Source organism: Lissotriton helveticus, chromosome 8, assembly GCF_964261635.1.
Source record: "Lissotriton helveticus chromosome 8, aLisHel1.1, whole genome shotgun sequence".
Lineage (NCBI taxonomy): Eukaryota > Metazoa > Chordata > Amphibia > Caudata > Salamandridae > Lissotriton > Lissotriton helveticus.
The window spans coordinates 1,277,342,561-1,277,414,649 of NC_136069.1; positions in this window are offsets into that span (position 1 = coordinate 1,277,342,561).

Sequence of the window (72,089 nt, forward strand, 5' to 3'; positions counted from 1 at the left end):
CACAAGACGCATTACGCGGCAACGCGATACATCGCGCTTTCGCGACGCGCCGCGGATCGCTTCCGGAGAGCTGTGTTTCGCGCCTCCGTCCGCGCCCCGGGGCACTTCCGGGTGCGCTAACGCAGTATATCATAAGACGCATTACGCGGCAACGCGATACCGTCACTATGTTGATTTCTTACCGGTTCGCGGACCGGGTCGCGGCATCAATTTGAGCTAACGGAAAGCTTCCCGGTTCGCGGACCGGGAGCGAAACAAAAAAAATATTAAAAAAAAATTATTAATAAACATATAAAATATATTTTTGGATTTAAAGAAGAATACATTTTACAGCTATAGATATTAGCTTTTAAAAAACCAATGAAATTCACTGAAAAAACCATAGGTTATAGACCATATATAGTTAGGAATTAGCATTTACAAAACCTTGAAAATTCACTGAAAAAAACATAGGTTATACACCATATATAGTTAGGAATTAGCATTTAAAAAACCTTATTTTACTCACACAAAACCAATGAAATTCCATATATAGTTAGTTGTACTAACTATATATCGCGCACCCGCAATCCACTGCTGATCATGTCACATATTACATCATTCATGACATGGTCAGTGACATCACTGATGACATCACTGATGACATCTCAAATGACATCACTGATGACATCACTGATGACATCTCAAATGACATCCCTGATGACATCACTGATGACAACATCCAGTGACTGTATTTTTCTGTAAAGTTAAAATATGTCTTACATATTTAAGAATGAGTGGATGTATAAGTGTCTGGATGAAGGATTTAGTAGGTGCATGACTGACTGTATGAGTGAGTGGTTAAATGTGTCTCACTGAGTGCATGGGTTAGTGACTAAACTGTCTTAATTTGTGCATCATTATGTCTGTTGTTCTGTAAACTGCTGCATGTGTTGATCAGTAGCTATATGAGTAACTATATGGGTTATTGATTGGTTGCCCAAGCATTTGTATGGGAGACTGAGTGTGTGTGTGGGTGGCTGGGAGGTGTATGACTCTGTGCATAGATGTATGGGTTCAAAAGTGCATGTGGAAACAGCTGTATGGGCGGTTGACTGTGCGCATGACTGTATTGGTGAGTGAATAGATATCTCAGTGCTACATGTCAAAGTAAGTACATATGTAAAATACAGTACATGTGAGAGTTGACATATATAAATAACTGTGCATAAGAGCCAGTGAATGTGTGAGTGGCTGTATGGATCATTGTGCACTTGTATCTAGGATTGTATAAGTGAGTAAATATGTTTTAGTATATGTTTGAATAAGTAAGGTGTGTATAACTGTATAGTTGTGAAAATGGAGGTGTGATTGATTCTTTGCATGACTGACTAGGTGTGTAAGTAACTCCATGGATGAGTGACAGTCTGTGAGTGTCTGTTTACACTGAGTGTATCTAAGGTTATATTAGAGTCTGAAGAGGTTCATCGTATTATCACATGAATGATGTCATCAGTGATGTGATCAGTAATGTCAAATTAGATGTCATCAGTGATGTCATCAGTGATGTCATTTGAGATGTCATCAGTGATGTCATCAGTGATGTCATTTGAGATGTCATCAGTGATGTCATCAGTGATGTCACTGACCATGTCATGAATGATGTAATATGTGACATGATCAGCAGTGGATTGCGGGTGCGCGATATATAGTTAGTACAACTAACTATATATGGAATTTCATTGGTTTTGTGTGAGTAAAATAAGGTTTTTTAAATGCTAATTCCTAACTATATATGGTGTATAACCTATGGTTTTTTCAGTGAATTTTCAAGGTTTTGTAAATGCTAATTCCTAACTATATATGGTCTATAACCTATGGTTTTTTCAGTGAATATATATATAGATAGATAGATAGATAGATAGATAGATAGATAGATAGATAGATAGATAGATAGATAGATAGATAGATAGATAGATAGATAGATAGATAGATAGATAGATAGATAGATAGATAGATAGATAGATAGATAGATAGATAGATAGATATAGAGATAGATAGATAGATAGATAGATAGATAGATAGATAGATAGATAGATAGATAGATAGATAGATAGATAGATAGATAGATAGATAGATAGATAGATAGATAGATAGATAGATAGATAGATAGATAGATAGATAGATAGATAGATAGATAGATAGATAGATAGATAGATATACTGAAAAAACCATAGGTTTCAGGGACGTTATGGTTAGGTGGACATCTCATTAGTAAAAAACCTGAGAAATTTGGCCGTTATAGTTAGTAGAGCTAACTATAGCTCGTGCCCCCGCAATGCACTGCTGATGATGTCACATATTACATCACTCATGACATGCTCAGTGACATCACTGATGACATCTCAAATGACATCACTGATGACATCATCCAGTGACTGAGTGTTTCTAAAAAGTTTAAGAAGGTTTTATGTATATATGCCAATATATATTGAAGAATGATTGGTTGTCTGAGAACCTGTATAGGTGCCTGAGTGTCTGTGTGGGTGGGGTGGTGTGGCTCTCTGCATGGATGTGTGAGTGGGTGACTAACTGGGTGTATGCCTTTATGGGTGCGTGTTAGGGCGTGTATGGGTGAGTGAGTGTATGTATAGCAGTGTTGGTGAGTGAATGTATGTGTTAGTGGTATATGTGTAAGTAACTACATATGTGAAAAATAGTGTTTGTGAGTGTTATAATAAATAAATCCATATTCGTAAAGCGCAAACTACTCAACCTTACGGGTCTCAAGGCACTGGGGGCCGTCTTGGAAATTAAGTAAGCTATTGCCCAGAGTCACATGGTGCTGAGCTGAGCTGCCACTGGAGCCGGGGATCGAACCGTGAACCCTGTGCTCCGAAGTCAGCTGCCCTGGCTGCTGCACCACACCTCTCCACTGTATATAAGTGAGTATATGTGATAGTGAGTGATTGTGACAGTGGCTGCATGGATAAGTGTGTGCTTATGTAATTAATTGTTAAAGACAGTACGTATTTGTATGAATCAGTGATGTGGTATATGTATAACTGTATAAGTGAGTAAATGGTATTGTAATTAATTGTTTGGGTGTCTGACTTTGTTTTTGAGTAACTCCTTGAGTGAGTGGCAGTGTGTGTGTCTACATTGGTGGATATATCAGTGGCTGCATTGATGAATGACAGCGTGTATGAGTGAATGTATGGGTTAGTGGGTGGATGTGTGTGTAGACGTATGAATCACTTAGCGGGTATGTACTAACTGCTATTGGTCTGTCCATGGTTTTGATATTGGTAGTCTGTATTTTAGAGTGGGTGTATAAAAGGTTTTATTAGGGTGTGAGGAGGTGCATCAGATGATGACGTGGATGATGCCATCAGTCATGTAATCAGTGATGTCATTTGAGATGTCATCAGTGTCATCTGTGATGTCATCTGTGATGCCACTGAGCATGTCATGAGTGATGTAATATGTGACATCATCAGCAGTACATTGCAGGGGTGCGAGTTTTAGTTACCTCTACGAACTATAACGCCGAAAATCTCAGGTTTTATATGAGCGAAATGTCTAGTTAACTTAACGTCCCTGAAACCTATAGTTTGTTTCAGTGAATTTCTTAGGTTTTTAAATGCCAATTTCTAACTATAACGTCCCTAAAACCATAGCTATTTACGTGAATTTCAAAGGTTTTTTAAATGCAAATTTCTAACTATAACATAGCAGTCACGTTTGCAGAGTGGTGGAGAAAGGTGAGCGTGGCCTCCAAACACCTTTTAGCAATCCCACCGTGTGGGATTTACTAGAGGTAACAGGAGGGGTAGTTAGCCCCCAAAGTCAACCTCGAGGGCCAACTACCCCTTTTATTACCTTCATTAAGTCCCACACAGCAGAATTGCTAACTTGTTATATCAGGCCCCTCCCAGTACCAATGTGCAAACGCACCCCTGGCGGGCTGTAAATTGGGGGATTAAGTCTCCTTGAATCCTAAGGGTCCCTGGGGGCCAACAGAGCTGTGTTGCAGAGAGGTGTTCCGAGGCCATGCCCCTTTTTACACCATGCTGCAAGCAGGGCTTCTGGCGCACTGCTGCTTGGAGGATGAAGTCCACTTGTGTCCTGAGGTCCTCAGGACACAAGAGGACCTCATCGCACTACCGAAGTGTGGAGGTGAGAAAGGGATACATGAGGAAGGGAATCCCTTTCCTCTCGACTTGTCTGGACACTTTGATAACACAAGACATTTTTGACAGCACTATTAAGGCAAGGCTTTGAAAATACCACGACTTGCTGTGTCAGACTGGTTAAAAAAAGCCCATGGTTCTTTCTATTTTAGATGCACTGAAAGGCATGTTGGGAAAACAGACATCCGCAATACTTGGACACAATTATGTTTGATTAAAAAAAATACAATTGTAAAGGAACATTGTATATTAACAGTGCATCTTGGGACATGTATTTTTTAGCAAAATGAGAGTCACGTGACAGCCTGGATATATACAAATCAGCATGTAGTCACCTTACAGGCAGGCAGCCTCACCTGTGAACAAGGCTCATTTAGAGCTGAAACGCGTAAGGGAAAAGGCTCGAGAGCACGCTGCTTTTTGCACTTGTAATAAAGGCACTGTGGTTCCAGAACTGCGCTTTGGAATTTCTGGTGTTTAATTGACAGGCTGCTCCGTGCCTGTTGTGCCTGAGACCGCCCTGCAGGGTTGGAGGCTCCCCTTTTTCAGAGGATTTTTGTGGATAACGCCGAAACACGTTTGTAATCCTTGTTATGCTGCAAAGCTATGAATAAAATGGCTAACCACGCGAAAGTGACTATGAGTGCTCTCCTTTGAGACGAGTCCCGGGTACGAAGGGGCTGGTGTGTTTGGAAAAAAAAAAATATATATATATATATATATATATATATATATATATATATATATATATATATATATATATATATATATATATATTTTTTTTTTTTTTTTGTAACAAACTTTATTGAGTTTTGTCAGTAAAAGCTCTTATAAAGCAATCCATCCAGTACATTTTAGTTATGCAATAAGCATTATTAAATAGACAGTATTATGTACTGCAAAATAGCATTTCAAAACCCCACCCTCTCAATCCAACAGGTGCACCCCATATAAAGAAAGAATAGTATGAAAGAGTGAAATATTCAGTCTGTACAAAGTGCCAGCGTTAAATGATAATACTCAAGGCTATTCAGGTGTGGTGCTGTGGAGTGGGCAGGAGAGCTCAAATCCCCTGTTGCCATCTTAAACTGTATGCTTAGAGTCATCTGTATTTCAGCTCTGTGTGGGGCTAGAAGTTGTGCAGGGGCCATAAGTGTCTATCTGTATTGCACTTTCGTTGGATTAGGATGCAGCAGTCTCTTCCATCTTAAAGGACTCCATTAGAAGGTCTCAGGTCATATTGATGGGCTTTTTCCGAAATCCACAGTATTCTTCCCTGCCCAGGCAAGCAGGGTGGGTGGGACTGCGGATTTCCAGCATTGAGTTACAAGGCGTTTCGCGACTGCAAAACATATATAACTTCTAATATAATACTTACCAAAACCAGGAGATAAGCAGTGTTAATCTAGGATCTATTTTTCCAACCTTATTTTTAAGGATACCTCTCCGCTATGAAGTGCAACCACTTATGCTAGTAATTTGGTAACCTAGTTGTTGGGCTTGGCTCTTTCTTCAGTATCATCCCCAAACCTTTTTGCCTGCTATCACCCTGTTCAATTTCCACGCACCCCAAAGGACCCTGCGATCAGCCCAGACCCCCTACGCTGTGGTCCCACGCAGCAGAAAAACCAGATCGGGAGGCTGCTCCTTCTCCTTCCACACAGCCTGGGCCTGGAACGCCCTTCCGCTCCACCTCAAACAGACAGCATGTTTCCCATCTTCGTAAGAAACCTCAAAACCTGTTGCCATCTTAAACTGTATGCTTAGAGTCATCTGTACTTCAGCTCTGTGTGGGGCTAGAAGTTGTGCAGGGGCCATAAGTGTCTATCTGTATTGCACTTTCGTTGGATTAGGATGCAGCAGTCTCTTGCATCTTAAAGGACTCCATTAGAAGGTCTCAGGTCATATTGATGGGCTTTTTCCGAAATCCACAGTATTCTTCCCTGCCCAGGCAAGCAGGGTTGGTGGGACTGCGGATTTCCAGCATTGAGTTACAAGGTGTTTCGCGACTGCAAAACATATATAACTTCTAATATAATACTTACCAAAACCAGGAGATAAGCAGTGTTAATCTAGGATCTATTTTTCCAACCTAATTTTTAAGGATACCTCTCCGCTATGAAGTGCAACCACTTATGCTAGTAATTTGGTAACCTAGTTGTTGGGCTTGGCTCTTTCTTCAGTATCAACCCCAAACCTTTTTGCCTGCTATCACCCTGTTCAATTTCCACGCACCCCAAAGGACCCTATGATCAGCCCAGACCCCCTACGCTGTGGTCCCACGCAGCAGAAAAACCAGATCGGGAGACTGCTCCTTCTCCTTCCTCACAGCCTGGTCCTGGAACGCCCTTCCGCTCCACCTCAAACACACAGCATGTTTCCTATCTTCGTAAGAAACCTCAAAACCTGGCTCTTCGACGGACCCCCTCCGTGATGGACTGGAGCTTGCAACCCCCCAACCCCCAGCGCTTTGAGACCCTTACAGGTAAGTAGTGCACTTAATAAACGCCTGATTGATTTATTGACTGTTTATGATGAACTTCGTTTTTTGCTGGTTTTAGGACCCTTTGCGCTTTACCACTGCTGACCAGTGTTTTAGTGTTTGCGCTCTCTCCTTTAAACATGGTATCATTGTCTTACACCCAATTGGCACAGGAAGGGGCGTATTTACAATATTTGGTGTAGGGTAGCACTGCAAGCCTTTTAGCTGCACTGCAGTACATTAAAAGAAAAGGACAGGAATGCACAATGTCTGCAAGATATAATGCTTTCCTGCCTTTTCTGCCAGTGCCTGCGCACAAACTGCAGCCAAGCGTCAATACAGGCTCCCTTGCACTATGGTTCAAGGGTCTCTGTGTTGTTGGCATGATTGTTTTTGTGCAGGAAGGGACACCTTCCTGCACAAAAACAATCAAAAGAATTGTTTTCCTCATTCTGTGTGTGCTGCCTTTGGGAAGGCATTAATTGAAGCACTGAACCATATTCACGCTAAGGGGCCGATTACGATGACGAATGGAAAGCATTCCGACCGAATTGGTTTCGGAATGGTTTCCGACCGTCTCGGGTCCCGGGACTCCGACCGACCAATTACGATGGTTCCAAACACAATTCAGTCTGACTCCCTTGACTGCAATGGGAGCCTGTGTTCTGACCCACAACACAGGCTCCCATTGAAACAAATGGAGGTTGCAGAAAACCTTGCACCCTGTAGTGGGCACCTCATAGTGCCTGCCACACTGTGCATGGTTGGAAAGAGAAGACCAATGGGCACCCACATGGGTCCCACTCAGAAGGTGTAGGGTGTCCTGATACAGGCCACGAATGTTGGATTCCGACAGCCAATCTGTGTCAGAAAGACCGATTCCGAAAGGCTGTCCGAATCCAACATTGTAATCGCTCGGTTGGAAACGTGGCCTGTAGCGATGTACGAGTTGCCTCCGACTGACTAGGTGTGTCCGAATGCCATCTGGATGTGACTGGGATCCCAGTCGGACAGTCCATACCATTTCCGACCATCTTAATCGGTTGGTCTGAAATGTTTCCGAGTCAGTCAGAAACAAGGCTTCCAAATCGGATTCTGATGAACCGAATGCCATTCGAAGCCTTTCCGACAAACATGGTAATCGGCCCCTATGTTGTAAATCTGGGACAGTGTCAAAAACCATAGGTGTTGCATGGGAACCATCACAACAACACTCCTTCCACACAGAGTAAGGCATTGCCTTAGTCCATATTTACAAGGCCATGAAAAGCTGCGCAGGGAAGCTTTGCATGGCCCTGGCAATATGGGCCGGCACACTGTGTCTACTGAGCATCTCAAAAGTGACACACCGTGGCATAAAAGTGCCACAGGGGCATTGTAATATGCCGCCTAGTTTACTTGTAAGTCCCTAGCAAAGTGATACTGCAGGTACCCAGGGCCTGTAAATTAAATGCCATTAGTAGGCCCGCAGCACTACTTGTGCCAATCACTCATGTAGCCTTTTAAATACGACTCAGGCCTACCATTGCAGCCTGTGTGGATGTTTAAACTGCAAGTTCACCATGGCAAAATAGCCCTTTCGCTAGGCCAAAACCTTCCTTTTTTAATAAACACAAGACACCCCTAGGGTAATTCCTAAACAGCACAAAGGCAGGGTGCAGTGTATTTAAAACGATTGACTTGTACTTTTAACCTTTATATGTCTTGGTAGTGAAAAACACATTCGTTTTTCACTGCTAAGGTTCTCTCATTGGATTACATTGGGTTACCTTATTATGTTTAATAAGTGACAACTTTCAACTGGGAGCAGGTAGAATAATGATTTTGGTGTCTAAATAATTGTAATTTGACACTCTTTTTAATGGCAAGGTCGGATTTTAAATCACAATTCTAAAAATACCACTTTTAAAAAGTTGGCTTTTTCTTGTCCCAACCATTTGGTGCCTCTAGCCTGTTTCCTGGGACAAATGACTAGCTGTAGCTGGCAGTTGGTCTTTGTGTATTGCTCCCAGACAGTGAGACAAATATGGGATAGGGGTTGGCAGGATGGACCATTTCTGACTTTATAGTGCACCGGAGCTGTCACCTACCACACTTGTATATCACAAAGCTTATTACTCAGCAAACTCACAATGGGTTTGACACTAGTCTTGTGTGAACTCAGTAAAGCTGGGGCCTGGGCAGAGATGCAAGAAAATCCAAACACCCCTGGGGGTAGAAATTTCCAAAACTATCTCCTACTTCAAAGCTGGCACCAAGTATGAATATTGGACCCTCAGACCCAATGCTTCAGTACACCTTGGACCTGTGGAAGACTAAGAAGAGCCGCTGTGCTGCTTTCTAAGGAGGACTGCTACTCTGCTGCCTGATGCCTGAATGAAAAGGACTGGACCTACATCTTTAACCCATCTTTAACCCAGGAAACCCCAGAGTATAGTAGGCTGGCCTCTCAATCAGAGCTTAGGGACAGAAAAGGCTCCAATGTGCTGTGAGTCCTGCCCCACAAGTGGTGCCACCCCAGTCCTGGACCCTTGGAAGTGGACCTGGAGGTGCTCTGACAGCCCAGCTTTGATCCTGTGAGCAGAACTGACACAGCGGAACACATCACCTCTCAGCCGCTTTGGAACTGCTGCTGCGTAATGCATCCCGAATGCAGATCGCAGCCAAATGCTTCATCAGAACTGCCACTGCATGACGCAGGCCTTTGCACTGTAAGCACCTCGTCAAGGCATCTTCAATGACAATGGAGGACTTCATATCGCAGCCCCACAGCTTCCTCAAAATCACAACTGTGTGATGCATCCTTGACACAGGCCTTTGCATCACAAGCCCTTGATCGACTGCATCCTCGCCGGTGAAGCAGGACTTTGCATTGAAAGCCCTGCAGTTTCCACAGAACCGCTGCTGCGTGACACATGATTGACAAAAGAACTGGTTAAGCTCCACAAACCAGGATTTAAGGATCTTTGTTCATGGGCATAACCCAGTGCCTCTATCCGACTGATGCTCCATTGTGGTCAGCCTGTACTTGTGACTTTGTCCTGGTCCAGCACGACCAGATAACCACAGATTGTATCCACTATTTTCACTGAAATCTTTAAAGTTGTAAATCCCCATTTCTACTGTTAGTATTTTTGTAGTATTGGTCTCAAATAAATTATTACATTTTACTGTATTTTTCTAATTAGTGTGGTGTTTATCTTGTATTGTGTTTTTACTTTAATACTGTTTGAAGTGCTGCATAAATACATTGCCTCTAAGTTAAGGCTATCTGCCTTTGTGCCAAGCTACCAGAGGGTTAGGCACAGGTTCATTTAGTGATTGCTTGTGTTTCACCTTGACAGGAATTGTGGCTTCTGCTTGAGTAGGGTTTCACCCCCCCCTCAACAATTAACCCAATTTCCTACACTAGTGTAAAAAGGATTTGCATAATAGCGGTTGGGAGAAATAAACATCATAATCATCGATGAACTCCGATCTATAAGAAGATACTTTTGACTACCCACTTTCAAGTTCATGATAAACAGCATACCCTCTAGAATTTCTAAATTCAGTTTTTTTGTTAAATCATACTTTTACTCTTTATTATTTCTCGTCGCGTAAGAGAACCACGCCCTAAAACCACCTCTTCTTTGAACTCTTTACTCATCAGTATTAAAACTAAACCATTTCCTATCAAATTTAGTAAATACCCTCTACGCTTGTACATCAATTTAAATAAATTCCTGTTGCCATAAGCAGGGAAAAGTATACTTTCGTGACCCAGTTCTTTACCGAACATTTTCTGGATTTCGAAATCCTTTATTATTTCAGTGAGATTATATCCTAAATTGCATTCTGTCTTTTATTATGGAATCCAAAAAGTTCTTTTTTCTAATATTCTTGGAGTCGGGTGACAACAATTAGGGTTTCGTGGGAATACGTTTTCTTTTACTGCAGGATGTTTACATTTGATAGATGCATCATACCAGGCTGAGGCCTTAGAGGTCAATGCATTTTTTCAAATGTATTGTCTTTCCATGATTCAGCTTTGCCTACTCTGTACATGACTGTATGGTGCTCTCTCACCTAGGTATTGTATGAAAGAATATTGTGTGGACGCATGGGTATGTGTTCTACCCCATTATTATATATATATCTGCATACTTACTGAATGCCAGCCAGGGCCACTTGGGCTGTTGAGGAGGGTACACGGGAAGTTTTGAGTCAGTAATAGCAACTGGAAGGACGTTGAGGATGTGACACAGAAACCCTTTCTGCTCTGCCAGGAATCCTGATTGGATGTAGAGGAGAGAAATTTCCCCCCTCAGAAATCCTATTTTAAGATTTCCTGAGGGACAGTTCCTCCTGTAATGATAAGGGGACTTTCTACCCACATATCCTTAAGAAAGATGCCTGCCAAATAATTGGTGGGAAGGAAACATTTTCACATGTTGATGAGGTAAAGGGTAACCTGAAGTAAGGGGAACCCTGGCCATGTATTCTTGGCCATAAAGACTCCATAGGTAGGTCCATGGGATAGGATTGTTGTGAATGAGAAACTTAAAGGGTTATTTATAATTTGGTGAATGTAAAACATTGGCTTAAAAATGGGCAGATGTCTGTCAAGTCTATTTAGAATATACACGTAATGGGGGGGCGTGGCTTGCGCCCGACAGAGATGGCGGTGTATCCGTAGCTCTCGGAGGCAAACGGGAGCGGACAAGGATCAACACTCCACTTGGCTCTCATAATTTGAGCCCAGATCGGACGACTTCATCTATGAATATGCAGTGAATATTTTGAGACAGCCTGCTGACTTCATGTAACTGAGGTAGCCTGCCTATCTTCTATTTCTTCCTGCCGCACCTCCGTGACTCACCCGGCAGCCATTTTGTGCCGCTGGTAACGGAACGGTCTTTCCTTACAACTTCTTATCTTATTACACGCTGTGTCCCCCCTGCCTTCAATTATCACTCTTTGGCAACAAGTACTTGTCTAAAGAAGTTTGGGGACTTTACAACCTGATTCTGCTGTGACTTTGCAGCTCACCCAACTCTCGACTGCCATTTTGAGTCGCTGGTTTCAGAACAGTCTCTCTCACAAAGTTTCTTCTTTTGCGCGCCACGTTCCCTTTACTTTTGGTACCTGAATGTATATCGGCTGTTCCCTGCATAAGTGGATTCTGTTGGCAGTGGCAAACGTTTTTTGATAACAGTATATAACGCGCTGTTTCAAGATTATATGATTTGCTCTTTTTCATTTTTCCCCTCATTAGACTATCGCTGTGCTTACAGGAACAACTTACTATCATTTGTCGCTCGTAAGCGGTTAGATGTTAACCGTGTAAACGCCAAAGGCTCTACCAATTAAGTGGGGTATGAATCAGCGTGTCTGTTCTGCATGGAAGCCATGTATCTCCATTCTATCCACTAAGAGGAAACAACTCATTCTTTGCTGTTACACTTAATTAATTGAGACATTCGACTACACTCATTCACAAGCAGTTATGTTGCATAGGTCTTCGTATAATGCGACATGAGTTCCTGTATTTTATAGGTTAAGTGAGTTAAATCAGACAAGCATAAAGTATCTGGAGAAGCTTTTATTGGTCCCATCCTCTGCAGATTAGCATTACCAACACTATTATCATAACAACAGTTAAACGTTTTTCAGCATACTAGTTGTTGAAGAAGCGGATCTGATACTAACCCCAATATATGTATCTTCTGGGATAAAACGTCCATATCAAACAAACCAGACTATGAATATAGGTTAACTGTTGAACGACATTCTACCTAATGCCTATTGTCTACATAACCTATTATGACTATGTTTTTCACCAGTGCTTGATACACCATATCTTTTATCATGTATTTTCCTCATACTACCCTTTACCAGTCTCTCTTTGTGATTAATTGATACATGTTTATATATTTGTACTCCTTTACTTACAGTGCTGTAAGCTTTATATACATTTGACGCCTTTTTATATGTTATTCTATTGCACTGTACGGTTTATTTTATACACTTTCTATTTGGTAAGGTTTCCATTGTTAGATTCCTATTCTATCTTGTGACTTACCTATGGGAAAACAACGAAAAGAGGTGCTTCATTCCAAATCTACTTCACGCAAATTCTCAATTCACACTAGCTCGCGATATCAGTGTTTAGATATGGATGATCTAACCACCTCTTCGCCGAAAAGTGCATCATCAGCAGCGAGTACTCCGACTCCTCTTGGGAATAAAGCGTCAACCAAAAGGCTAAAGAAAGACCCTCCCTCTCCTCCTACACCAGCCTCTTCAGTCACCATGGACCTATTGCTAGAGGAAATCAGGGCCTTGCGTCCATTTGTTGAGGAAACTACTACCCCTCTTCAGGAAACTACTTCTACTCTTCAGGAACTTTCTAACAAATGGTCATGTGTGGAAAGTCGCGTCACTACGCTGGAACAAAATGTAGATTCCCTGAATTCTTCTACTTCTAAGATTGACTCCTTATGCTCCCAAGTATCCAACTAACACAAACAGGTTGAGAATTTAGAAAACAGAAACCTGCGTAATAATCTCCGCATATATGGTTTGACAGAAGGGACAGAGGGGTCAGATTCCATTTCTTTCTTCAAGTCTTTCCTACCCAAACTTTTCAAACTTCCGGAGAGCACCACTTTAAACATCCAGAGAGCACATCGACTGGGTTCCTTATCGCACCACGTCTCTTCCTCCTCAATGAGTAAGCCAAGAGGAATGATATTGTATTTTCTTGAATATACTGACCTATTAAAAATTTTAGCTGCAGCCAGAGCATTGAATAAAATTACTTGGTCAGGAACTACATTGTTTTTTGTCCAGGATTACGCTAAATCAACAGCAGACCGACGAAAGGATTTCTTGGCAATGAGACCTCAGTTAGGTTCGATTGGTGCAAGATATGGTCTCTTTCACCCATGTCTATTTAAAGTTACTATTAACAAAAAGACTACCTCTTATGAAGACCCACTAAAACTCAAGTTTTCTCTATTCCTTCCAGACTGACTCCATGGATACTTCATCCGCGTCTAGTTCTAAATAGTCCATTTTGGTCTTTTTCTGCTTTTTGCTACTTACATATGTTTTATCTTGCTTGTGATGTAGATGCCACATTATTTATTATGAATCTCATAGGCTGGTATTAATATGGTTATGGTTCTTTACATCTTGTTTTTATGCTCTTCAATTTTTCTTTTTTAGTCTCGTTCATACCCTCCTTTAAACATGTTTCTATTTTTTCACTGATTGTTCTTACACTACATAATTAACCTTGTTTCTTCTTCTCAACAGGTTGTTTTTCCTGTCCTCCTCCCTTTCCCCATATTTCTCAGCAGTTCGTTGGTGCTGTTCTCCTCCCCGTTTTCCCTCGTGAGTTTGGGTAACGTCATTCTTCCATATGGCCTCCCACCCCTCCATCCTTCGTATGGTTTGGAATTTATGTAAGTTTCCATTATTCTTTATTTCCTTTTCCTTTTTGCTCTATCATGTTTTCTTCACCTTTCCCATTCACTTTCCTTCTTTTACATTTTCTTCTCCCTCTTTCTCTCCTTCTAGTTCCTTCCTTCCTATTTTCTTTTTACCGATTATTCTACGATTTCTTCTCCTTTCACTTTTTCTCTTCCCTCTCCTCCTTTCATTCATTATTTTTCTTTGTCTATATCTTCTCTATTGTATTTTTATTCTTAACTCTATTTTCTTTCATAAGATGTATAATTTATCTCTTCGAACTGTTCATGCACTGTATGCTTATTGCTTATTAACATTGTTTCAAAGCAGAAACATTCAGAGTCACTACATGAAATGTTAAAGGTCTAAATAACCCTATTAAAAGACAACAAGTGTTATCTCATTTAGCCAGGTTAAAAACAGACATTACCATGGAACAGGAAACCCATTTATCTGATTCTGAAGCTTCTAATCTAAAAAGCTCTTGGGTAGGCAATGTATTTTCTTCTCCAGCTTTAGGCAAAAAGAATGGAGTTGTAATTTTGTCACAAAGAGTTTAATGTTTCTATTGTTCATCAAGAAATTGATTCAAATGGTCGTTGGGTGATTATCAAATTATTAATAGATAATGTACCATTAGGTATGTTTAATGTTTATGCTCCAGTTTCTGTTGATAACAATTTTTGGTTACTTGTTTCAGACAAATTACTTACATTTGATGATGACTATATTATTTTTGGCGGAGATTGTAATATTTTTTTTATCCCATTCTAGATAGACGCTCCTCAGTTAAATTTGCACACTCTAAAATGAATTCCCAATTTACCTCCACCATTCGTCGTAAATCCCTAATTGATATTTGGAGACTTTGTCATCCAGACCTTCAAGAATATAGTTATTTTTCCCCTCCACACAAAACACAATCCTGTATTGACTATCTCTTTTTTAGTAGGTCCCTTACTCAACATGTCCTTCATTCTGAAATTGGTTCATTTTAATTTCTGATCATGCCCCGGTGTTTGTTGACTTTGATATACTCCCCTGTACATCGTCCTCTGGCAGGTGGCGTTTTAATAATTCCCTTCTTGCATATCCTAAATTCTCCAGCCAATTCAGTTCTTTTGATGTGGACTTTTTTAACACAAATACGGTCTCTGATTCTTCTCCTACCATGATCTGGGATTCTTTTAAGGCGACTGCAAGAGGTTTCATACTCAACTATGTCTCTCAGAAGAAAAAGAGTTTTGAAAAACAATCTACCCAACTTCTTACAAAAATTAAACAATTAGAATCCGCGTATTACCGTTCATTTACTGAATCTTCCTTAAAAGACCTCATATCTGCCAAAGTCACTTTTAATTAGTTACCCACTGACTCTGCAGCTTCTCATCTCTTGAAAAGTAGTGCACGATATTATGGAGGTCAGAACAAAATGGAAAGCTCTTGGCTACCTACTTAAAAACCTGCCGTGGCAGAACCAGGATTACGTCTAAAACAAATTCCAATGGTGACTCTCTTTTTAAAGATGAAGATATCCTACAAGAATTTGTCACTTTCTATAAACATCTTTACACTCCTGAATCACAGCCTCTTCATTCTGACATATCCTCTTACTTTCAAAATCTTACTTCTCCTTCTTCAAATTAATTTTGACACGCTTGGAGTAGATATAACATTGAAAGAAATTTCCCCTGCTGTTTCAATCTTACGACGCGGTAAAGCCCCTGGCCCCGATGGTTTTACCATAGAATTTTATGCTCACTTTTCAAAGGTTCTTCTTCCTCATCTTCTTTCTCTCTTTAATTTCTTCATTACGAACGGTTCTTCTCAAGGAACTTTTCAAGAGGCTATGATTTGTTTAATCCCCAAAGACAATAAAGATCCCTCCTTTGGCAAAAATTACTGTCCTATTTCTCTTGTAAACACGGATTATAAGATCTTTGCAAAGATACTCGCACTACGTATTGACCCCTTTTTACCCGAACTTATTGGACCAGAGCAGTCTGGTTTTGTTAAAGGGCGCTTATCCTCAGATAACTCTAGAGTTTTCTTTAATGTTCTTAGCAAAGCATCCTCCATAAATTATCCAATGGCTGCCATAACCCTGGCTGCAGTAAAGGCTTTTGATAGGATTGGTTGGGATTCTATGTTTCATGCTCTAAAATGGATAGGTTTTCCCCCCAAACTAATCTCATTCATTTCTTTGCTCTATTCTCGCCCTAAGGCTTCTATCTTTGCCAACGGTAAAGTCTCAGACTATTTCACTCTTTCTAGAGGTGTTCGCCAAGGTTGTCCCTTGTCCCCTTTGCTGTTTATAGTGGCAATGGAACACTTCCTAACGCAAATAAGGCAAGATACACAAATTACTGGTTTTCAACTTGCCTCTGATCACGTTAAATTGTCCGTCTATGCTGACGACATCTTATTATATTGTTCTAACCCAGATACTTCTTTCCATTCTTTTCTTCAACAGGTTGATATTTTGTCGCACATCTCAGGTTATCGCCTTAATCGATACAAATGCGAGGTTCTGCCCCTTAACGTCTTATGTCTTTGCCACTACTTTGACCAAACTGGTTTTTCCTGGCAAAACCGGTTAAACTAAAATATTTAGGATTATGGTTCTCCTCTAATATTTCTGATACTTTAAAATTCAATTTTGAATATATTACCAAAAAATTAACCGACTTAATTACCAAATGGCATCCTCTCTTTCTTTCGTGGTGGGGTAGACTAGACTTTATTAAAATGATGCTGGCTCCTATAATTTTATATTCTCTTTCTATGATTCCTGTTCATATCCCAGGTTATTATTTCAAGAGAATAGACTCCATCTTATCGAAATTTCTTTGGAAAAATAAACCCCCTCGGACAGCCTTATCAAGTCTTAAAAAAGATAAAATCTATGGAGGTCTTAAATATCCTGACTTTAAATCTTACCACTATGCTTTCTCTCTTAAACAAGCTTCCAGATGGTTGTCTACTGAAATCCCTTCTCATCCTCCTGTATGGCTGTCCATTGAAAAATCTCTTACTTCACCTTTTGATTTACTTGAAACACTTGCATTTACCGCCAATTCTTCCTTTTTACACTCTTCGGTTATTGCTCATACTCGTCAACTTTTACCTCCCCTTCTACCCTCCTCCTATTCTTCTCTACTCTCATTGCCTCAACAACCTATTTGGCAATACAAATTACTCCGTATTAAGAATCGTACCTTTTGGAAATCCTGGAGATCCAAAGGTTTAATATGGATATCACAACTTCTTCAATCTCTTTTTCACCTTCCTAACTCTTTTAAGAAACAATATGATCTTCTGCTTCCAGTCCTTCAAGATTACCTTCGATGACTCCCTTCTTCTCCTGTTCTTCCTATTTCATGCTCCACAATTTTTCCTCTTCTGCACACTTCTGCTTCTGCTTCTGGTATCTATAAATGTCTTTTATCTCCTCCAGAACGGCTCAAAACAAAGACTGAATTGGCTTGGGAACGGGATTTGTCCTCTTCCTGGTCGGTTTCCTTATGGGACAAATTATGGTTAAAAATTCATAAGACCACCAGAGCAGCTAACACCACTCAAACCCTTTATTTCATTTATCACCGCTTATTATACTCTCCTGCAAGATTGGCATTCTTTTCCCCGGAACTTTCCTCCTCATGTTGGTCTTGCCCATGCCCCAATGCCGATTTAATGCACATGCTTTTCCTATGCCCTAATATTTCTGCCTTCTGGAAATCACTTTAGTTTCGTATCAACGTCATCTTTAACACAAAAGTTCCCTTCTCACCTTCAACTGTTTTCCTCGGTTCCTTATCTCCATCCTGGCCCCAAACCCCTTCCCATTTTAAATTAATCGACCTACTGATAGCTATAGCATAACACTTGATAACTTCCAACTGGAAAGATACGTCAAAAGTTACTTATTCTGCCTGGTGGAATGCCATATGCTTTCATCATAGACGAGATACGAATTACGTCACTCCTATTTCCCTAGCAATTAAGAGAGATCTGCTATGGGTCCCTCTTACTTCGTATCTCTCCTCTCTCTCTTCCTCCAATCCCTCGTCTAATACCCCAGCACATAAATCTGATGAGGTTCGTAAACTGCCATGATCTTTACCTTGTTGTCTTTTTTCTTTAACTTATTTTCATTATTTTTGTTCACTCTATTATGATAATTACTTGTACTCTTATCTTTATTGTTATGTATACGCATACAATGTATATTTTTTAAAGTTTAGCATTTAGTTTTCTACTTCTCCCCAACATGTTATTTTCCTTTTCCTCTCCCTTCCCCCCCTTTTTTCTTCACTCAGACATTATTGTTTATTGCTTCCTTTTATTCATGCATCTTTAATATGTATTTTTATATAAATGTTTATATTATCTTGTATGATGCACTTCTGCTGTACTTCTTTTTTGTGCTTGGTTTCAATAAACTTGAACTTAAAAAAAAGAATATACACGTAATGGAACTCTAATTAGGATTGATAAGAAATCTGACTTTTTTTGGTACATGTGCCACGTACAACATTTTAGCCATAATATAAAGCAGTTAGAATTTATTTTAAGAGTTGGATTGTTACAAATCGGTGTGAGAGGAAGGACTGCTGAATATGCAGCTCAGCTCTAATTTTTATGTGTTCACTAGGTTGGTATTAGCCAGAGGCAGTGAAAATGTATGCTTTCTACAATTATGACGTTATGCTGGAATGCTAAAGGAAACACAAATAGGTGTATGTGGATTGGAGACCGTGAAATATTGCTCAAGTTCATAACTTAGCTATTATTCTTATTTGATGAAAAGTTATACAGAGCTCAATATCTGGGTTACAGAAAGGGATTATTTGTTGAAATGCTGAGTAAAACATATAAAATATGCCCCTACTGGAAGAAAACTAAAAACATGGAATGAAAACATATCGTACTTTGGTTCCATATTGTACTTCTGTAGCGAATATTGTCGACACTGGTTCTCAATGATTGGGGGTGAGCACTGAAGCAGCCATCAAAGGGCTGAAGTAAGAAAGGTTTAATATACAATCAGGAAAGTAAGCATCTCGAAATAGGCTAGGGTGGACTAATAATTATTCAAATTTATGATTCCGTAGAATTAAAGAATTTCTAATCTAATATATTCATAGAGTAAGAAGATACCAATAGCCAGTAGTTTAAATTACCAAACTAGTGGAATAAAGTCTCCAAATAGGACAAAGGGGATTTTTCCATGTGGTTGATTTGCTCAGCTAAGGACTTTAGCCTGGCTGGTAGGGGAACTCGCAAATACTGTAGGCCACTAATCTATACTCCCTCGCAAGAGAGTCTTTAAGTAACTCCTGTTTTTTAATCACACTTTGGATATAGGGTTTCCTAACACAGAGAATGAAAACTTCGAAGAACATTTTAGAGAGAAGCAAGTTAATGCTACATACATTATACCATGTTTTGGGGAAAGACTAGGACAAGGATTTGTTTGTCATGAATAGTGAGGACCCTTTCTTGAAAATTGGGATACAATTTGGGTGAATTAGCACTGAAATCACTGAGACAAATGTCAGAAAAGAAAGTTGAAACTGGGACTACAGTATCCTTGAATGAGATAGTCTTGTTCTCACAACAAACCATGGAATATATAAACAGATTAGAATAATAACGAATGGCTCTTTGAAAAAGGACGACCTGACTTAGAAAAGGAAAATACTTTAAAAAAGCGAAGGCAAACACTCAGTGCAACAACACATATTCGGTCAGAATGCTGGTGTTCTTTGACTCCCTTGCTTGATGGTACCCATACAGATAAAAAACGAACCCTTATCGATCAGGTCTCGGTTTTCTACACTCACTGGTCTGGGCTGGGTCTAATTACAAATTACTCCTTTCAGGGCTAGACAAGGCTGCTTTGTCCTGGCCTCTTTTGCAGCTCATTATGTAGTCTCTAATTTTCTCTCTTTTAGCTTGCCCAAAACAGTCAGGTCTTCATATGATTGGGCCTGGCTGGCATATCAGAAGATAACACTACCTTTTTTTATTTTTGATTTGCTATTGGGCCCTTATTAGTTAATCAGAGAGAGAGCGATCAATTGGAGTTATGTTTGTTACTGTCATGATGCTTGTGAAAGAGACCATAAATGGTCTCCCATCTTCTTACTACTATTATTAGTTGTAGAGACATAAAGATTTCCAGACCCTAGTTTCTTGAGGCATGTGCTAATAAACTGCATTGAAGCAAGCGCCAACCACACCAAGGAACTTTCCAGCATCGTCATAGAGTTCTCCTGCCCGTCAGCCACCGAGGTCACAGATCTGTCTGTGACACCCTGGCAGACTACTCCTACATCTACTTTGACCCACAACCCACTGACATCAGCTACCTCCTGACACCAACTGACACCACCCACCATCACCTGCTCACCATATAGAAGCTGTTCACAGCTTTGAATACTACAACCATTATAACTTCCATTTACTCTGGAGCACTGACCGACCCCTGCCCCCACAATTTGTTCAACCTGGGACACAAAGAAATCAGCAGGGTGCTCACTGACATTCTCAATGCATCCATTATCGCAGCCACCGCCCGATGCATTGAAACATGCAGAGGTCAAACCCTCTTAAAGAAGCCCTCTTCTGACCCCAGCACCCTCAAGAATTACCGCCCCATCTCGCTGCTCCCTTTCCTTGCCAAGGTCCTAGAGAAAGCCATCGGCCCCCAGCTCCCTGAATACCTGAAGGGAAACAACCTACTTGACAAGTCGCACATGCGTCTTTCGCGCCAACCACCGCACCAAGACTGCCCTGAACACCGCAACAGATGACATCAGAACCCTCCTCGACCAAGGTGAGAAATCAGCCCTGATCCTGCTCGACCTCTCAGCGGCATTCGATACAATATCCCACCACATGTTCGTTAGAAGAGTCTACTGCTTTGGAGTTCAGAGAGATACCCTCAAATGTTCGGCTTCCTTCCTCATAGGACACACACAGAGAATCCACCTACCTCCCTTCACCTTTGAGCCCTAGAGCATCATCTGCAGCATCCCCCAAGGTTCCCCAAAGGTGACCCCATTGACCGGCTTTGTATGCACCCATGGACTCAATATTGTATCATATGTAGAAGACCCTGTGAGCACCAGAACGAGTTTCCGTAACACCATGACAAATGTCCCTGACTGTATGTGGGCCAACTGCCTGAAACCGAACATGGACAAGAAGGAAGTGCTCATTTCCTGGAGGAACACCTCATTGTGGAACGACACCTGGTGGCCCACTAAGCTTGGACCCACACTGACCCTGATGGACCACGCCTGAAACCTCAACATCATTGTGAACAGCAAACTCACTATGAAGCACAAGGTCAATGCAGTGCTTCCACACCCTCCGCATGATTCTAAAGATCTTCAGATGGATCCCCACCAACACCAAGAAAACAGTCACGCAAACACTTGTCACCAGCTCACTGGACTACAGAAATGCACTCTATGTGGGTACCACCATCCAACTCCTCAAGCGACTTCAGACCATACAGAACACTGCAGCCAGACTAATCCTCCACCTCCCCAAATGGACCAGCATCATCCCTACCTCAGAATCCTCAGTTGGCTGCCCATCTTGAAGAGATGCCAGTTCAAGTGCTAACCCATGCATTCAAAGCCCTCCACAACCAGGGACCTGTCTAGAGCAACCATAGACTGACCTTGCACCAACCTGCTAGACAACTGCTCTCTGCCTCCCTTGCCCTCGCTCACGGCCTCCGCATCCACTGAAGCCACAGCAGAGGTTGTACTTCTCCTTCCTCGCTGCCAAGTACTGGAACAACCCCCTCCTCCACCTCCAAATCTCACCTTCACTCGTGGACTACAGACCTGGATCTTCGACTAAAGACCTGCTCGACCTAAGCACCTGGATACTCCTAGAGGTGATTAGCCACGCTGTATAAATACTGCTTGATTTGATATGTTTGATTTGATTCCTGTCCTCCACTTCTTCATTGCTTCTTCCAAGCAGAACTTCAGTTCTTGGAGATACCTCTTCTAATTGGCCCTTTACCTCTAGCTCCCCCTTCATCACACTCTCCCTTTTAAATTGGGACCCTTTGCCAAATCACTATCCCACTTTTTTCAATAGGGCTAAATTATTACATTGCTTCTATTTCATTAACCCCACAGTTCCACCTGATCTCTTCTCAAAGAACATGAAATACATGTTGCCTCTTAACTTTTCAGTATGTCTCTTCCTTATCTAATAAACATCAATAGATGGCAGTAAGCAATTAAGGATGATCATTTTAAATGAAAGACACAAAACCATGAGGACAAACCCAGCCATGGCTTCATGTGCTCATCAGTAAAACCCTTTACTCTGCAATTGGACTCTGTGCAGATAGTATTTCCTTGTCCTTCTACCTGGAGGACGGGAAATCAGTTGTTATGAACACTGTGGTCAACATCAACCTCCTCATTTCCATGGTTCATGAAACGTTTCTCTTTATGCCCTCTACACTGCTTGAGTTCAGATACTTTCTAGTCTTTCTAGATTCTTTCTAGTCTTGCAAAAAGTCTCTCTCTCACATTGCCAGACAATGACAAGTTAATAAAATTGTCTCCATTTTGAAAAGAGGAGGTGGAAATCTTGTGCAGACAGAAAAAGGGTCAGGTGCAATTAGGTAGCATTTAAATCAATCCTCTCAATTAGGAGCATAGAGGGTGGTCAAATCACAGAACCTGGTACAATAAAAAATATTTTATGATCAAAGTTGAACATAGCAAATAAGTTAAATATTAATTTTTGTGGACGGCCTGTACATAGTAAAGAAAAGCCCAAATTCGATCGTGTTAATCATTTCAGAGAACCCTCTTTATAACCATGACAGGCTGTGAGCTAAGGGGTGGGTGCTAACTCATTGGCTTTTCAGACACTACTACAGCAGGTTGGTGGTGAGAAGGGGTTCAGCAGAACCGACTCGGGTAGGAAGCCTTCGGTCTTGATGCAGCTTGCCAAGTAGTGGGACAGCTATGGATACACTTAATTGGTGAGTGTGGGCCTAAAGTTGCATTTGTACAGACCAATGCATTGCCATTAAAAGTTTTAAATGGCCTACATTACTTGGTATAGGAACCACATCGCGACAGACCGTTTGAGGACTGACATAGTTCTGTTTAGGTTACCCCTGCCCTTTTTCTGCAGGGTGGTTGGTAGGGTAAACATACAGCAATCCTATGATTTAGAGACTAAGCAGCAAATAGTTTTCATTCAAATACTGACCTGTTGCTAGGTCTTACCCAGACATACATTTGTATTGTTGGGTCAATGTCAATGACAAGCTCATTATGGATCAGTAAATTCATATCACAAAGATCTCATTACCACTGGCAAGTTAAATATGTGGGTCAGAGTCCAGCCTTGTGTTATCACTGCCAAACTTATTCAAGACAGTGAAATGGTGACAACAAGATTCTTCATCACATGTGGTATGTTTAAGAGCAGGAATTGAGGAGCAGATGCCTGTTTAAGTCACCTTTTGCTCATAGTTCATTGCAGATGATGTGTGTGCAGGGACCTTTTTTGGGAGTATCCTGCTTCCAGATATATGCGCCAGAGAGCAAAGAGTGGTAGCATGCTCACTGTAATAGTTTTATTAAGATAGATGGTTTTGTAGAGGGTGCAGCTGTCAGAGACCAATTTCAGGCCTTAGGCTCCAAGTGTATGAGTGAGTGTTGGAATTAAGGTCAGGGTCTGCCAGTTTGGTGGAAAAGCTGGGATGTGTGGAAATTTGAAGGGTACCATCTGGTGACTTTCAATCTTTCATTTCACAAATAGGAGGTTGTAAAAGGGAGAGCGAAGGGTTTCAGACACCTTCTGCTTCTGGTTTCAGTCAGCTTGATGGGTGTTAGACAGAGGAGCACGCTGGCATAGCAGGGATGAGAGCATACATGACATATGGGATACAGAGAGGAAAACAATTGCCAGAATTAGGCATAAAACGTAGTTTTACTTTGTCCCGTAGACTTTAAACACAATACAAACACATGAAACAATGCCTTGAGATTGCTTTTATTTGCACAATCCCTTTAATTAATTTGGTGCAGTGTGCCAGATGTTGAAGACCACTGGAGTAGGTAGCTGCTAAATCACTATATAAAAACGAATTTATGCCACAGGTTTGGAAAGAATTTGGGTGTTAAATTCAGAGTACATAACTCGCAATTAGCTGTTGAACAAAACAAATATCTCAACTATTTTTGCGATGAATCTAGCAATGAACATTTGTAGGTTTGGATAATGACTGGATGGTGATAATCAACTCTAATTTTTGGACTAAAATTAAGTGATCACTTAACAACTGAGGTTTCTCGACAGGCTACAACCAAAGGGGACGTTCCAACTCTGAACACTAGTCTTCACTCACAAAGCATCATACAGCTGTCTGACTAACTATTTTGTGAAGCTGATGTGTCTGCACAACCTTTTGTTACGTTTTGTTTGTTACGTGAAAATCAACAAATGGAGGCACAGGCAATCAGTGACTTAGCTAGCCCTCGTGCCGCCCATGGCGGTCACTGCTTTTGCTGCCCGTGGCAGCTGCATGAAAGACCACAGATGTGAAAGAGCCCCCTGCTTGCTACGCCACTGCAGCTAAGAGATGAGCATAGCACTTGTTCAGGGCAACCATGAGGGTACATGAATAGGTATGAATCATGGGGTAAAGGAGTACTAGAAAAGAAGCAGCCACACTTGAAATTAAAATGAAAAATGCATAACAAGCAGTAGCCATGACTGTGGAAGGACATACTCAGGCATAAAAGGAAGAAAGGAATGCTCCTGTCAACGTTTATCAATGATAACTCTATATTATAAGGTCCTAGCAAAAAAATTACTAATGAGAGTATTCTATATATTACCTAGGTTAAACCATTGTGACCAATCCGGAATGGTGCCTAGCAGAAACACCTCAACTAACATCTGAACGTTGCATCACATGCCATGTCTGATGGCGACACAATCAACAGTAATTCCCACTGATATGGAAAAGGCAATCATCAACTTAAACTGCACTACCAATTAGTGCACTGCATGAGATTGGTTGCTGAAAGAAAATCAAAACCTGGATAAAAACGCTCTATGCAGACCCAACATCAAACATTCAGATGTAGCGAGATAAAATCTGAAAGCCTGGCTGATACGGAGAGGAATAAGACAGTTGAGTCCACTTACACCACTGTTGTTCATTCCAACCATGCAGCACATGGAGACGGATGTATGACATTACAACGCATGCTTTTACATCGCATGCTTTTACAACGCATACCATTACAACGCATAGTGCTTTTAGGCGCTGGATAGTGAATTGTTTAAATTACTAATCCAACTCCAGTCCCCGTGGATAGTAGGGAAGGTGTTGGATAGTACATTAAACCCATTCGCTATCCTAGAGCGCCCCCCAGCGCAATACGTTGTAATGGTTTGCGTTGTAAAAGTTGCGTTGTAAAGGCACTGCGTGGCAAAAGTTGCGTTGTAAAGGTTGTTTACCCATGGAGACCACAGTTAGAAGGGAGAAGTTGGTTAAAGGCGTGGTGCTTTATGGACTCACATGTCATATTACTGGACAGTGATGACACACTCCTTAACCTAAAAAATGCCAGAGACAACTTGAATTCACTTCTTAACCAATTAAAATACATTTGTTTGCCATTGTGCCTTTAAAACTGAAATGGGGATTAATCATGTCTATTCCCTCATAAACCCCTAGGCTCCCCAGGGGACATGATACTTTCTACAATGCCACTTTAATGGACAACAAGGTCTTACAGATACCTACCTGGGAACTCAGGTGTTCCATGGAGATGCAGATATAATAGAGGGAAATCGAGGTAAAATACTAGTATCCACATAGAAGTATATTTGGTTCTTGAACAAATTGCCTCTTACCAGAATGGGAAGATTAGCACTTTAGAAAATTATCATACTACTCTGCCTTCTTTCTTTATATGCAAGAGTACCCAGGAACATACTTTAAAAGATATTTAAGACATTGAACATGATGTTCTTGGAACTGGCCTGGGGTAGGGTCAGCAGCAAAGTTACCTTACCTCAACTGCAAACTCCTACATCACAGCAAGGGCCAGGAGAGCCCCCCTTTACAAATTACTATATAGCAGCACAGCTTCAATGGGGGGTAGAGAGCTTCAGTGTTTATCAAGTAGATAAACCAAAATACGTACATGACCTTAACAATAGTTACTAGTGAGCCATTGGTACATGGGTGCTCAGTCTAAGCAGCAAACAACAAAATCAGTTGAGACTGTGGCAGTTTGATGCTGCTGAAAAAATAGCTCATTCATACTAAAACTGAAGTGGCATACACTCCAGTGTTCCCCCTGTGACTATACCCCGAACTACGCAATATAGATTTGGTAACTAACACAGTAGTCTTGCACCCAGCAGGCATAAATAAATTAGGCAAGATGTTTGTGAAACGCAAACTACAAACATTTGGTGAACTGCAACAAAACAGCACACTCTTATTTATAGAACCTTGGCTCAACAAATAAGATTATTATGGAGAAGAGGCAACTCAGAACCAACAATTCACAAAAAGTTACACGTTTTAAGACATTCACCACAATCTACCACTGTATCACTGAACAGACAAAAACAAATCTTGCACCATTCAGGGAAAAATTGGAGCTTGATATTAATAGATAATCATTAATTAACTGACAGAGTGGGATCAGGGCTGGCTTTAGCAATGGTGGCACCCAGTGCGACACAGTGCGACAATCTATTTTGGCAACCTCTCCCCCAAGGAACTCCTTTTTTTAATGGATTCCCTGACTTCCACTCTCCAACAGTGCCCCTCATCTCTCCATAGCCCATCTCTCACATATATTGAATTTGGTTTGTAGTTTTACTCATACCAATGTAGGATGCCACAGCAGTGTACATCACACACACATTATATAGAGACAATATGTGTGTAAATCAGTTTAAAGAAAATGTTACATAAGACAATGGGGATTACAAGGTGTGGGAAATCATACTAGTAGACAGTAATTTTTCTGAATGCTTTGTCTGGAGAAGCACAAGCTAAGGTTTTAAAACATGCCAAGGACTAGGGTTGGCTTAACTAGTTAGAACGTTTCTAACCTATCTCATGCTGTTTGTATGCACCTTTTTTGATGACCGTTCACTTTGATGACCGTTCATAGGTCACGCTGCTACCTTAGGATTGTAAATTATGAACTGCAAGTATGAAAAGGATCTCTGTGACAAAAATAGTAATTCACTGCGCATAAAATACACTTATGTGATCTGCATGGTACACGTTCTTTGCAGCAGGGATATTAACCCTTTGCTCTACTTTATGATCAGTGAAAACTGCCTCCAGACAACACTCAGTCTCTTTCTAGCAGGAACATAAATCACCAGAGGCATATTGGCATTTTTGTTGTTGCCTGAAAATTGCTGGACACACAAGGAACTCTAGAGTAGGTGTTTTTAAACACAGAAGTTATTTCAAAACAAAATGCCCCAAGAGCTCAGCGCCAGTTGCAGCTGAACTGATCGCACTGTCCTAAAGCCGAACCTGAGTGGGATACAGAAATCAACTTCCTTCCAAAAACTCCAGAAATGTCAGACTTAAGTTGATATAATAGTATTTATTATGATACAGAAACTGACATGGACCTTGGACTGCCTGGGACAAAATGTTGCCAGCACTGAAGAGCAAAACCCACAAAAGTACTCCATAGACTGTGCGTGGTGAGCCTATGCGTCCCCATTGGTAGTCAGGACGGGGCATAATGGTCATCCTTACCCTGCAACTCCCAGTATAAACACACACCTCCAACCCCTCCCACTATTGAGTATGATGCAAAGGTAAAAATTCCCATTGGAAATACAGATACTGTCAGATTTGACACCTTAGGGTGGTCTTTCCCAAACGTTTTGCATGTTTGCCTCACCTTTTTTGCTAATTTATTTTTGTTGGCTTTGGGTCTCTGAGCATTTTGCCACTGCCAACCAGTGATAAAGTACATGTGCTTCTCCCCTAAAACATGGTTTAATTCACTTATCCACAATTGGCATATTTAATTTATCTATAAGTCCCTAGTAGAGTGCACTACATGTACCCAGGGCCTGTAAATTAAATGCTACTAGTGGGCCTGCTGCACTGATTGTGCAACCAACACAAGTAGCACTTTCAACATGTCTCAGGCCTGCAACTGCAAAGCCTGTGTGTGTAATTGTAATGCCTTGTTGACTTGGCACTTAAAATCCCTTATAGAACAATCAACCAGACCCTGTCCAGGGGCGACAACGAATGTCAGTGGGGAAGGAGAACAGTCATATAGTACTGATAACTACTCCCGCACCACACAAATATTGTAGAGGTGCTTTTACTGCTATGCGCCCAGAATCATAAAAAAACAAATTTCCTTGACAGAAACAATGAACAACCCGTCGTATGACCCAACTAGGTCTATCACAACACTCCACCTCTAAAGTGTGGAATCACATTCTCCTCAGGAAAAAATGTGTGAAGGCCAAGTGACACCTCACGGAAACACCACCAACGGGGTAACTGGTATGTAATTTCCAGACAAGCCCCTGTCTCATTATCGGTAGTCACTTGGTCCTCAAAGAAAAAGGGGAAAGAAGGTGCCCAAACACAAACAACACAAACATGTGACAAAATGTGAGAAGCAGAGACAGTCTGCTGGTGACAAACATATAACATAAAAACATATAACATAAAAAGGTGCATAAAACACACAGCACCTAGTTCCCTTAACCAACTTTATTCATAGGGAAAAAGTTTAGATGCTGTGTCAGTAAAAAGGCTGGTAGCTAATCATGCACACCATTATCTAGTGCCAGTGCCAAAATTACCGATGATGAGACAGGGGCTTGTCTGGAAATTACATACCAGTTACCCCGTTGGTGGTGTTTCCGTGAGGTGTCACTTGGCCTTCACACATTTTTTCCTGAGGAGAATGTGATTCCACACTTTAGAGGTGGAGTGTTGTGATAGACCTAGTTGGGTCATACGACGGGTTGTTCATTGTTTCTGTCAAGGAAATTTGGTTTTTTATGATTCTGGACGCATAGCAGTAAAAGCATCTCTACAATATTTGTGTGGTGCGGGAATAGTTATCAGTACTATATGACTGTTCTCCTTCCCCACTGACATTCTTTGTCGCCCCTGGACAGGGTCTGGTTGATTGTTCTATAACTTATGAGTGGAGGGCGACCCTGCCTGTTTTTCCCTCTGGGCTCCAATTGTGGTTTTGAGAACTTAAAATCCCTTGCCAAGCCTTAGTTTTCTCTTTTATTACATATATGAAAGCTAAGGTAGGCCCCAGGTAGCCCGTAGGGCAAAGTGATGCGTAATTAAAAGGTAGGACATGTACTTTTACATTTTACAAGACCTTGTAGTGAACAACTTCCAAATAAATTTTTCACTATTCTGAGAACTACCCATCTCATAGGTTAACATTGTGAAATCCTTGTTACACGTATAAGATTTAATTCCTGATTGAGAAGGAGTAGCTCAGCCACGTTTCATTTCATTGGAATGGTAATGATAAATCATCCCTACTGGTGGAGATGAATTTATCACTACCCTTTTAAAAATGCCACTTTTAGAAAGATGAAAAAAAACTAGGACAAAAAGTCTTAGACACTACTACAAGGCACTCCAAGAGTGTCTACTGCATAATCAACTCAATCTAATACATTCCTATACATAAAAAACAAATGTTTAACAAAATTAGAAGCAACACATCAATAGATCACAGTATCTCATAAAATATATTTGACACCGTCACTCCGTTGCTTCATCGATGACTCTTTTAATTCGATTATATAATTCTCGAAAACAGTTCATTGACTTTCAAATGCCAAATGCTCTTTGCCCTGTATGCCTGAAGCCTGTCTTCAATACATATCAGAGGTGGGTGACAGCTGGATTTTGTGCATTTCCTCTAGGCGATCACACAAAAAGGGAGCTAATGTGTGACTGAGCGGGCTGCCACATCTTGATGGGCCATCCTGGACTGATGGAAGTGAGGAGTTGACACTTACTCCCGTCACCAGACAAAGGGCTGCATACTCCCCTGTAGTAAGTCTGGGGCCAGTGCTAGGAGCGAGAACATTTGTGCACTTCAATGTCCCTCTTTGACTTCTCCTCCACTTCAAAGGCAGAACTGGGTATAAATACTGGGTCTATGACACTACTCGACCTTTGAAGATGTGTGCTAGGACTGCTGTGCTGCTACAAGGACTGCCACTCTGCTGGACTGCTGCTGTGGAACAACTACTTGCCAGTTGTGCTGCCCTGCTGCTTGATACCATCCGCCCTGCTAGGCCAGAACTGGACTAACTTACATAAAAGTGATCTTCAAGGGCATGCTTGCCAGTCTCCTATTCTAAGACTGTGGGATATCAAAGTCTTACTCCCTGCTCTTGTGCCTGGTCCATTGGAATTGGACTCAGGTGCTTGTTCCAGTGGAACCGACGCATCCGCTGCTGCTTGAGCTGAATCAACACATTGCCGCTGTTGTGAGAGCAGAACAGTCTCCTTGCACTTGGAACCAGCACAACACCATCAGTACCAATGCATGGAAACCACCGCATTGCCCCCACTGCAGAGAGATGATCTGTGCATCCCCTAGACTCTGTGGATTGCCTCTCAGAACCGGCACTTAATCGTCGGAGCCAGCACATTGTCATCGCTGTGTGGTGAAAATAAATGCATCACCTTGACTGTGGAATCGACACCAACACATTGTTCCTGTATCCAGCCCACATTACATCATGGGCGGCCTGAACTCTTGATCAATGCGACCAAATAGCCCCATAGGTGCTTTTTGCATTTTTTTACTTTTAATCTTTAAATATTATTATTTTGACTTCTACTTATTGTTTTTTTGTTACTTGGTCTTGTTTTATTTATAAAACCATAAATAAGTCTTCAAAACTGGTTTGAAGTTTTTTGTGGTGTTCCCCCTGTGCTACTTTACACATTGCATCTTAGGTCAAGACTGCCTGCTTTGTGCCAAGCTACCAGAGGATGAGCACAGGGTAATTTAAGGTGTGCACCTAACTTACCCTGACTATGATTGTTGTTCATGCATGGGCAGGGTGCATATCTCCGTCAACCAGAAACCCAATTTCTAAAAGACACATGGCTGACTTTCTCACACAAGGTACAAATAAACCACAACACCAAATTCCCAACAACACCTTGACTCATCAAGATCATTTCAAATAACCCTTCCCACTGGAGACTCAAAACGACAAAATGTCTTTTAATATTAAGGGGCGGGTTATATATTTACATAGGTTTCATTAAAGTTGTTGACATTTCTAAAATGTAGTGTAAAGAAAAGACTTACGATTGAGTGGATGTAAATAATTCACGTTTATGTGAAATCAATGAAGTCATCTTTTTAAAATATTTAAATATCCACATTTGAATTGCATTCCACGTCTTTTTTTCTCTAATTTGGGTTTCAGAATGTACCAGTAAGATCTAATGTGAAAATGTGTTCTCAATTGTACAAGAAGATTGTGCTTGGTTGGGATTATATACTAGTCTTGTGAAAAACAAGACACTGTTTCAATTTGTCTGCGTCTAAATAGAAATAAAGTATGCACATTATTGGAAAATTAACATGTTCTACTTAAAAATACCCATACATTTTTCATTAGGACATTATTTATTATCTAGGGAGAGCAAATCAATCCAACTCAAATATATTTTCTTTCAGTTTTTTACTTTTGATGATATATTATCACAGCGTGGTTTTATAGCTTCATCTTTTATGTAATCTTATTTAGTTTACTATTTACCATTGGGCTTGAACAGTTGAATTCTGAATTACAAGAGCCATGCAAGTCTAGGTTAAATGTACATGTAGAACATTATTTCATTTGGGTTTATAAATAAAACATGTGCTAGGACGATAAATTAGTAATTGCATCTAAACAAATCTGGACAGTAAAACTGCATCTCAGCATGGCTGTATTTTTTTTACTTAAATTGAATTACGGTTAAAAAGAAATCTGTCAGTGTGCTTAAGATCTCGATTGAAGGCAAATGTTCTCTCTAAAGGAAAAAAACACATACCACCCTATTTAGAATTTGGCAGACCAGGCCATGTGCCAGAAGTGGCAGAGGGTCTGTCCGGCATGATTCCATACTCTCAAATCAATCCACTTTTTGGCGGATGTCCTGCGTCCGCCAATATCTAAGTAAGGCCCATAGCTTGGTAGTGTGTGTGTGCTTTTATGTGATTTAAACATTTAGGGGCCTATTAGGATTGAGTTTTTTCCGCATCCTCCGTGCCGGCGGAACCCACCGCCGGCCCAGAGGATGCGGAAAAACCACAGCGGACCCACCAGAGACCCACCGGCACATTAGGATGGCTGGTGGGTCCTGGTTTCTGTCCACAGCTATTCCGCCGCGGTTGGCTTACAACCGTGGCGGAAAAGCTCTAATATGGTGGCGGTGTCTCTCAGACACCCTCCACCATATTAGGAAATGCGTGAAAAGATGCTTTTCCGTGGCGGATTTTCCGCCGTGGAAAAGCATGTGGAACTTCACTGCGGGGGCCCGTTGCGGGCCCCCTAGGTGAAGGGGGGGTGGGGGATGCACATGGGGGGTACCTATGGTACCCCCCTGCATTTGTATGCAGAGATCGGCAGGCACCGCGCGGAGCCTGCCGCTTTCTGCATACAAATGCAAAGTATGCATTTTTAACATTGCGGCGGGTGCAGCTTGAAGCTGCACCCGCCGCAATGTTAAGGATAGAAGATGTGACCGCCACCCTGGCGGTCACATCCTAATCTTCACGGGGGAACGCCGGTTCCCATGCGGACTTTCCCCCCTACTCTATGGTGGCGGACGGACTCAGGTCCGTCCGCCATCATAATCGGCCCCTAATGCTGAGACACATTTCATCATTCTTCTCAACTCTTAGGTGTCCAGCACGTTAAAATGCAAGTTGGCTATATGACCAAAATGTATCTCTCACATTTAGGAGTTTCTAATTTAAAAAAAAAATAGCCTAGCGTGGTGGAGTATGCCTGCGAGCAAAATTAAATTCAACAGTTGGTTTGAGGGCGTTCCTGAGGGAGACAACTTGTAAAAGATAGAAAAGCTTCAGAAAGGTGCAGTCTTGTGGTATTGGCCTACAATCTGCAGTTGGGTCCCCAACTTAGAAATCCTGTCAAATGTACTCCTTTAATGGGCAGACGCAATTGTGTTTTTAGGCGAGGGGACAACGTACCTCCATAATTCATGACGGGGCAATAGTTTCCTTGTAGAGACAAAAAATAAAACATTTTAAGTGCAAATACATCTTTGTACCACATTTCTACGTTTGTAATGCTCACCCTTTACATTTCCTTATGCAAATAGTTTTGCACGTGAGTTCTCATGAATACATATGATTTCGGGAGATAGTCTGGCATACTCTGTGAATTCTTTCAAAATTCCAAACAGTTAGAACTTTACTTCAAAAAATGGGTAGCTTTACATAGTGGATCTCTGATTTTTTTATGCATGTTTGTTAATAAGACCCTTAACAGTTAAGCAAGAAACAATATGTACTGCCCCCAACTACTACCATGGAGGCTTACATTTTGAGCTCCTTTTCTTTTCTATTTGGAATGGACTTTGTCTCAGTTTATATAATATATTATCACTGCGAGGAAACTGAAAAATACATGCACACAGGTTGACAACAGTTTAGTCCTGCAAGACTACTATAGAACACTATACAGTCCTAATCCTACAGGAACTATAGAGAGTCAAAGTGGATATATGCAACGCACAGATCTGAAGATACCGACTCTGGCTCAAAAGGCAGCCGGTCAACTCAAGAGAAAAAAACTGATATGAAAGACCTAGCTAGGACTAAAAACCAGGAGCGATAGCTTTCCGCTGGAATTTTCCTAATTTGTTCATTGTTTATATGTGCTTTTGAATATGGTGTGAATAGCTCACCGGTATACAGACATTCTTTATTATCACTTCGACTGAGTATGAAAGAGATTTGTGTACAGAAATATCTCCCATCTAGTAGTGCTGGGTTTGGCGCAGTGTTCTACATGTGGTTTTGCAGCAAAAGTATTACTCCAGACAATGAGTCTTACAATTAGGTTTTCTTTGTCATAGGAACTTTTGCCTGAAGTTGAACTTTAACTTCCTCAGGTTTTCTGTTTTATCTGGGAGGTGTCAGTATGACTGGGGCTGGGCCTTTGAGTGAAGGAAGCCATGTTTGGCAAAGGTCTGGTTCTCTTGAGGTTTTGAACTACCATTACTCTTTCAGGATTCAGATGCCAATTATCTGTAAATTTGCATCTAACATTGGTTTTAGGCAACACTTCGCACACCCGATAACAACACCACTCAGCAGCACATTTCCCTGTAGCTTACTAAAATTCCTTCAATTGCTTCTTCAGTTCTTCTGTTCTTGATCATTGCGAGGGTGTGGAGAGCCGATTAGAGTCAAGTTTTGTCAATGAAGATGTTAGGGCTGAAGAACACGGGATAGATTCTTCGTGCCCTTGTCATCATAGTGAGAAGCATAACCCCTGACCAACTAGTCTGCACAAGAATAGCAATGAATCGGTTTAAGAGTACAACATTGCATCTAAAGTCTCTTCTGTGTAATCTTAATCACACACTGGTAGATTTCAGATGACAGGATAGGAGCAACCTACGATGATGCTATAGGTAATATACATTTATTCACTGGGAGGACAGAGGCAATGTTCATTCTATTTTAGATTTTCATTGGCTCATGCAGCAATAGAAATATTGGTACAGGAGTAAATGCTCTATATAGCATCTGATATGCCATGCATTAAAGCAGCTCTCTAGATTGGTGCTGTAGTATTCCTTGTTAAGAACATTATCTCCCTTGTTAACAATTAGATACTTTCCCTGCACTTTCATCATATCTTATTTTCCAGCATCAGAGTAATATGTTTTTAGGGTGATTTGTAAAAAGTAGAAAAGCCTAAGGAGCATCCTATGCAACAATGTGATGGTACAAAACATGTCTTTGCATGCTACTGCGTCATATTTAAAAGCATGTTGATGCTTACAGGAAAGTGCAATTGGATGTTCATTGACTCCTAGAGAGAAATTGTTCTTGTTTAAAGAGGACATCTCTCTCTGCCATTAAAGATTCTGCAATGAAATCAGAACTGTTTGCAGCTTACAGTGCTCCCAGTGAGTAAGAAAAATTTGACAGCAGCAGACATTTGTCACTGTTGCATATGGATAATGTAATCCTCTCACCTCCTGCATGGCCACCTCCATGGCATCTCATTAGCTTTCTGCTCCTGTTATTAGTGCGCAATACAGAAAGAATCAGGTGTTGATGCATCGAATTTAGTTCTACTTACTTGGCAAATGGGAACCTAAAACATAAATTAGTAAACCAGTTTATCAGCAAGACTCCTAAATCATTTTAGGAAGACTCACCTGTTTCCTGCTGTGCTGCAATACGTGTTTGTGCCTGCACCCCACAGGGCATCCTGTCACTGGCTTTTACTGTCCTGCTCTATGCAGTGTGAATGTGGTGGGTGACTTGGTTTTTAGAGTCTTCTTTATGCCTTGCTGGCTATTTAGCTGCAATATTAGAGACTAACACCACAAACTATCAGTACACTCTCCTCTCCTGAGGCTGTCACAGAAGACACTCTACATGTCATGACTTTGTAGTGCTTAGTTTGTTGATCTGTTGCCTTGATCACTCATACACAACATACATAAAATTGCCCCAGTTAATAATCACCTCTCCTCTACTGCCTTCTACTGTTCCTGTAACAGGCAGTTTGCTAAGAGCCTCGTTCTTTACATTCAACCTTGTCCTAATTAGATGCGACTCTTGAGATTTGAGTTAGAGAATTTGTTGGAGTGCTGGGAAACCTGAAAGTATTTCTCAAATGTGAGGTTATTTCAGTCTGGACAGTCTTGGTGAGTCCCTGTAAAACATTCACTGTCACCACAAGCTCTTCACTACAGAAGCAATACTCTCAGAAGGAAACTCATCACAGGAAATTGATACATTCCCAATCTACACTTGGTGACATTCTTTTGCCATTCTATAGAATGATTCCAAAAACTTTTATTTACATATCAAAGCTTCTAAGCATGTTATAACTTAACAGCATTTGTTGCTGACCTGCAGTTCCACTACACCTCAAGGTACCAACCTTATTCCCGTCTAGCCTCATGGCATGCTTTCATGGCATGGTTTTCTTTGGAGCAATCCAGGTACTTCCAAGAATACTAATCCACTCTCTGGTTTACAGATATAATATATAATCAAAGATAACAGCCTGCTTTAGGTAGATGCAGAGGGAAATATGTGAGGGTAGCAAGAAGAGTAACATAAGTTTAGGTAAACTATCAAAGAGATCAAACACAGCTGATGGCAACCTGATTAAAACTCATAAACTGAAGCCTTTCACAACGAAACATGTTTGAGTGTGCTACAATTGCATACATGTATGAAGCTTCCAGTCAATGTCATCTCATCATCGAGGGACGGGTAGTCATAAAAATAAATAATACTAGCTGGAAACATATCAAATTCATTACTCTTGGCACTCTACTGGGGCAATGCCCATCTACAAGAACGTAATTGCAATTTACACCAAAATATTTAGGAAGCTTTTCTCTGGGGTCCCATTGAGGAATCACCCGAGTGGTTTCTGTAAGGGTACTTGGAGTATAAGACTTAAGATATTGATTGGATCAGGCAAATAAACTGTGGACAAAAAAAATAAAAAATAATGTCTTCCTTCTGTATCTGATTGAATAGAAATATCACAAACTATAACTGGATAGTCCTAGAGTCAATTACTCTTTAAAGGTGCTCTAATATTTAATTTAATGGTACAAGTATTTGTTGACTTCAATGGCAAGCAAGAACAAACATCCTCAAATCAACTTAATACAATCATTAATGCAAGAAATGCCACTAGAACAAAGCTCAGGTGGGAGAGCTAGTAGATCCCTTTGAGAGAACTAAAGGTATGTGATACAGTTGAATGTTGTCCAATTCAATGGCTGTGTGTAATCAATTGGGTAAGTGGTTGAGGGGAGTGAAACCCTACTCAACCAGCAACCACAATCTCTGTCATGGTGAAGTCACCAGCAAACGCCAAATTAATCTGTGCTCAACCCCTCTGGTAGCCTGCATAAAAGCAGTCACGCTTAACTTAGAGGCAATGTGTTAAATATTTTTGCAGTACGTCAAACAGTAGTAAAGTGAAATACAACACAAGAAAAATCCCATACCAATTTAGAAAAATAGATTAAAATGTCATACATAATTTAAGGCTAAAATGAAAAAAATCCAATCGTGGAACCGGGAAATGGGATTTTACAGATGTACGTGAAACTAGCACAAAAAAGCCAACTGTGATTATCTGGTTGCACTGGACGGATACAAAGTAAAAAGTTCAAGCCGACCGCAATTGAGCACAGGCTGGCTGACTGCAGGGACCTGGATAGGCCCACTGAACAAAGTACCTTAAACCGTGGTAGCTGAGCATTGCGTGGATCCGAGTCAAAGATGCACCACGCAGCCTAAGTGATACGCCAGTCCCGAGGAGCTGTGAGCCTGCAATGTGAATTCTGGTGTCGTCATTGAGGTTGCCGTCGACAAGACATGCAAGGACTTGGACTGAAGAATGCGCCCGCTGCTGGGCAATCCATTGGTTCAAAGGAATGAAGGTGCGACTCAGGTCTTTGCAATGGGTTCAATCCACGAAGCAGAAGCAATACATAAGTTCTGCTTGGGGATGCGCATCTCATCCGAAGAGATATGTTGATTCTGCTCAGGGATGCACCACTCAGCAGAGGAGATGTGTAAGTGGAGGCTCACAGATGTCAGACTCCAGGTGCAGATGCAATGTTGTTGGAATTCTGAGTCTTCAAATTAGGAGGCTAGCCAACTATCCCTAGGAGTCACTCTGCGTTCTGGTTTCAAGAGAAGCAGGTTCAGTCCTTCCCATCCTGGCAAGGGGCCTGCAGGGCAGCACAGCATGGCAGCAGTTCTTTCAGAGCAGCACTCCAGCAGAGTGGCAGTCCTTCAGCACCACAACAGGCCTTTTTTTTGGCAGAGTATCCACAGGTGCATATGTGTACTGAAGTGGTGGTCATTGACGTCTTTCTTTTGTACACAGTGGTGCCTTTGAAGTGGGTAGAAGCTTCTAGAGGTATTCTTTTGAATCAGATCTCCTGAGGCACAGCCGGGAGTTGTGAATTGCCGCTTTTAAAAATTGTAGATTTCTTGTTGCTTTTAAACGCTGACTACAAGCGCCTTAAACGCTACTTGCCATACTTATCAGACCTCCTGAGGCACAGCCGGGAGTGTGAATTTTCGCCGCTTTGTAAATTGTATATTCTGCTGTTTTAAAACCCACGTTCCCTTCCCCCCTCCCTCACGACCTCAGGGCACTCACCTTGCCTGTGGAGACGCTGCGCAGCCGATATTATTGCTGCCGCGGTCTAAACCCCTAAGGTAATCTTGCCGCCATTGCCTGCTCGATCACGGAGGCCACGCCCCCTTGAGGCCACGCCCACTCCGCTCTTGTATTTAAAGCGCTGACTACAAGCTCCTTATACACATACCTGACAGATCTCCTGAGGCACAGCCGGGAGTTGTGAATTGCCGCTTTTAAAAATTGTAGATTTCTTGTTGCTTTTAAACGCTGACTACAAGCGCCTTAAACGCTACTTGCCATACTTATCAGACCTCCTGAGGCACAGCCGGGAGTGTGAATTTTCGCCGCTTTGTAAATTGTATATTCTGCTGTTTTAAAACCCATGTTCCCTTCCCCCCTCCCTCACGACCTTAGGGCACTCACCTTGCCTGTGGAGACGCTGCGCAGCCGATATTATTGCTGCCGCGGTCTAAACCCCTAAGGTAATCTTGCCGCCATTGCCTGCTCGATCACGGAGGCCACGCCCCCTTGAGGCCACGCCCACTCCCTGGCGCTAGTCACTGACTATAAAAAATGTGCTTTCCTAGGAAGCGCAGCGATCGAGCGCAGCGGGCGCGACGTTTGCGCGCCGAAGGCGCGCCTAAGGCGAGCCCGTCTGCGCCCGTCCGCGCCAAGGTAGGGCCTTGGGCCCCTTAGTCTGCCGGTTTTTACACTTTACACCAGGATCAACTTCCGTCGGGGCCCCCCTACTCTAGAGATGAGCTCATTTTAATTGGTAAGCAATTTGCCGATAAAGGAATATTGTCTCTATCACCCTCCGCCCTCCCCCGAGCTGATGTGCTCTGCAATGATGTTTTGTACTGCAGGCTATTAAACGTCAGGTCCTTGCCTAAACACTGCACAGAGATCCAACTACTGATCGACTTTCATGAACTGGACATCCTCTTCATGACAGAAACGTGGACGCGTCCAGATTGTTTGGTCGATCCGGGACTTGCCTGCCCCTCCGGGTTTAAATTTCTCCACCTCCCTAGACCTACTGGTAGAGGTGGAGGTGTGGGAGTCATTTTCCGAGCCTCCTGTAACATTAAAATCCTTACTATTGACCCTACTCTGGGTACTGAGTTACTAGGACTCTCTATTCAGACCCACACCGGAAATACAGTCACAGGGATTCTGTGCTATCGCCCTCCTGGGGCGTTTTGCCTTCAGCAGCAACAAGCACTAATCAGTACCCTAACCAATATCGCCTTATCTCATCAGAAGCTGTTTTTACTTGGTGATTTTAATCTTTGGCCAAACGGCATCCTAGACTCAGCTCTTAAGAACCTACTCTCTACCTGCGACAGTTTTGGCCTCTCTCAGTTGACCTCCAAGGCCACCCATACAGCGGGTCATGTGCTTGACCTGATCTTTGCGACACCTAACTCGGTGGTAATGGGAGACATTCTTCCAATGGAGTGGACTGATCACTCATTGGTTAAATTCTTTCTTCACAAGACGACTGACCCTTGCAAGGCCCCAGTACCGACCAAGGAAATTATATGCAGAGACTGGAGGGCTCTCTCACGCGCACATCCCTCGGGCAAATTGTTCCATCTGCAACAACTCTTTGATGCGAACAACAGCACCGACAACAATTATAGTTCCCTTGTCTCCAGTATCTCTAAGGTGGTCGACACCCTTGCCCCCCTCAAAAACCAAACCTACAGGGGTAAAGACTCTGCCCCTTGGTTTAACGCCGACCTTAAACTGCTAAAAATGGATTGTAAACAAGCAGAGAGAAGGTGGAGACGGGACTATAACAAAACGTATAAAGACTCGTGGAAAACTAAGGTCCACGCGTATAAATCGCTCATCAAAAAATCCAAAGCCGAATACTATTCCTCCCTGATCTGTAACAACACCAACAAGTCCAGGAGCATTTTCAGTATCCTAAACAGTGTCACTAACCCGGAGTCCTGTAAAAACACGTTCGTCCCGTCACAAGAACTCTGTGACAACCTGGCCATTTTCTTAAATGAAAAAATTGAACTTATCCTTAAAGATCTGGATACTCCTCTGACTGCTGGAAACACCCCTTTCCCGAACAATGTCACTCTGGAGAATCTAACATCCACCTTAGTTGTGCCTCCAGAAGAATTCCTCTGCAGGTGGCCACCGCTAACCTTCGACCTCTTTACTAAGGTAGCTAGAGGGATCGTGTCTGGGTCTCCACTAGACCCAGTACCCCCGAAAATTTGGAAAGAATTCGAAGCAGAACTCTTCCCCCCGCTCCATCTTGTCTGTCAGCAATCGTTGCTGACTGGCACTGTCCCGGCCCCTTGGAAACGAGCGCTGGTCTCCCCTTTGTTGAAGAAAACTTCCTTGGACCCGGATTGCTCTAAAAGTCACAGGCCCATCTCATTGTTACCATTCCCTGCTAAGATAGTGGAACGGGTGATCAGCAACACCCTTTCCATCCACCTGGAACATCACCTACTACTGGATGGTGACCAATTCGGTTTCAGGCCTGCCCATGGAACCGAAACTGCCCTTATCATAGCCATGAACGAACTTCAAAGGCGAGCAGACAGAAGTCAGGCGTCTTATTTGATTCTGCTCGATATGTCTGCCTCCTTTGACACGGTGAACCACAAGATCCTACTGAAACGCCTTTGGGAGGCTGGAGTGAGGGATACGGCATTGCACTGGTTCCGCTCTTTCTTGTCTGACAGGCAACAAGCAGTATCTCTACCCCCTTTCCAATCTGCCTTCTCCCCGGTTACGCACGGAGTCCCACAGGGCTCTGCTATTAGCCCAATACTTTTTAATATGTACCTTAGACCACTCATTCTCCTTATCAAAAGCTTCGGCATCAAAACCATTAATTACGCCGATGACACGCAGATGATCCTCTCCCTGGATGGAGAGGACTCTATCTCCATTGAGGGCCTACATAATTGCCTACGGGAGACATCAAGGTGGCTGAAGAATAATTCACTTCAGTTCAATGCAGGAAAAACCGAGGTGCTTTTTAACAGTGGCTCGAGGATTCCCCGTCCTTTCCCCAGCAACTTCTGTCCCCCGGAAACAGCGTCTATTGTACAGCCTGCTGTCTCTGTCCGCAACTTAGGGGTCTTGCTTGACCACAAGCTCAGCATGGAGACCCATGTTCAGAAAACGACTGCCTGCTGCTTTGGCATTCTGCGCTCCCTTAAGAAGGTTCTGCCCCTCCTACCTACCCAGGCCCGCGCCCAAGTAGTCAGATGTACCATCCTGAGCAGGTTGGACTACTGCAATGCCCTCCTGCTCGGGGCCCCGGAGTATCTACTAGACAGGCTCCAAAGAGTTCAATCTGCGGCTGCAAAACTGGCCTTGGGGCTCCCGAGGCGATCCCATGGCCCAGCCGCCCTGGCACAACTGCATTGGCTCCCTCTTAGACAAAGAGTTCAATTCAAGGCCCTGTGTATTGTCTTTAGGGCCCTCCATGGCTCAGGACCAGCCCCTTTACAATCTAAGTTTCTGTGGTATGCCCCTACCAGACAACTCCGCTCCTCTGATGCAAGGCTGGTAGTCACCCCCAGATTCAAGAAGGTCAGATCCGGAGGTAGATCTTTTGAGGTGACCGCCGCCAGACTCTGGAACACCCTCCCTATCGAGATCAGACATATCGATGAACTCTTACCTTTCAGGAGAAAGGTCAAGACTTGGCTCTTCCCGGGCTAGCCCTTGTTTTTTCCCTCTTAGATCACTCTCCCGCTGCTCCCATGCTCTTCCCCAAGCTTCCTCAGACTCTGTCAGCGCCAGGATGCCTGCCATGGCGACAGTTTGCGCTTTACAAATTCCTAAAAATAAAAAATAAAAAATAAATAAATAAGTGCACAGATGCCTTGTCTCCCTGGACCTGGCTACAGACTAACTACAGGGGGTATGCAGCCTTTTGTGTGGAGAGAGGACAAAGCCTATTCAGCTGTAAGTGAGGCTGGGCTCAGCTCCTCCCTCCCATTATGTCATTGATGGCCCATTCAGTCACACCTAAGCTCCCATTGTGAAGCTGTCTAATGGGAATACAGAAACCTCAGCTGCCATCTATACCCAGTCACATGATGAGGGAGGAGGCTGCAAACAACAAATGGCTAAGGCAAGATAATGCCAACTTTCTTTGAATGGCATTTTAACAATTGTAAACTAAAATAACTTCACCATGTTGGGATTTTAAATTAGAACTCCTGAGACATTAAACATGAACCTATTATCACTGCCCATTTGGAAATTACACTTTCAAAATGTAATAAGGTAACTCTAATGTTATTCTATGGGGGAGATTGGCCTTGCAGTACGTAAAAGCACATTTAAGAGTTTTTCACTACCAGGACATGTGAAACTTAAAAATACATGTCCACCTTATTAAATACACTGCACCATGGCCTTGGGACGGTCCAAGGCATACCCTAGGGGTGACATATGTAATAAAAAGGAAGATTTGAGCCTGGCAAAAGGTTTATGTCGTCAGTTTGACAGGGCTTGGAGTGCTGATGAGTTACAGGGACCTAAATGGGACGGCTGAACAAAAGTACCTTGATTCCGGGTTGTGAAGCGATGCAAAGTCCTGTGGCAAGTAGGTGCCATGCAGTTACAATTCCTGGGGGCTCTGCAGCTGCAAGGTGAGGTCCTGCGTGTATGCGGTCAACAAGGGCCTTTCGATGCAAAGTACTGCATCAAGATGCATAGCGCACAGGCTGATTCTGAACAAAGAAGCTGCGGGGCTTGCAATCCAGAGTCCTTCATCATGGCGAGGATGCTTTGACAAGAGATTTGGGATATGGAGGTCTGCACTGATGGTGCGCTGTGAAGCTGCAGTTCCTTGAAGTCTGCTGGTTGGAATGCAAAGTCCTGCACTGGGTATGTGTGACACAGCCATCCAGACGCAGAGCTTGATGGGCTGATGTGATGTGATGTGTCAGTTCTTCTGAGACTGCAGTTGAGCTGGTAGAGCACCTTCCGGCCCACTTCCAAGGGTTCAGGCCTTAGGGGGAACCACTTGGAAAAGCGTGACTCACAGCTGGCAGATTCCAGATGCAGGGTTCAAGACGGAGTAAGACTGTTCTGTCCTTGAGGCTACTAATCAGGAGGCCAGCCAGCTAGCCCTTGCAGTCACTCTGATGGTCCTGGGTTCAAGATGCAGGTCCGGTCCTTCTCACTCACATGGTGGCTGCAGGACAGCATAGCAGGGCAGCAGAGAGGCAGTCCTTCCTGCAGCAAGCAGCATAGAGGTCCTTCTTCTGGGTCTTCCACAAGTCCAGATGGGTACTGAAAAATTGGGGTCTGTGGGCCAATATTTATTTCTGGTACCCACTTTGAAGTAGGAGTAGCTTCTAGAGGTTTCCACTCAGCAGAGGTGCTTAGTAGGTTCTACTTCCCTGCCCTGCCCTGCCCCCACTTAAGTTTAGGTCATATTAGACTAGTGTCAAATCCCTTCGTGAGAGTACTCGGGCAGAGTTTTTAAAACGTGCAAGTGTGATGGGGACAGCTCCTCTCCCTCGTTAACTCTGAGTTGTCCATTCTGCAATCACTTAACTTCCCTTAGTCTCATAGTCTGGGAGAAATACACAAAGAATAACTGCCAACTGCATCTAGTCATGTGACCCATCAAATAGGCAGCAGACACCAAATGATTGGGCAAGAAAATGCAACTTTGTGGCATTTTAGAATTGTGACTTTAAATCCGACTTTGCCATTAAATAGGGTTTTAATCACAATTCCATCGATACCAAACTCAACCTGTCTACCTGCTTCCAATTGAAAATTATCACTTATTAAATGTGATAAGGTAACCTAATATAATTCTATGGGAGAGGTAGGCCTCACAGTAGTGAAAACAAATTTAAGAGCTTTTCACTAGCAGGACATGCAAAACTTAAAAGTACATGCCCAACTTTTTAAACACACTGCACCGCTTCCTCTGAGATGTGCAGGGCCTAACCTTTGAGTTATACAATACAAACTACCTAGAATGAGTATAGTTTAATAAAAACTCCTCCAGACTTTACTCATATAGCATGGCTTGAGTGTTTCTTGTCTTCCTTTGTCCAGAAGAGGCCCTAAAAATATCAAGTCCAAAATACATCGACCTAATTGTGGTAGTCCAAACGACACATAATAGTCTTTGATTTGATTAATCAGATGAGAAAGTTAGGGGGTGTTTCTCCAGGACTCCTTAACTTTGGGACTGACTCTTGGTGGATTGATTTTTGATTTCACAACCACTAAACATCTTCAAACAGCAAAAGAAATGAAGTAACAAGGAAAAGATGGGCTATGAGCTACTTTGCCCCGTGTGTGCATGTGTAATATGCTGAAGTTATTTTCATCATGTTTCTGTGGTTTTTGATATGTATGATTGTCCTTTGTTACATTACTTCTCCACTGAATCTATAAATATGTTTTATTTTGGAATGTTTACAGATGTACAGGCAGGATTTATGTAATTTATGTATGCAAGAATCTTCATTATTGATTAAATCCAATACTCTGTGAAAACAAATCATTCAATTGGAGTATAAGTGATTGTGGCTGGAAGATACCCCATACAGTATTCCAAATTGTTTGTTTTCAGTAATGTTGACGAGATTATGTAAGGTTAGATGGGCAAACCCTCTAGCCCTTGATATTCTTTAAGAGTTTGGCAGAGAGCGAGTCCATCATAGTTGGGAAGGTGTCAACACCTGTGGTTCCACCACTTCTTTGAGAAACTTTAATGGTTTCCAATTGTAAAGTCTCATTGGGTTCAGCTGACGGGACAATTTAAACAATGGTTGATGTGTTACAGAAGCGCCATGTTGTGAATACCATAGAGCCCTGCCCCATTGAACCAGGACTTTCCAGATTTAAATATTTCCCCCTAAGGTCTGCCATGTGATGCATGGCAGACCTGGGAAAATAGAGACATAATTATTCCTGCTTTGCAGGCAAGCATTTGGGAACGAGTTTCTGGAAAAAAGTAGTCCGGTATAACAAGGCAGTCTGCCCTGCATTACATTTTTTACCTAAGTGACAAAGCTGGCTTAAAGTGTGCGATGTGTTACTTTTTTACAATAAATACTGGCTAAATATTTTGCATGCACTTTGGCTACCTAGTTAGATGAAAATGCATTTTACATCTGCTTTTTTAAGTTGTTGTTATAAAGTGTTTAAGAATCAGTGGGTGTTGGAATTGTGTTAAATGGAAGATATCATATCTACAGTACCGGGCGCTGTCAGGCGATGGCTGTACCCCCTCAGATTCAATAAGCACCCAACATGGAGTGCCACAAGGCTTGGCACTCAGCCCGGTGTTATTTAATAGTTACATAAAGCCACTGATCTTGCTTATAAAAACACACAGCAATACTCTAATCAACTATGCGGAGACACGCACATGATCCTGCCACTCAATGATAGCCAGTAGGATACCATTAAAAGCTTTCAGACCTATCTAACAGACGTCACAAAATGGATGAATGTAAATTCCCTGACTCAATGGGGAGGAAACGTAGTTTCTGTGCTGCTCTGCGAATAAGATCTCAATGCCTCTACCTCCAAACCTTTGGCGTTTCCCCACAGGGACTGCTATGCTAATCATAGAAAGTACACAACCTTGGAGTTCATTTTGATGAACACCTTTTACTTGAGAAGCACGTAAAAAGAGTGTCTAGTGTGCGCTGTGCAGTACTCCAGGACCTAAGAAAGTTGTCCCCAGTGCTTCCCGTACCTGATAAATCCCTAATTACATGGAGTGTTAATCTCAGCAGACTCTATTATTTCAATTCTCTTTTCTTTGGAGCTTCTGACTACCTGGTCAAGAGACTGCAAAGAGTGCAGATAGCTGTCCCGCCTGAGGAAACTGCATTGGCTTCCCACAGAGCAGAGGATCCTTTTCAAGTCTTTGTGCATTGTGTTCAAAGCCCTGCAATGGAGATTAAAAAGATTTGCTCCGAGGAGGCCACTACGTTCGGCCACTGCAAATTTCATTCACTAAAACAGATTCCGATTAAAACAGATTTAAAGCGACTCAATTATGGAATAAGCTGCCACATAACTTAAGATCACATATGAACCTGTTGAAATTTAGAAAAGCCTTCAAGACCTGGCTGTTCACAAAACAATATGTACTTGTTATTGATGTTATTCTGTGCTTCTCCATTCTGGTCACAGTGCACTTTGCAAATGCCATGAATAAAATAATAATAAAATAAATAATAACGTGACATTGCAACTTTGTAGCCGCTCACCCTTTGAGTGCTTCTTTAGGCTGGAATTTGTTCTTATCCATGTCCCAAACAACATAACTAAAGAAAATGCACGTATCAGATTTCCAGCTTCTTCTGACTTGCTATTTAAAATGCATCACTAGCAAAATAGCCACATCTCTGACTGTTAATTAAATTGAAAGAAATGTTATGCAATGATATGGCGGCCAAGTTCAGATGGCAGCATATTTTCTTTAGGCTAGCAATAAAAAAGTTGAACAAATATAAATGAACCAGTACGCCATCCTGCTAAGGCCAGTTCTATGGACTTTCGATAATGCGGGTTCTGTTTTCTGTTAAGAAGCTGGATTTTGAATAAAGTACGATTGTCTTTCCTTTGAGCGAACGTTGTTTTACAAATGGGGGTAATCGCATTGAATAAAGCAAATGTTTCCTTAGCACATAATCTATTCCAAATCATGAATATTTTTTAATGTGTGCAGTGGGAGAGCTGGAATAGCAAGGGTTAAACTATTCACTCTAAGCCCAAGTTGATTTCAGTCACTGCCCTTTTACCTTTACACACAAGATCAAATGGGACTCAAATAACTTTTTTACTGGTTTGCACAGATGTCCCATTAAGAGAACATTGACAAGGCAATGCTGCAGCCAAATCTATTTATTTAAATACATTCTTTGAGCTGCTGGCTTTTAGCAGTGAGATCGGAATCTAATGCTTGCTTGTTTAGTGACTTATATTTATTTATAGCAATAGGAATAGCCTAAGAAAACCACTAGCTTGACTCAGCAACATGTCAAGTGTACTAAAGTCATAAAATTATCAGTGCTGCCCACAAACGGAATGCATGAAAGCTATAAATTACTTTACAAACCATGTTCGCATTGAATTCTTAAAGTCACTCAGTGATGGAATCTAACACAAGTTATAACATTTTTCTGAATATAGAGGATGTCACCATACAGATTATGCCAACTCTAGACATAAATTAGAGTCAATCAACGTCAATGCTGTATCAGCGGTTTGAACAGATAAGAAATCAAAGCTGCTTTTGCTGCATTTGGCAGCCTCAGTAGTCGAAATTCTTTTACTCGTGACGTTAGCAGAAGATGGTTTCTCCCCATTAACCTTGCCATTTGCTAATGTTCGAACTAAGGGCCATATGTATCACCAAACTATTTTGCATTTCCTAAATAGCGAATTTTAAGGAATCGCTATTTAGGAATTGCAAAATGGTATGTATGAAAAAAAATCGCTTTTTATTTGCGATTCCTTAAGCTTCCTTATTAGCGAATTCGCATTTTCCGAATTCGCAATTACGGAATAATTTCCAATGCATTCCTATGGGCCAAGAGGCCCATAGGAATGAATGCAAAATAATTCTCAAATTGCGAATTCGCAATTTGCTAATCGCAATTTGAGAATTATTGCAAGGGTGCAGGGGTGTCTCAAAGACACCCTGCTGCACCCCTGAAAAGAACACGTGTGTGCATATGGCGCACATACATGCCCTATGGGTATGTGTGTGCATCACATGCCACCTTTAAAAATACCAAATTGTGCATTTTTGGAAGAATTCGCAAGTTACCATCAACTACAGGTTGGTGGTAATTTGCAAATTCTTAACCACAATTTGCAAGCCAAAAAACCTACATACATAGCATTTAAGGAATCGCAAAATTGCGATTCCCTAAATGCTATGGAAAAATAAGGAATCGCACAACTTTGCAATTCCTTATTTTGGGAACGTTTCATACATTCCAAAACATGCAAAACGGCCGTTTGCGAGTCGCAAAGGCTGAAATTCTGCGAATTTCGGCCTTTGCGATTCAAAAACGGCTTGATACATATGGCCCTATGTGCCACATGTATCAAGCAATTTTACATTTGTATTCCGGCTGATTCGCAGAATTGCCCCATTTGTGAACAGAAAAAAGGCTTTTCTCATGTATTAAACCCTATTTTGCGATTCGGTCACCTGTTAGCGAATCGCGAAATGGGTTTGCGATTTGGTATTTGGACGTGGCGTGTTCATAGTGTCCCTTCCATATATCGAATTGTAATGGTATGTATTGATGGTTTGTGCCCTTGAATGTGGTTGCAAAACATTCGCATTTTACCACCAACTTGAAGTTGGTGGTAGGTTATTCGCAAATGGGAAGGGGTCCCCAAAGGACCCCTTCCCCTTTGTGAATGTATGCAAAAATGTTTTTTTGAGAGCAGGCAGTGTTTCCACTGAAAAATTTTCATATTTCTTTTTATGAAGCATCCCGTTTTCCTGTAAGGAAGACGGGCTGCTTTACAAAAAAATAAAGATTTCTTTATTTAAAAACAATCTCAGACATGGTGGTCTGCTAAGCTAAGCAGACCACCATCATCCTTGTGATTTTTGCGATTCCTAATGGGTTGCAAATCGCGACCGCCCTTATTCATATTCATGAGGTCTTTTGTGACCCACTGAGAATCGCAGAAAGTGTTCAACACACTTTCATACAGTTGTGAATTGCAAAACGGTTTCTTAATACATCTGGCCCTAAGAGTCCATGGGCCAGATGTACGAATCTGCTTAGCGGTCATAGACCCTGCAATTTGCTAAATCACAGGGTTTTAAAACGTACTAACATATATGGTGATTCAGTAGTTACTTGCCAATTTTCAATGTGGGTTTAGAAATGCAAAAGAAATCTGAAGTTTTTTAGGGTGTTCATTTATAACTGCCAGTTACAATGTTATGTATCAATGGTTTGCAATCTCAGTTGCAATCGCAATTAATGGCTAGTTTATTTTCTCCTAAAAGGAGGTGGTAACCCATTTGCAAAGGCACCTCTCTGCCACTCCTTCCCCTTTATAAATGTAAAAAAAGTCTTTTTGGGAATGGGCATTGATCCAAGGTACCATTGTCAACACAAATGTTTTTAAAGAAAATGAACTACATTTAAAAAAATGATTTTATTTTTATTGTAATCACAGACATGATCGTCTGCTAACCCCAGCAGGCAACGCTCCTTATGATGGAATACAACTTGAGTCACAATTAGTGACCCACCTTATGAATACTGATGAGGCAGGTTGAATTGAGATCCTCCTCAAATCATGATTTTCAAAACAGACCCATTATACCATAGGTTGGTTTGCAAAATGCCATTGGTTGTCCAAAAATGTTGCTGAAAAATTTGTGACCATATTTTGCACATCCAATTTTCATTCATCAGGCACAATATTTCTTAATTCTGGTTTGTGCTCTCAGCTCATGATTGCACATCAGTACAAGTTAAATGTTCTGAAAAAGAGTTAACACACCTGCAGAGGCGCAGATAAAATAATTTCCTAGTTGCAGGTAAAGATTTTCAAAGTATTTAGTTTATTGATATATTAGGGAGATGAACTCCCTCATGTTGGAACAATACAAGATACATAATGTGTAGTTACGTTGACATATGACTCATAACATAACATTAATTTTTATAGTTCATTCACACCTTGGGGCTGGGTAACAGATGTTTCTTTGCCAAACTCAATAATACTCATTTTACTGAACCTCAGAAGGATGAAAGGCAGAGTAGACCCACCAGGATTTAAACCTGTGACTACATAGTCAAACACCGATTTCTGTAGAGGCTGCATTACAGCACAGATGCTCCATACCCAGCAACAAGCTCACCAGAAACACCGCCGCTGGTCAGATGAGAAAAGAAAATTGTGGCCAATTTCTGGTTATTGTATAGATGGAACATTATGGCCAGTTAGCCCCCAGGTTTTGCTAAACAACAAAAATGAAGGTGTTGTATTTATTTACTGATCCCAATGCTTGCTTTTCCTCTAAGCCCTAAGGACCAAAATGTTAGGAATAAAGATATGTTATGTTTGGGGACCGGCTTCAACTCTTTTGAGGTCAAAGAGTGAACATTAGAAATTCTGCTACAAATGGCACAAATGAGAATCAACATCCATGCCAAAATGGAAACAGCAAATGTGAGAGCGATCATGACCCACTGACGTTAGTCCTCAGGATCCCCGGTGCTGGTGAGGTGCTTCTACCTGAATGTGACAACTTAAACACAGCTACACTGTCCAGTAACAGACGTAGGATTAGATGGGACAAGCTGGCCAAAAACTCAATCGAAATGGCCAAAATGTATACCCAAATATTACCAGTACTTGAGGGTGTTGCCGCACTGGCCCCGGAGCACCCCCCGGGTGACTTCCATTTAAAACTAGGCAACTTACATAAAGCATTAGTTAGTGCCATAAAAGAAACCCTAAATCCCGTTGGTGTAACAAAGGTTGGGCATTACCGGAAGCCATCCTGGTACAATAAGGCGTGCAGACAGTCAAAAAGGGAGCTCCTAGAGGCGCTAAAACAAAACACTAGCAGCCCCCTAATAAAAATAAGGAGGCAAATATACAGGGACCTTACACGACACGCCAGGGAGGAATGGGAAGCTGACAAATGGGCCGATCTAACTTCAGCTTTGGCGGTCAAAGATGCCCGTAAGGTTTGGCAAATTATAAGTACAGGCTCGGTGGAGCCTGATCAAGCAGTGACACCGAACATCTCACCCGAGGTTTGGGAACAACATTCTGCCAACCTTTATAAGGAAGCACCCAATGATCACTCTGGGCTTATACCTTCTAAGGCACATTCCCTGGAATGTGATCGGCCTGAGCTCACCTTCTCCTTGATTGAGGTAAGAACAGCTATAGTAAATCTCCCTAGGGGCAAGGCGGCAGGCCTGGATAAGGTACCGGGGGATTTATACAAACAGGAACCCGAGATATGGGCCCCCTACCTTCAGAAAATCTTTAATGCAATTCTAGGGGGAATGGCTCCTCCCATTACTTGGCTGGGGGCCGAGTTGGTGCCAATGTTTAAGAAGGGCTCACCTCTCTTACCACTGAATTACAGGCCTATCAGCCTTATAGATGTTTCGCAGAAACTCTGTTCAAGGCTGATCCTGGATCACCTTTTAGAATGGGTAGAAGATTCAAAAATTTTGAGTGTCTATCAGGCGGGTTTCCAAAAGAAGGTATCCACCGTCGACCAGATCTTCAGACTAAAGATGCTGTTCTGGAAAACGGTCAAAATAAAGGGGGCTCGCTGCATACTGTTTTTGTTGACCTCCGTGCGGCCTTCGACCTGGTCCTACGGGGGAAACTTTGGAGCGTATTAAGGGATTTAGGCATATCCTTGCCTCTCTTGAATATCCTAATTCGCCTCCACTCACAGAACTTTGCAAGGGTAAGATGTGGGAGGCAAGGGACCCTGTCGGCAGCCTTCCCCGTTTGCAGAGGGGTAAGGCAGGGTTGTGTGTTAGCACCGACCCTGTTTTGCCTCTTCGTAAACGGGGTGATTGACTGCCTGAACAGGGTCCCAAATAGGGACGCTCCTAGGCTGGCGGGAACAGGTATCTCTGCGATCATGTTCGCAGATGATACCTTGTTGCTCGCAAAGACACCAATGGGTATACAGAGAGTCCTGGACACCTTTGTTGCCTTCTGCCATGACAGGGACCTGGAAATAAACAAATCTAAAACAAAGTACATGATTTTCAACCCACCGAGAACGTCTCGTCCCAACCCTATCATGGAAGGTGTTCGCCTGGAGAGAGTCTCAACATTTGAGTGCCTGGGCCTAACTCTGAACGAGGAAATGACTTGGGTACACCACCAGACCAAATCCCAACTAAAGCTCTCCCAAAAAGTAGGCGGGATTTTTAAACTCCTCAAACAAACCACCTTTAAACCAGTATCTCCTCCTCTTGAAATTTTTAAGCTGCAGGCACGGGGTGCGGTGATCTACGGGGGCGAGTTATGGGGACACTGCTGCCACCCAGACATTATCACCACCGAAAACAAGTTTATTAGGCAGCTGTTATCTCTACCACCTGGCACGCCCCTTCTCCCCATTAGATTAGATTTGGGCCTTAGATCAATAAAGGAGGAACTAGGCCTAAAACCTCTTGCCTTTTGGAGACGACTATGGGCGACTCCCGAATTGGCCAGTTATAGGATTGACTGAATTGACTGAACTCCTACAGCTGCCAAACATATGGAATATTGCATGGTTCAAACATATTAGGCAAGAGTTTGACAGATTGGGTTATCCCCAAGTTTGGAGGAACCCCGCAGAAGCGTGTAGTGGGTTACCCCGGCGGGAATTGGTGAAAAAATATTACCACAAAAATGTGTCTGATTGCCAATCTAACCCCAAAACAGGGTCATTAACTATGTCATTTCTTGACCAAAAGGATAACTACAAATTTGAGCCGGTCTTGGACATAATTAGCCCGAGCGCATCTATGAAGCTATATCTCCTATGGAGATATGACTCCCTACCGCTTAGAGGTCTAACAACACGATGGTACCGTGACGCCCCTGCAAACTGCCCAGTGTGCGATGCTGAAATAGAGTTGGATGTACACATGGTCTTCTTCTGTCCCTCCTACATGACTCCTAGGAAGAAGTGGATAATTCCCATCTGCAAAAATCTGGGCATCAGGCACCACCACCAATCATATCGAATATTAAAAACTGACCTGTCGCCATGTATTGTTTTTGGGGTTACGAAATTCCTGGCTTCAATGTGGAATATCAGGAGGAAAAGTCTGGAATAATGAATTATTACGAACGGTGTAACCTGGTAGAGGGTAACAGGTTTATGTTGTATTAAAGGGGTAGTTCAAGGGACACGCTCGTTTCAGGATGTTGGAAAATGTGTGTCTTATTTCCTTTTAAAAATTTTCATAGTAATTGATGTTTTAACCTTTTTAAAGCTGTATTTCACTGTACTTATTTTATGTCATTCATATGTCGAAATAAAGATAATTGAATGAAATGCGCAATTACATGCAAGTCCTAATTAATTTGATTTGACCTCAGGTTTTTCACATAGTTCGAGGAAGCAAAAGACACACAATTGATGGACGGAATGCAGAACAAATCAAAACATTTATCTCCAGTCAATAGATCTGGGTTAAATCCATCATTCTTTTGCTCACCATGCCCCCCCAGTTGAGACCTGGCCATATGCAAATCAGTCTTTTCCCTGTGCCTCATGGAAATAGTGCAGCCCAGACTGCCAAGCCAGGTCCTCCCTGGACCAGAAACAAGCATCCTAGGACCGGTTTCGGGGTTTCACCCCTCATCAGCCAGTATAGCTTGATTCCAGTGGCACATTGAGCCCGGGACCCATGTCTGGGCATATTGCGCACTTAGGACAAGGAAGCAAAAGACACACACTTGTTGAACAGACAACAGAACATATCAAAACACTCACCTCCAGTCAAGAGATCTGGGTTAAATCCATCATTCTTTTGTACACCATGCCACCCCAGTTTAGACCTGGCCATATGCAAATCAATCTTGACCCAGTACCTCATGGGAGCAGTCCAGCCTGAACTGCCAAGCCAGGTCCTCCATGGACCAGAAACAAGCATCCTAGGACCGGTTTTGGATTTTTACCCCTCATCAGCCAGGATAGCTTAATTCCAGTGGCACAGTGAGCCGGGGACCCACATCTGGGCATACCCGGCGCAATTAGGGCAAGGAAGCAAAAGACATACAATTGATGGGCGGAATGCAGAACAAATCAAAACATTCATATCCAGTCAAGAGATCTGGGTTAAATCCATCAAGACTGATTTGCATATGGCTGGGCCCAAACTGGAATGGCATGGTGAGCAAAAAAATTTATAAATGTAGGCCCAAATCTCTGTACTGGTGTGAATGTATGACATTGTTCTGCTTTCTATCAATTTTTCTTTTTACATTTGTCACCCCTAGTGGGACTCCTGGCTGATGAGGGCTGAAAGCCCGAAACCGGTCCTAGAATGCTTGTTTCCAGTCCAGGGAGGGTCCAAACTGGAATGGCACGGTGAGCAAAAAAACGATGGATTTAGGCCCAGATCTCTGTCCTGGGGTGAATGTATGACATTGTTCTGCATTCTGTCCATCAATTGTTCTTTTTCCATTTTTCACATAGTATTATGTATGTATGTACGCAAGAATGAATATGATTTTCAAAACAGACCCATTATACCATAGGTTGGTTTGCAAAATGCCATTGGTTGTCCAAAAATGTTGCTGCAAAATTTGCGACCATGTTTTGCACATCCAATTTTGATTCATCAGGGACCATATTTTTAATTCTGATTTGTGCTCTCAGCTCATGCTTGCACATGTATATTATGTATGTATGTACGCAAGAATGAATATATGTATGTGTGTATGTATGTATATATGTGGTATATGTACATCATACACTTAGTCAAAAAGGCAGTGGTGCACTGTACAGGGTCAAAGGCAAGGATATTGTCAATAAGTGATAACAAATTTGGTTATTTATGAACTTGTGAAAATTGTATACTTTGGAGAGGTGGGGCTTCGACTCTTTCCTAAATAGAATCAGCATTAGTATGGTTAATGGATATGGAGATGTTGTTCCAGATCTTTGGTCAAGAATTGGCACCTTGTTTTTTTCCCTTCTTTATGCTTTTTATTCTACAGTGCCTAGTTGTGGGGGCACAGAGAACCACTGGAGATGGTGAATTACTCTGCAAGATAAGAGAGGGTACTAGTTGGAATAGCTTTGTAAATCAGGCAACTGATTTTGAAGAAGATGCGGACAAACAAGCAAGCCATTATAGAGGTCCATCAGAATTGAAGTCATATGATTATATTTCTTCCACCCTTCAAGTAGATGTGCTGATGAGTGTTGGATGCCCTTCAAGTGTGCCAGTGTGTAGTATGTTATGCTATGGAGCAGGGTGTTATAACCATCCAGATGAAAGAGTATGAGGGCTTGAACAGCAGGTCTAAAGTCGCTCTCTGTAAAAAATATTTTCTAGTTCTGTAGAAGAGAGAGATGGGAGGAGGCTATCTTTGTTTTTGGCAATTTGCTCCTTGAGGGTGAGGTTGGTATTCAAGGTGAATCCAAGTGACTTGACATTCTGTGAAAGTTGTCTTTGAAAGCTGTCACGCTTCATGTCATTGATCCAAGTTTGTACTATTTCTTGCTTATCGTTCTTGTCAAGTAACAGGAATTCTATTTTGAGTGGGTAGAGCTTCATTAAGGAACTGAATATACAAGTCCAGAAAAGTTAGAGGCAGTTCTGAATCATTGGATTCCTGGAGCAGAGGAAACTACCAGGTATATGTGTTTATTTTCAGTATAATGGTGAATCGTGATGCTGTAAGTTGTGAGGAGAGCTTCAAGGGACCTCCTGTAGAAGTTGGAGATGACGGCAGACAGTGTGGTACCATGGGGCACTGCTAATGTAATAGGGAGTCTTGGGACCTGAGGGATCCCATGTGAACAAACAGGTGTTAATTGGAAGGTAAGAGGGATACCAGTGAAGGGTATTCCCAGTGTATGCAATTCAAACCTCCGAGGGTGTGGATGAGGGTTGTATGGTCGACTGTGTCAAAGGCAGCTGAAAGGTCCGGCAATATTAAAAGATATGGGTCACCTTCCTCTGTGGTCAGGAGACATTGTGTATGATGTATAAGGTAGTGGTCTCCATGCCACGTGCATTACCCAAAGTCAGATTGGTAATCATGAGGAGATGGTTAGCATTGACATGACCATGGAGTTGAGTATAGAGTGCTGTTTCAATTATCTTGCCGATGAAGGGTAGGTGATTGATGGGCTGGTAGTTGCAAGATCATCCAGTAATTATATAGGTTTCTTTATAACACAGCTTTCCAAACTTTTCATCTTGGTGACACACTTTTCAGACAGGCATCATTTCGAGACACGATAATTCAGTTTTGCTAGCAAACCAGAGGTTAAATTAACTGCATTTTTAGACATGCATCATTTTGCGACATGATAATTCAGTTTTACTAGCAAACAGGAGGTTAAATTAACTACATATAAGAGATAAGGACAAATACATATGTCATAGATTAGAAATTGTAAATAATAAAATATTTAGAGAGACTTCCTCCCTGGGAACAGAACTAGCTATGTAGCTAGAACTGTACACCCCCAGCTGACCACCACCAGCACTCGAAGGGTGCCACCACATCCTTCAGAACTCACTGTCGGAGAATTCCCAACTGATTGTATTTCTCAGCTTTCAAGTTGCCCCACTTGAAGTATCGCAAGCCTGTCCTGAACTCTATTAGCATTTTCTTGTGACTGTCAAAATATAAGCCCAAAGCATTTCGATTAAAAGTGAACCAGCATTTCTATGTCAAGTGACCCGAGTTTAAACTTTGGAATTTCTGAAAGCTATGACATGAGGGCTATTCATATTTTTGCTGTGATTTTGCTGCCCTCAAGGTACCTTATGGTCTTCCTGCATTTACTTTGCTGTTCTGGAAGAGCCGAGCGGGTTTCGGTTCTCTGGGCGAAGTTATTAAGCAGATCAAGGGTGATGTTGTTTCAGTCCTTAATAACGTGCGCCTCATTTTACCTGTGGATCCACTTCCTCCTTCCCTCCTGACTCATGTTCTTGTGGGTCTAATGTGACCCGGTAACAGGATAAAAATAGACATTTGTAGGTAATGACGTGACTCTCTGATGGTTTTGTCCTGTCTGACGTTGTGTACGATCTGTTGTAAAAGCGTGCTTTTCAAGGGAAGCACGCTGCAGAGTTGCCGCTGCCCATGAAGAGCGTTGTAATTTGTACAGTTAATAGTGTATTGTCAGCTCAAACGCACAAATACAAAGCACAAAAAATCTATTCTACCATTACCAACCCTGCTTACCTTCACCTTCACTTCACACCCATTTGTTTATAGACAATCATCATGTGATGAGGAAGTGTTGCTCATGATCTTTTTTTTTTGCACTGCTTGAAGTTGGCATGAATTTTGTGCCTGCAGCTGCCATCCAGCTGAAGTTCAGCGAACTTCACCAGGTCCGGCTCCCGCTGGCACATCACCTCCACGGTGTATCCCTGCTACAGGTCAGTCAGGCCCACGGGGGGCTCAATTCTCATGCTGGCGGTAGCGCCCAGGTGTCTCTGCGCCACGGGGCTCAGACAGACAGCGGAGCCCGGCGGCCCCAAGACTGTGCTCCCTCCCATTCCTCCTGATCCCCGGGTAACTCTCCTGCCGGGAATGGGCAGCAGAGGCGCCTCTGCGGACCAGACTGCGCATGTGCTGCGTGCGCACCCACTCACCTAACGGTCTCCCTCTCCTTTCTCCGCGTACGTCTGGCATTTCTATTTGTACTACATTTTGATTGAAAAGCTCTCAGATTTTCCTTGGGCCTAGCTGGTGCTGTATAAAAGCATAAATACATGAATAAAACCGGCTTGGAGAAGATAAACTGCAAGTTCCTCAAGAAACTGATACAGACCTTGTAACGCGCAGTACCGGTGTCATTGCGTGACACACTCATGCATAGCAGGCAACACAGTACCGTGTTGAGACACAGAGTTTGGAAAGCTTTGCTTTATAATCATTGGATTTCAATGTATTACATTTGTAGCTTAATATCAGTAAAATATCTAAATGCCATTGATCCAGCGCCCCTATAGAAAATATGTCATAACCACGCTACCCAACTCCACAATACTCACCATTAATCATAAAACACTCATAAGGCCCATAACTAACAAGACATATTTTGAGCAACTGAATCATGTGACCTAATTAATAAAACCTTTTCACAAAATATATACACATTTATATACAACTGCAGTATAATGATTTCACCATGGTTTTCTAAAACTCTGTATTTAATTAAGTCACTTAGGCTAATGGATCTGCTGATGATAACATGACTCTGAAATAACAAGACCAGCTTGTCTTTTCAAAAATCTTATTTATTAACTATTTATTCGAGGAAAGTGCATTTTATTAGAATCTTTTTATTCAAGCAGTATAATTTGAGGATTAGCAAATAGAGCCAACAGTTTCAAGCAAAATCAATTAGCATGATTTAAAGAAGAATAAACAGTTTTCCATCACCTAAGCCCTAACATCCCTGTCTAAAACTCACTTCACCTAAAGGAATAAAGTTAAAAATCATTTAGCCCTATTGATCCTTACGTGCTCCAAAGAGAGTCCGTCAGCACGTCACGCCTAACTGGATTCAGGAGAAGATGAGCAGCAAGAGCGCCCTCCCTCCCATAGGGACAGTTTTTATACCTTTTCTAACTAACTAAAGTATCATTATCGGACGTTTTTTCTGTCAATCCAAAGTTTTGATTGGCTGAGCCATGTCAGTCCACTGTCAGATCATGCTCTCCGGACCAAGTCCGGGGCCTCATCATAGCCCTTATTGTTCTTAGTCTCACCATCCTCTTTGCTTCCTCAAAACGATACTTTTGACGGGGAGAAACATTTACTTCCTAATCTTGGCAGGCCTTACAACATCCCGTCCTGTCCTTGGAAATGTCACCAAGAACACATTCAACTCGACCAGGATTTCTTCTGCATAAAACGTTGTCAGCTCAGCAAAATGCTCTGCGCATGTGTGAAAGTTTCACTCTGGTCAAGTCTCGAAGGCTGCAGTACTGGCAGCCATTTTCTTTAGGCCCACTCGCAAAACTAATGCATAAACAAAAACAAAACATCGATTAATGTGAGAAATAAAGTTCGTTCTGTTACCCACCCACCTTTGCTAATTATTAACCCATTAATCTATGTTACCTAGCAGAAGCAAATGAAGCAACGAACAGATTTGTGCAACATTTAAGACGAAAAGATAAAACATGAGCACATAGAAATAAGCACATGCCTTTATTTAAACAGCTGCATTTAATACTGACAAAACAATAAACAAGATTAGTTTTTTTTTTTACACAAACATGCATTTGCAACATAAAGCACATATATGAGCACATATATTAGTTTCCCACGTGTAATGATTTGCAATTTTACTCTAGGTTTGTTAATAATATTCACTCCAATCACATTAGTATAATTACCTATATTATGGAAGTTTAACTATGCGAGTTGAAATAAATATATTTCCAAATCTCGCTCCATCAACTCCCTCATCTGGTGATTTCAAAATCACCAAACTACACCCAAAAATTTAGCAAAATTTTATCTCATAGATGAACATGTTTTGATTTCACTGTGTTAGTATTTCTAAAGACTTGTCTCAGCTGTTTGTCTGCAACTCTCATATTGAGTTCGACAGAACTCTTCCAATTCTATTTCTCTCTCCTGTTCCTTTCTGATCTTGTATATTCTCTTCTTTTCCCTCAGGTATTTCTTTCTCTTGTGTAACATGCAACTGATCTTTATCAATAGTATCACAAAAACTATAACTAATAAAGGTGTCAGTATTTTGCCAAGAATTGAACCACCAATCTCCTGAAACCATATTTTAATTGCTGCAAATCTTTTGGATAAACGTTCAGAAAAATCATCCTCTTCTAAGGGTACAATTTCTGATTGCAACTCAGTGATATATTTGATATACATTTCAATATTCTGACTTTCATCAGGAATATAGGTGCAGCAGTGTTGGACATGCAAAATGCCACAAACTCCTCCCTCTTTTGCTAGAAGAATGTCTAAAGCAAGACGATTCTGCATTACCATGGACCGTATAGCAATGAGCTCAGTATCCACTAATTGGAAACCACTAGCTGTGTCAGTTGACAACCTGTCAACAATTGTGGAGAATTTTCTGATTCTACCTGCATTCAGGGTTATACCTACTAAAGATATTACTGTTTCAAAGATGTCTCCCAAAATTTCTGAGAAACTTTCTCTTTTAAACCTGTTTACATGATTGCTGATTTCAAATGAACCTTCTGCATTTCTGTCAACATGAAATATTTTTGGAAAAACAAGTCCAACAAAACACGTCCCATACCAGTGATCAGGGAGGTTATAGTAAGCTTTGTCTCCACAAACAAAATAAATTCGAGGAAAAAATGGGTCCTTGCCACCCTTGAATCCCCAACCCCCCATGATTTGATAAGTGTCCTCACAATGGCTTGCACCCACAAAATAGTTATTGAACAAAGTGTTATCTCTCCTGATACAAAATGTACCACTAATTGGTTTGTCTATGTGTATAGCAACATTCTCAAATGATTTACCATTAAGCTTTTCGTCCTCCAACTGCCAAAATTTAGATTTGGTCTGCTTGAGCATCTCATTTCTTTTGTAAATTGCTCTCCTCTCCTCAACTAAATTCAGGAAAGACTTTTCCTCAGCTCTTAATTAACATGTCAAATTATTTCTAAAAGCATACTCAGGGTGAGTTCATTTGTCACGATAAAAAATTCCCTCATCTGTTTGGCTTTTTTGTGCTTATTTAGGCTTTTCTCAATTTTCAGGTTTGCAAAAATCTCGTCATAATTGGAATAATAATACTCCAAACGGCCAGTCTGATAAAATAAGCTAGCTATCACACTACAGGTTATGCCATAAGTAAGAGGAAGAATGTTATATGTCACTCCCTCTGAAACAGAAGCAGGCAATTTCACACAAATATAACAGTCTTTTACCTCCATGACCTTTACATACTCAGCCAGGAGTCTTGAAAAAGTATTGCTAGAAAAATCACCAACAGATCTATCTTGATGAATCTCTGGTTTATGATCAATAACTCTGTTAGTTTTACTTGTTGCACTATGTTTGTCTTGTTTAACTGAAGCTTTGCTTGACATATTGACCTTATACGTTTCCTTATCAATTCCAAAAAGGAAAATGACAGCTAGAACTAACCAAAGGAAGATTATTAGGACCACACAAATCGAAGACATCTTACAACATCTTTTGAAAATGGAACACCTTGAACTGTTATTAACAAAAACGTAAGGCATTTTCACCCTTTTAACAAAGCCTTATAGAGAAAAAAACAAAAATTTAAAAATGTCTACATTTCTAATACCCCCCTTTTAAAAAAAGAAATTTTTTTTAGAACAAAACCCACCTTCTAACAACTTTTCTTCGACCTTGCTTCACAATTTGTTTTCCAGCTAACAAAATTTCTTCGACCTTGTGTCACCTAACACAATTTCTTCAGCCTTACGCCAAAAACACGAACCCTAAATATTAACAGAAAATATTTCAATCGTTGTCACTATTGTCTTGTATCTCTTCCTGACTACTGCTATTGACCTCCACTACAGGTGGTATAATTATATAAGTCCACTCAGGGGACTTATACTTTTGATTTGGCTTCACAACTCTTTTTGCCCTACCACTATTGACTTCTATTTTCTTTCCTGTTTCATTTTTCTTTTCAGGATCCTTTTGACTTGAAATCTCATTAATTTGCTCCTTTGATTTCTTTATCAATTTGAATTTCAGACCTTCATTTTCTTTTGGCCAGTTATCACCTTTTCTCTGTAATTTCCTTTTTGGCTTGGTCACATTACACTCTGTTCTCCAAGCCCTTTTTCTGAAATTTCTTATTTGAGAATCTTCATCACTCTCTTCAGTTTCGCTGTCAGAAATTTGAATTCTGGACTCCGGTACTTCTTTACTCGGCAAATTCACTCCGTTAGGAACTCTATCTTTATAGCTGGTACTCGGTAATTCGTCTTCTTCTTCTTCAATTACCTTCAACTTCCCAGTATCAGATTTCTTGTTCCTGCTTTCAGAGCTTCTTTTCTGCTTTTCAATACTCTCCTGGTCTTGAATCACGACTTGATCAGACTCTTCCTCTGCTTCTCTTTCTAGCAGATCTTCATCATTTTCAGAGTCTACAATCACAATTTCCAAATCTTTTTCATTCAATTCTTCATTCACAGTTGAATTTTCCCGATGTCGACCTTCCTGTCGATCTTCAGGATCTGGATTTCTCTCAGGTTCTTCTTCAGAAAATAAATCAGCTGTGGTGTCGCTTTCTTCATCAGAATTTTCAAGAGTAGGCACACGAATTGTATGGCTTGCATGGATCCACCTCTTCAGACCCTTGCACTTTACTGCATTTGTCGTGACCAGAATGACTTGCCTTGCTTTCTGCCACCTGGGTACCAGACAGTTTCTTCTTCGATGAATCTTTGTCCTTACCCAATCACCTGGTAACAGATCATGTGCTTGTTCTTTTTCTCTTGTTTGCACTTCAGTTCCCACTTGATGGAACACAGAAGTCACGACGTCAGATAAGTTCCGCAGTACTCCAAAACGACGCTATCATTAATAGTCATCAACTTTCCTACTGGTATAAATGCCTGTCTCATGACCCTGCCCATAAGAATGTCATGTGGGCTTAAACCTGTCATTTTATCAGGTGTACTTCTCAAAGACATCAAAACAAATGGAAGTGCATCAGTCCACTTTATACCTGTAGCTAGACACATTTTGGCAAGTCTGTTCTTAATGGTTCCATTTACTTGCTCAACAACACCTGATGCTTCTGGTCTGTATGCACAATGTAATTTCTGCTCTATGTGTAAAGCCTCACAAATCATTTGTAATAATCTGTTTTCAAAATGCGTTCCACGATCACTTTCCAGAGTCACCGGAAAACTGTATCTAGATATAATTTCCCTTAGAAGTAATTTTGCAACAGTAATTGCATCATTATGGCGTGTAGGAAACGCTTCAACCCACCTTGAGAACAAACAGATTATTACGAGAACATAATGCAATTTGTTGTGTGGTGGCATTTCAATGAAATCCATTTGCAACCTTGTGAATGGACCACCCTCCCGTCCTATGGTTCCCATACTCACAGCTGTTTTTCTGATAGGGTTCATTTGTTGGCAAATCAAACACCTTTGGCAAAGGGATTCTGCAATAGTTCTAAACTTTGTATTGAACCAAGTCTGTCTAAAAAGCCTGATCATGGAATCTCTTCCAATATGTCCTTGACCATGATACATCCTGGCCATGTCAGCAATCATGCTATTTGGTAAAACTATTCTGCCATCTTTGTAAGTCCAAATTCCATCCTCCTCTCGCTGTCTACATTCTGCTTTCAACCATGTGTTTTTCTCCTCATCACTTGCTTCATCTTGTAAATCCTTTACTCCCTGCCATGTTTCAACTACTGATGTTAGCATAAGTGAGCTCAGAACATGTTCATCATTTTTCTCCCGATTAATTGAACAATTGTTTTTCGCACAGTACCTAGCAATCTCATCTCCATAGGCATTTCCTTTTGTGATAAAATCTTCTCCTTTTTTGTGTGCTGTACATTTCACAACAGCAATCTTTTCTGATAATTGAATGCCATCGATCAATCTTTTAATCAATTTTGCATTTCTGATGGGAGAACCTGCAGAGGTTAAATAACCTCTTTGAGACCATAGCTGTCCATAATCATGCACAACTCCGTATCCGTATTGGCTGTCAGTCACTACAGTGATTTTTAAACCTTCTGCTCTTTCACATGCACAAATCAAAGCAATAAATTCTGCTACTTGAGCTGAACGAATTCCTTCAAGACATGATGCTTCAATGACATCAGCAACTGTGCAGACAGAATTGGCTGCTCTTAAAAAGCCCTCCTCTGTTCTTAGCAAGAACCATCAACAAAGTAAACAAAATCTGACTCAGGCAAAGGAACATCTTTAATATCCTGCCTGGGCTTGGTGCAATATTCCAAAACATCCAAGCACTCATGGTCAATGTCATTCTCATTTCTGATTTCTGTTACAATTCCATCAGGCAATAATGTAGAAGGATTTAAATTCACACATCTTGCTATCGAGACATTATCTGATCCCAGAATAATTTTCTCGTATTTGGTAAGCCTGTTACTTGTTAAATGCTGCGTTTTGCTTCTGGTAAGAAGAATTTCAACAGAATGGGGTACATAGACTTTTACAGGAAACCCCATTATAATTCCCTCACTTTGCTCGAGGCTCACACTAGTTGCAGCTACTGCTTTTAAGCAGCCTGGCAATGCCTTTGCAACAGGATCAAGCACTGCTGAGAAATATGCAATTGGCTTTCTCAGTTTTCCATGCCTCTGAATTAGAAGAGACAATGCACATCCTTCTCTTTCACTGCAATATAGCTCAACATTTTTTTCGTGGTCTGGCATACCTAGAGCAGGTGCTTCACACGAACTTCTTTTTAATTTTTCAAAGGCTTCCATTTCAATTTCTGTCACAACAATTGGATCTTTTATATCTGATTTTGTTAATCTCTGTAATGGTTTTGCAATTACTGAAAATCCACTAATCCATTGACGACAATAGCCAACCATCCCAAGAAACATCCTGACCTGTCTCTGTGTTTTAGGAGGTTGCATTCCCTGAATCATTTTAATTCTTTCAATTGTCACTTGTCTGATTCCTTTTGCAATTCTGTGACCAAGGTATTTTACCTCTTGTTTGCAAAACTGTAATTTTGTAGGTGACACTTTATGTCCCTCATCTGCCAGATGATTCAAAAGAGTAATAGTATCTGTGACACAGTTATCTCGTGTTTTTGCTGCTACAAGTAAGTCATCAATATACTGGACCAATGTTGATCTTCCAGGTAAATTTAGATTCTCCAATGACTTCTTTAACAACTGATTAAAGATAGATGGACTCTCTCTATACCCTCGAGGGATACGACACCATGCTAATATGCGACCTTGGAACCTGAATGCAAAAATTTGCTGGCTGTCTGGATACAATGGAACAGTAAAGAACGCATTGCAAAGGTCAATGACTGTATACCATTCTGCATCATGCGGAATCTGGTAAAGGATCACTGCTGGGTTTGGAACAACTGGGCAACATGGAACAACTATCTGGTTAACCTTTCTCAGGTCTTGAACTATTCTGTACGTTCCGTTTGGCTTTTTGATCCCCATGATCGGTGAATTACAAGAACTGCCTTCAATTTCTTTTAGAACACCTTGTTTTATAAATTTGTCAATTACAGGAATAACACCTTCAATTGTTTCTGCTTTCATTTTGTACTGTGGAATATTTGGAAAATCGATTCCCTGTTTCACTGTGACTATAACTGGATTAACATTTTTCATCAAGCCCATTTCACTTCCTGTCAAATCCCAAATTTCAGCTTTGACTGTCTTTTTCAATTCTTCTAGAAGATTATCTTTGTCAAATGCAGGAAATAATTTGCTTTCCTCCGCTTCGACCATCAACATTGTTAATCTGTAAAGCCCATCTTCCTCTAATGTTTGAAGCTCAATGCCCTCCGGTGAGCAGTATATTTTGCAGTTCATCTTGCAGAGAATGTCTCTCCCTAGCAAGTTTACAGGACTGCTGTTACAAACCACAAATCTGTGTTTGTCTTTGAACTTGCCAATTTCAATTTTTACAGGCTCTGTCAAATCTGTTTTAATCTGTTGATTAGCTACACCAACTACTTGAATGGTTTCACCAGAGAGAGGCAGGTTTTCTATTTCCACTGATCTAACAGTAGAACGGGTACACCAGTGTCCACAAGAAAAGTGATTTCTACATCATTCACTTTACCATTTACAAATGGACCCAACTGGTCAACCTCAAGAGTGGCTCCAAGCACACACTCTTCCCCCTCTCTCAGGCACCGTCATAAGTAATCCTGCGAATCACTTCCACCATTTTCTGTCATCAAACATTGTCGAGAAACATTTGGCACATTCACTCTTTGTGGTCTAATTACCTGATCATTTCCGCTGAATCCTGTTTCCGAATTATACCTCTGACCACTCCCACAGTTTGGAAGAGGAGGTTGAGGAATCTGACTCTGCTGATTCGCTAACTGTCGCTGTTGCTGAAGATTCAGCTAATTTAATTGTCGCTGTTGCTGCAGATTTGCATCATTCTGCATCTGTGGATTTAATGATTGATTTTTAAAATTTCAGGGCGGATTTTTGCACTCGCGCTTCCAGTGTCCAATTTCGCCACAATTAAAACAAGGCAGCTTTTGTTTTAGCTCTTCAATGTTTACATTAAATTTTGGTTTATTAAAATTGCCTTTAAATTTTCCTTGACCCTGATTCTGGTTAAGATTTACATTTTTGTTCTCCAAATTTGCAATTTGCTGTTCAGCTACTTTTACCTGAGCCCACATTGCCTTTTCTTTAAGCTTCTTCTGCTTGGCTTCTATCTCATCACTGCAATATTTTGCTTTTCTCCGTATATCGTCAACTGAGAGTGATTGCCAACCGACAATACCATTCCTGATCATATCACCAATTTCAGGTCTCAGGCCATAAACAAATCTGTATATATAGTGGCTCATGTCCTTTTCACTTAATTTTTCATAGCCACTGTACTGTTTAAAAACCAACAGTAGTCTTTCATAAAATGAATGCACTGATTCTTTCGGCTCCTGATTTGTTCTGTCAATTTCAACCCAGTCTACTTCTTATGGGGCAATTTTGGTTTTCAACCAGACAATTACTTTAGCATATAGATCCATTACAACTGATGATGGGGCACCTGTCGCTTCATCTCGAGCAGGTTCTACCTTTGGCCAACTTACAGAGACTTTACATTCTGTCCAAAGATCTGATGGAACAACAATGTCAAAGAATCCATCCAGATCAATCCACAGAACATTCGAAACTTTTATAAACCTGTCTACCTCTCGATACCATTCCACTGGCTTCTCTCTGAACCGAGGAAAATTATTTGTGAACAACAGAATGTCCTGTCTAGTCCAAGGAACATGCGCATAACCACCTCCTGCTATCTCTCTCATTGGGTACTGATTAGTCACCATGCTCCTTTCTCTCCTTTCTTCCTCTCTTTTCTTAGTCCACTTTACTCTCCACTTACTCAAGTCACCCAATTTTTTAATGTACACAATCAAATCTTTTATATGCAGAATTCTTCCCATCGCATTAAAATTCCCAATGTCTTTTTCAGTAAAGTCTAATCTGTAATGTTTTCCCAAATCTTTCTGTTTGCTCAAGTCAATTTCCAGTTCTGTAGCCAATTCCTCTAACTGTTCATATTTATTTTTCGTTTTCCATTGTATGCTTTTGCAAATGAATAACAATTCATCATCTTGGTAATGCTTTAAACTGTCAGGACCAATTGTGCCAATTATTAATTCCTCCAAATCTATTTAAGATTTGCGACATCAAGCTTTGAGGATGAATCTGTTTTCTCAACACTCTTTTCTGGAGATTCAGTATCTGACTCTGCACCCATTGGTGTTCTGCATTATGAACCTGGATTAAAAGTTAAATCAGGCATCATTGTTTTTTCTCGATGTATTTGAGTTAATTCCGAATAAAACATTTCTGCCACTTTCTGAATTTCTGCATTTAATGGAATAGTCAAACCTGGGTGTCTAATTTCTCCCTGATCAAAAACAGGCTGAACAGGACCAATCGTTACTGGAACTGTTACTGCTTCCATGCCTTTAGTCAATTGCCGAATTAATTCTTCTTTTGATCGTAAATATTCTGAAGTACTTGGAATTTCATCATCTCTCCCAGTACCCATTAGACCTCTGGAGGGAGCCTCATTTCTTGAAACTGGAGTTTCAGGAAAATTTCTACTTTCACCATATGCACTAGAATTAGTTCTTGTTTCTACTCTTTCAGGAGTTTCTGTATTATTCGGGTAAAATCTGGGTGATTCCTCATTAAATGGAGGTGCACTTGGTGTGGTTCCTGTAGAAACCATCGGGGTAGACCATGAACAAGCTGGTTTCAAAAGGAGTCTGTTTCTTATTCGTAAGATATATTTCTTCTAAAACTGGATCTTCCAAATCATTTTCTTCAATATTATTTTTCTTTTGGGTATTCTTTTGACCTGGTATTTCAGTAATCATTACTCTCACTGGATAGAGACCATCACACATGTCTGCCTGTCTCCATCGACGTATTCTATCCTCATGGGTTTCTCTTTTAAAATTTGATTTTGGAGGTCTTATTATACCACTTGCTTCTCTTTGAAGTTGAAACATCTCATCCTCCCATTCAACTAAAGCCTCAAATTGTGTTGGTCTAGGCTTCAGTACAAGAGCCATCATTTTTTCTCTCAAATTTTTCAAAATTCTCATATTAAATGAGCCATCCTCCGGCCAAGCCAAAACACCATCATCCTTAGTATAATCCATCCAAACGTCAAACCAAAGGCAAGTATGATAACCATATTCACCTTTCATATAGGCTGCAGGTGTTTTTTACTTATGGAGTAATTTTCCACCACGCGTTTCAATTTTCTTATCGGGTGAAAGTAAATTTTTAATTTTTTGAAGCCATGTAAGCTTTTTCTCCTCTTTTTTATAGTAATAACTCATGTTTTAATCAAATCCGCTTAATTTAAAATGATCGTAAATGTTTCCTGGTTGTTCCACAAAATCAACCAATCCGTGCGCGAAACACACCAACAAGCCAATCAGGTTAAGCTACGTCACCACCTTGCTCAACCAATAGAATTGCTGCTTTCCCAAAGAGCCAATAAGCTAACAGCTCGTCAGTGTCACGTGAGCCAATCAATGCGCTAGCTGTGACGTATGCTAGCCAATCACAGCGCGGACCCTGTGACGTACACAGCCGATGCAACTTCTTGTCTCTCACTCCAAGAGCTCACCCCTCCTTCACAAAATATTTTCACAGCGCCATTTTAAGAAAACTTTTTCAATGGATTTCAATTAATAACATCAAATAAACAAACCATTTGTCTGTTTCGCTTAAAATAAAGTGATAGTTATACAATTATTCAAGTATTCTTTTGCGTGGAATAGACGACACTACTCTCACAGAATATACAATCGTTGATAAAGTAAACTTTTTACTTTACCCTTCTAACAAGTAATAACGAACTAATTTCCCTCTGAATGCACATAAAGTAGCAATTCAAAGTTTGACTCGAACGTAATTATAAAATCATTTACGCACTTTCAAACGGAAAGTTTCCCTAACCATACATACATGAAATCTTGGTAGGACTTTAACCAACCATAGAAATCCACATTTGCCAGTAAGAATAGACGATGCTTCCTTACCCTTCACACAAGCTTGGATAAAACTCTACTACTCTTTTCGCAGTGAGTTTTAAAACAGGCTCTAAGTCCCTATACTCGAAAGTTATGATTTCATAGACAATCCTCACTATACATTCTACCTAGCACACCTAAAATCCTTAAATTCGTGCTGTACGTCCGCAACACTAGTGATAACAATACCACTATTTTGAAAAAGAACAAATGCACTGTGCAACTTCACTTTGTCACACCACTCATATGCCGGCACAACTAGGATTTTTCACACTGCAGGAAAAAACCTTTCGACTACATGTAACAAGTGAACAAACTCAACATATGTTAAACATCGATCCTATGTAACTACCATGTAGCATGTCAGTTACCATAGCAACCGGACTCTGCTACCAGAGAATTGATCCAGCGCCCCTATAGAAAATATGTCATAACCACGCTACCCAACTCCACAATACTCACCATTAATCATAAAACACTCATAAGGCCCATAACTAACAAGACATATTTTGAGCAACTGAATCATGTGACCTAATTAATAAAACCTATTCACAAAATATATACACATTTATATACAACTGCAGTATAATGATTTCACCATGGTTTTGTAAAACTCTGTATTTAATTAAGTCACTTAGGCTAATGGATCTGCTGATGATAACATGACTCTGAAATAACAAGACCAGCTTGTCTTTTCAAAAATCTTATTCATTAACTATTTATTCGAGGAAATTGCATTTTATTAGAATCTTTTTATTCAAGCAGTATAATTTGAGGATTAGCAAATAGAACCAACAGTTTCAAGCAAAATCAATTAGCATGATTTAAAGAAGAATAAACAGGTTTCCATCACCTAAGCCCTAACATCCCTGTCTAAAACTCACTTCACCTAAAGGAATAAAGTTAAAAATCATTTAGCCCTATTGATCCTTACGTGCTCCAAAGAGAGTCCGTCAGCACGTCACGCCTAACTGGATTCAGGCGAAGATGAGCAGCAAGAGCGCCCTCCCTCCCATAGGGACAGTTTTTATACCTTTTCTAACTAACTAAAGTATCATTATGGGACGTTTTTTCTGTCAATCCAAAGTTTTGATTGGCTGAGCCATGTCAGTCCACTGTCAGATCACGCTCTCTTGACTAAGTCCGGGGCCTCATCATAGCCCTTATTGTTCTTAGTCTCACCATCCTCTTTGCTTCCTCAAAACGATACTTTTGACGGGGAGAAACATTTACTTCCTAATCTTGGCAGGCCTTACAACATCCCGTCCTGTCCTTGGAAATGTCACCAAGAACACATTCAACTCGACCAGGATTTCTTCTGCATAAAACGTTGTCAGCTCAGCAAAATGCTCTGCGCATGTGTGAAAGTTTCACTCTGGTCAAGTCTCGAAGGCTGCAGTACTGGCAGCCATTTTCTTAGGCCCACTCGCAAAACTAATGCATAAACAAACACAAAACATCGATTAATGTGAGAAATAAAGTTTGTCCTGTTACCCACCCACCTTTGCTAATTATTAACCCATTAATCTATGTTACCTAGCAGAAGCAAATGAAGCAACAAACAGAGTTGTGCAACATTTAAGACGAAAAGGCAAAACATGAGCACATAGAAATAAGCACATGCCATTATTTAAACAGCCGCATTTAATACTGACAAAACAATAAACAAGATTTGTTTATTATTTTACACAAATAAGCATTTGCAACATAAAGCACATATATGAGCACATATATTAGTTTCCCGCGTGTAATGATTTGCAATTTTACTCTAGGTTGGTTAATATTATTCACTCCAATCACATTAGTATAATTACTTATATTATGGAAGTTTAACTTTGCGAGTTGAAATAAATATATTTCCAAATCTCGCTCCATCACCATTCATCATCAACAACCAATGAATCAAATGAAGCTTAGTTTACATCTCTGGATAATATACTCGTATTGCATGGGACTGTTACACAAATTAATAAATGAGCCCAACTGTGACACTGCTAAATCCGAAGAAAAGGGATTTATTATTTTGTTGTATTACTATAAATATAAGTCACTAAACATTTTGTAGGCACAGTAACTGGGCCTACTTTTCTCTAGGCCCCTCTAAGATCTCCCTAGGCCTCTTCCTTGACCTTCCTTCCACCTTGTTGGAACGTAATCTCCCTAGCCATGATTGTAAAGTTAACCCTATTTTATATTGTCTCCCGGTGTAGCTCGGTCGGTCGGTCTGCCTGTCCGTCCATTCATGTTTATACCAACCAAAATACATTATGAAACTACACGGACTTTGATCACGCAAAGTAACAAAGGGAGATTTTTAAACAGTAACCCCAATGATTAAGGTAGGCATTTCCTCAGTCAAATGAACACTCACATGTGAAAAAGCACAGATGTGAAATTTACCATCACTGAAAACAACTTTTAACAATGAACAAAGACCCACGCACAATCTAGAGAGAAAAACCAATATTTTAATCATGTGCAAAAAATGTAAT